The sequence below is a fragment of the Hyperolius riggenbachi genome, chromosome 1 (assembly GCF_040937935.1).
Source record: "Hyperolius riggenbachi isolate aHypRig1 chromosome 1, aHypRig1.pri, whole genome shotgun sequence".
NCBI lineage: Eukaryota > Metazoa > Chordata > Amphibia > Anura > Hyperoliidae > Hyperolius > Hyperolius riggenbachi.
Genome location: NC_090646.1, coordinates 475,246,285 through 475,318,373, shown reverse-complemented (window position 1 = coordinate 475,318,373; position 72,089 = coordinate 475,246,285). Strand labels below are relative to the sequence as shown.

Genomic DNA, 72,089 nt, shown 5'->3' with positions numbered 1-72,089 from the left:
GCTTTATTCAAACAACAATACCAAAATCCAGAGCTTTGCCACCTCAGCCTCATCAATCCTTAAGTCCAGAAAACACACCCTAAAAGGGTGGGCACATTCTTAAAGGCTCAACGCATTTCAGTTTCTCTCTACTGTTTGCTTTTTTCTAGTACTACCTCTTCATCCTCTTCTTCTGAACTGCCCCCTTTCTACCCACCCCACACACACACACCAAAAGTTATTTTACTGTGATTATTTGCATATGGTTGCAAAAATACCAAAATGCCACTAATCTCTAGGGTACTGGGTAGATTTTACATTTATAAGATGCTAATGCTCACTCTCTTTTTCTCTCTTGCTCTACCCAAAACTGCTTCCACTTTTGTAAGCAACATTGCTGTATGAGTTATGTGTATGGTGTAAACGGAGCATACTGCATTTTTTCTCTGATTTGTACTTATACACTATTTGTTTTCCTGTGTTTGGTCATAATACACCTGCATGCCTTATCATATTTTTTATTGGGGGCTACTCTTAGTTATGCATATACACATAATCATGCATATTTGGTAATGGAATAAATATGTATTTTAATCATCTTTAGTGTTGTATAATAAATGATGGTGACACTCACCACAGACCAAATGACACCAAAATAAATTGAGAGCTTACTGCATGTGCACATCCACTGTTGTCACTACTGACTGGCAGCTAGAGCCACCTCTTCATCTCTGTGCTATTCCAGTCTGTCTGCAGCACTCATAGGATGTGCAGAAGCCCCAACTATCATTATAAAGATACTCAGTTCAGTCATGGTTCAATTCAGATTTCCTGGAATCTTCTTCTCTACTCTTCCTGGAATCTTCTTCTCTACTCTTCCTGGAATCTTCTTCTCTACTCTTCACCCCTCCCCATTACCACGATATCAATGGGAGGGGTGGAGAACAGAGCTAAGCTAAAGACTCAAGAAGAATGACAATAGTGCTCAGGGAACTGGTAACTATGATACAGCAGCTCCACCGTCACTCTGCATGGGGAGAAGATGATCCACCAACCTGAGCTGTCCTGCCACCCAAGGTATGGGCCTTCCTGGCCTTTGCTGAAATCTGGCCTGGATGTAACACATCCCTTCAGATGCATACTGGGGTCTCTACATGATGTTTGGCTGCATTGTAATAACTCACATGTCCCAGTGTGCTTCTCTCTCCATGCTCCATGCTTCAGCCTCGCTTCTTGCCTCTACTCCATGTGGTGCATGGTATGTGAAAATACCTTGCGCCGGGTCATCAGAAGAGGCAGGCAGCAGTGATGAAGATGGAGCATGGATGGAGCAGTGCGCAGGGATAGCTGAGTAATTACAATGCAGCCACACATTGTGCATGGGACCTGGGGGCATGATGCAGTTGGGGAAGGAGACCATATGGGGGGGGGGGGGGGGTTCGCCCGCACTGAGGGGCCTCAGCAGTGGTCATTGGCTCTAGGACAATTGCCCCCTTTGCCTTAATGGCAGTGCTGGCCCTGCTCGAAGGCCACCTCTTCTCCTAAGCTAGGATTCAGAGAAGACTTGAATAGACTGTCCTGGTCATATCTGTTTAAGGTAATGTAAAGATTCGGTTTCTTGGGGTCCTTTCTTACTTCAGATAGGTGTAATCTCCTGGCAGGCATTAAACTCCCCTTGCTTTATTTGGCATAATTAATCCACTGGCATGCAAGACAGGTGACCCTTGTTCCCCTGTATTTTGCTTTAGGTATAGAACTGCTTTATCTAATAGGAACTCAGCTGACATCTCATGAGTAAGTGTAGGCAGGAGGGATTATAATTTATCCCTCTTCACCAATGATGGGTTCTTGACTTAGTCCTAACCTCATTTGACCCTGCCCAACCTTTTTAAGCTGATAGATGACTATGAATTTATCTCAGAGTTCAAGATTAACCCACATACGACAGAAGCTCATCCCTATCATTTACTCCAGAGGCTTTCCAGGCCTTACACCATAGTTTCCGCTTTAAATGGAAGACTGGTTGCATCAGATACCTGGCATATCTTATAATAAACTGTGTGACCTAAATTTTGTACATCTGTTCCACCAGCTCTGTAAAGATCGGGATAGATGGAACCATTACCAAACTTCCTGGATAGGATGGATCTATTTGTTGAAAATGAATGTCCTTCCCAGGTTTCTTTAGTACTGTAAAACTCTGCCAGTTACTATACAAAGCTCTATTTTGTATACATTCCAGAAATATGTACTTCACTTAATTTGGACTATGTGTAAGCCTAGCATTGTATGCCAAGTTATGGAGTCTGATAGGAATAAAGGGGGTGTCTTGGTGCCTCAGTCCAGAAATTATTGTTTTCCAGCACGCCTGAGACAGCATTCTGAGTTGCTCCCTCTCCTAGTCTAAGTGGCCTGAGACTGAAGTGGCCTCTATTTACCCATATTACATAGGCTCACTCCATGGTCTCTAGGTTAATCATTCGACACTGGTGCATATTCACTTACACTCTTTAAAATTAGCATGGAATCTATTGCATAGGCCTAGGCTTCAGCATAAACTATTCCAGCCTGGTTCACACCTAATAAAACTTTGGCAGAATCCAGAGCTTTGTCAGAACTCATTCACTAAATATGTTGGAAACTCACCTTTTATGGGCCTTGTGTTCATTAAAGACTTATACACCTCACCCCTGACCACCTCCTCTCATTTACTCATCTCCAAACTAAACATTCAGGCCCATATACAATTTACTTTTTCTCTCAAGATTTCTCCTAGGAGACCATTTTTAATATTGCATTTAAGAAAACTTTTCAGTATGTTGCTATTGAAAAGGTAACAAAAAGTAGTGGAAAAATCTACTATCAAACTATTTTGAGTATTCTTGCTTGCTGGTGATTTAAAATGCATTTCATTTACAAGTTGTGAAATTATCAGTTAGGAGAAAACTCAGGTTAAAAAGAGAATTGCATATGGGCCCTGTCTCTTCTCCTAAAATGTTTTAAGTATCTGCAGATAAAATCTTTTATTTTGGGGTTCTGGGTATTAATCACCACTCCCCCCTCCCCCCACAGAGTTTGAATTATCCTCCCTGAATAGAGAGAGGACACCAGGTTTTATTTCCAGACCGTATTACCGCCTTGTCATTCCCTTACCTGAGGAGCGTGTTAAACACAGGTATATGGGGTTCTGGGAAACAAGATTAGCGTGCACATGGGGAGGGGAGGGTATTTGGTTGAATGCACGCAAGACATTCCTGTGTACTACAACAAAAGAAAGTCTCAATAAAATTCTGTTCCAATTGTATAAAACTCAAGATAGACTCAATAATATGTATCAGGGAACTTCAGCTCAATGCTGAAGGAACTGTGGCCATAAGAGTACTATAGACCATATCTTCTGGATGCACTGTGGCCCAGGCTTTCTGGGACAAAGCATATATATTTGGACCCATGGGTTTAGCCTTCAGGGAAACCATAGCTTCAACCATAGCTTCACAGTCTGGACTATGAAATATTTAACCTTCTTTATTTGTGAGCAGTAGAGGCATCTCTGCTTGGAGGGAAGGAAAGGGAGGGAGGTGATAAGCTACGCAGTTGCAGTCATTGGTTTTATTATCAACCGTTTTTTTTTCTTTTCTTTTTCCTGTTTAAAGGAATACTTAAGGCAAAAAAAAAAATGACATTTACTCACCTGGGGCATCCCTCAGCCCCCCGAAGCTGGATGGTGCCCTCGCAGCCCCGCTCCGATCGTCCTGTCCCCGCCGGCAGCTACTTCCGGTTCGGCTACAGCCACCGACAGGCTGGGAACGCGGCTGTTTTTCCGCGTTCCCAGCCGCTGCTATCACCCTCTATGCTGCTATAGCGTATATATATCCCTCAGCCCCCCGAAGCTGGATGGTGCCCTCGCAGCCCCGCTCCGATCGTCCTGTCCCCGCCGGCGGCTACTTCCGGTTCGGCGACAGCCGCCGACAGGCTGGGAACGCGGCTGTTTTTCCGCGTTCCCAGCCGCTGCTATCACCCTCTATGCTGCTATAGCGTATTTATATACGCTATAGCAGCATAGAGGGTGATAGCAGCGGCTGGGAATGCGGAAAAACAGCCGCGTTCCCAGCCTGTCGGCGGCTGTCGCCGAACCGGAAGTAGCCGCCGGCGGGGACAGGACGATCGGAGCGGGGCTGCGAGGGCACCATCCAGCTTCGGGGGGCTGAGGGATATATATACGCTATAGCAGCATAGAGGGTGATAGCAGCGGCTGGGAACGCGGAAAAACAGCCGCGTTCCCAGCCTGTCGGCGGCTGTCGCCGAACCGGAAGTAGCCGCCAGCGGGGACAGGATGATCGGAGCGGGGCTGCGAGGGCACCATCCAGCTTCGGGGGGCTGAGGGATGCCCCAGGTGAGTAAATGTCATTTTTTTTTTGCCTTAAAGGGAAGGTCCAAGCAAAAAAAAAAAATGAGATTCACTTACCTGGGGCTTCTACCAGCCCCATGCAGCCATCCTGTGCCCTCGTAGTCACTCACTGCTGCTCCAGTCCCCCGCTGGCAGCTTTCTGACCTCGGAGGTCAGGGCCAAATTGCGTACATTTTTACACATTCCCGCTAGTGCAGGAACATTAACACATACATTTTTACGCGTTAGTGGTGAAACGCGTAAATTTTTGTTCCTGCACTAGCTGGAATGCGTAAAAAATGTATGCAATGTGGCCCTGACCTCCGAGGTCAGAAAGCTGCCAGCGGGGAACTGGAGCAGCAGTGAGTGACTACGAGGGCACAGGATGGCTACATGGGGCTGGTAAAAGCCCCAGGTAAGTGAATCTCATTTTTTTTTTTGCTTGAACCTTCCCTTTAAGTATTCCTTTAAGGCAACTTATTTTGCAATGTGATGAGTCAAGTAAATGGGTAATGTGTGCTAACTTTTGATGACCAGGATACCTATTTGGTTTAGCCACTTACCCATACTTACTGTTTTTTCTTGATTGGATCAATTGATGGCCATTGAATATTTATTTATATAGTTACATAGTTTCATAGTTACTCATTTTTGTGATTAGCGTGACTAAAATTGGAGTTTCCCATCCCTAATATGATTTGAAATGTTTTTACATGTTTTTAGCTATTTTAATTCAATATATCCATTAATAAACATACATTCATTATAATAGATTTGAGAATATTTCTTTGTTGCTAATTAATTAATAGGGGTGTATTAGGGTCGCCTTTTTTTTTCTCTTTTTTGTTTAACCTTTATTGCTTCACCCTACCCCCGATTAATTTTTCCATTTTATATTAATCATCATATATGCCCATTATGCATCCCAGTGTAGCCAATGTTCTACTGTTCACTTGTGTCCACCTCCAACTTAGGTCTCCATCTCCTGGTTTGTTACTAAGGGGCTTAGGACATTACAGGATGGCACAACAAATTTTACTATGAGCGAAGCATATTTCTGCTTCATGCATTTACAAATCCATACACATGTGAACACAGAAACATTAATATTTGGTACTCTAGTGTTCCCAAGAATAGATCAATATAAATGACATTTTACATGTTCTTTTCTTAAAAATAAATAAATGCATACAAATATTATTGATATTATTATTACATAATTTTGGGTAAAATATGAAATTCAGACTCATTCCTAACAGGCATCAATGAGAGGCTAATAATTTCGAGTTCATGCAAATTTAAAACTGGTTTTATGCAAATGTATGCAGCTTGGAATTGGAAATGCAGTAGTTGTTGTGATTGAATCTTTCCTTTAAAATCTGCATACATTTGCAACAAACTAGCATAAAAATGGCATTAACTTGAAATTATTAATTAGAGACAATAAAGAATGTGAAATTATTAGCATTTATCTACATTTGTATTATTGTTTTTAGAATTTATATAGCGCCAACATCTTCCACAGGGGAACCCAATTAACGTATGTTTTCGGAATGTGGGGATAAACAAGAGAGCCTGGAGGAAACCCTACAGACATGGGGAGAACATACAAACTCTGTGCAGACAGTGCCCTGGCTGAGATTCAGGGACCCAGCCCTGCAAGGCGAGATCCCTAGCTATGTTTACATACAGTGGCTGCAAAAATATTTGGCCCCCTTGAAATTTTCCGCATTTTGTCACACTACTGCCACAAACATGAATCAATTTTATTGGAATTCCACATGAAAGACCAATACAAAGTGGTGTACACGTGAGAAGTGGAACGAAAATCATACATCTTTCCAAACATTTTTTACAAATAAATAACTGCAAAGTGGGGTGTGCGTAATTATTCAGCCCCCTGAGTCAATATTTTGTAGAACCACTTTTTGTTGCAATTACAGCTGCCAGTCTTTTAGGGTATGTCTCCACCAGCTTTGCACATCTAGAGACTGAAATCCTTGCCCATTCTTCTTTGCAAAACAGATGGACAGCGTTTGTGAACAGTAGTTTTCAGATCTTGCCACAGATTCTCGATTTAGATCTGGACTTTGACTGGCCCATTCTAACACATGGATATGTTTTGTTATAAACCATTCCATTGTTGCCCTTGCTTTATGTTTAGGGTCGTTGTCCTGCTGGAAGGTGAACCTCTGCCCCAGTCTCAAGTCTTTTGCAGACTCCAAGAGGTTTTCTACCAAGATTGCCCTGCATTTGGCTCCATCCATCTTCCCATCAAGAGAAGCACCCCCAGAGCATGATGCTGCCACTACCATATTTGACAGTGGGGATGGTGTGTTCAGAGTGATGTGCAGTGTTAGTTTTCCACCACACATAGTGTTTTGCATTTTGGCCAAAAAGTTCCATTTTGGTCTCATCTGACCAGAGCACCTTCTTCCACATGTTTACTGTGCCCCCCACATGGCTTGTGGCAAACTGCAAACGGGACTTCTTATGCTTTTCTGTTAACAATGGCTTTCTTCTTGCCTCTCTTCCATAAAGGCCAACTTTGTGCAGTGCACAACTAATAGTTGTCCTATGGACAGATTCCCCCACCTGAGCTGTAGATCTCTGCAGCTCATCCAGAGTCACCATGGGCCTCTTGACTGCATTTATGATCAGCACTCTCCTTGTTCGGCCTGTAAGTTTCGGTGGATGGCTTTGTCTTGGTAGGTTTACAGTTGTGCCATACTCCTTCCATTTCTGAATGATCAATTGAACAGTGCTCCGTGGGATGTTCAAGGCTTTGGAAATCTTTTTGTAGCCTAAGCCTGCTTTAAATTTCCCAATAACTTTATCCCTGACCTGTCTGGTGTGTTCTTTTGACTTCATGGGGTTGTTGCTCCCAATATTCTCTTAGACAACCTCTGAGGCCGTCACAGAGCAGCTGTATTTGTACTGACAATAGATTACACACAGGTGCACTCTATTTAGTCATTAGCACTCATTAGGCAATGTCTATGGGCAACTGACTGCACTCAGACCAAAGGGGGCTGAATAATTATGCACACCCCACTTTGCAGTTATTTATTTGTAAAAAATGTTTGGACTCATGTATGATTTTCGTTCCACTTCTCACATGTAAACCACATTGTATTGGTCTTTCATGTGGAATTCCAATAAAATTGATTCATGTTTGTGGCAGTAATATGACAAAATGTGGAAAACTTCAAGGGGGCCGAATACTTTTTCAAGCCACTGTATATAGCAAAATCATCAGCCTATTTTCCCATAATTTTATGCATCAATTTGTGTTATTTCATCTTTTTGTGCCAATTAACTTGTTTTTGTAAAAAAAATCGTAGTGTCTGTTTTACTTCTTTGTTTCTGAGACAGTAGATAAATGGATTTAGAAGAGGAGTCAGAATTGAGTAAAACACAGAGATCAACTTATCCTCTTCAAAGGCATTACTCTCTCTTGGCCTAACGTACATAAATATTACAGATCCAAAGTATATTATAACCACGGTAAGATGGGAGCCACAAGTAGAAAATACTTTCTGACGTCCAGATGTGGATGTAATTTTGAAAATAGCAAATATAATATTGATGTAGGATACAAGAGTAAACACTAGGCAGCCAAAAATAATGACCCACATCAAGCTGAAAAAATGAGATTTGAGTAAAGATGTATCAGAGCATGAAAGCTTTAGTAATGGAGACACATCACAGAAATAATGGTTTATTATGTTTGGTCCACAGAAAGACAAATTTACCAAATAAAACATTGGCAGTAAGGAGCCAAGGAAGATACCCAACCAACAGCCACATGTTAAGCTCCAGCATTTCTTTGAGGTCATTATGTTATTGTACCGCAAGGGATTACATATAGCTAAATAACGATCATATGCCATGATGGCCAAGAGGAAGTTCTCTATTCCACCAAGCAAAAAGAAAAAATAACACTGCGTAAAGCAAGAAGCAATGGCTATTCTGTTTTTCCTGGTTAGAAAACCTGAAAGCAACTTGGGAATAGTAACAGTCACATAGCAAACTTGCATAAATGCAAAATTACTGAGAAAAAAGTACATAGGACGATGAAGATGACTATAAGCTTGAACCACAGTAATGATCACTATGTTCCCTGTTACTATTAATACATAGACAGTAAAGAAAATAAAAAATAGGAAACTGCGAAAGTTGTAACTGGATGGAAATCCCACAAGTATAAATTCTGTCACAGCACTTTCATTCCAGAGGTTAGACTTTTGCATTTTCTATTAAGGGAGTCCTGATAAAAATAAAAATTATAATCATATTACAGTGCACTTGATTTAATTAGTACAATCACGTGGATGTGATAGTCAGGTTACGATAGTTGCTACAGCAGCAAGGATGTGATTATCATGTCCGTGCACTCAGCTGTGTGCTACACGTGATTGCACATGCACACATGCATGTTCCCAAAGGACTGTTAATCATGAAGGATTGGTGTAAGGGAAAATGCATCCCCTGATCCTATCCATGCCTGTTTAGTAAGAACATTTCTACAGGTATTAAGAGCGATCATTCTCAGAAAATGCATACAGGAAGTGCATGACTTCATGTAACTATCGTACATGCACATGTGATCCCCTACTGCAGAAGTGATTCGCTCTAAAGGGATTATGTGATCCCTTGACCCCTGTGGTTGCAGTGATAGGCCCAAGGGATCATGTGATCCCTTGACCAATCGGTGTTCAATGATCACTGTTACAATATTGATTAAAAATTAGTAAATAAGTATTAACCATTTTAGCCGAATGGACGTGACTGTCATGTCCAGTCGGCTGATGCTCGGCTGCTGCGCACTCCCACTCACGATCGAGTGCACATGCCCGTGCCGCCCTCGTTAGCCCAGAGATCAATGAATGGTAACGAAGTTCCTATTCGTTGATCTACATCCCTGGCAGAAAGACCGACGGCTTCTTATCAGAAGCCACAGTCTTTCTGAGAAAAAAAAAAGTTTCCTGTCCTCCCTATACTTCCTGGAAGCGAGAGTGTTCACTTCCAGGACAAAAAAAAAATTACTGTGGCCATCTTGTGGCCAAATAGTAAAACTACATCCACATACAATTTTATTATTAAATAAACACATATTATTATATTTAAAATTAACTGTTTACTTCCACACCAAAAATTACCCAAATAAAATGTTTAATGGAAAAAGGAAGGAAAAAAAATACAATTAAAAAAACAAAAAAACCTTTTTTGATATGCATGTGAACTAACATTTTTTTTTTAAATATAAGCTTGTAAATAGTGATGAATAGTGAAAAAATGCACATTTATTTCCAAATAAAATATTGGCGCCATACGTTGTGATAGGGACATAATTTAAATGGTGTAATAACTGGGACAAATGGGCAAATAAAATACATAGGTATTAATTATGGTAGCATGTATTATTTAAATCTATAATGGCTGAAAACTGAGAAATAATGAATTTTTCCATTTTTTTGCCATAGGTGCCCATGTAAAGTGCTACTAATATCAGCTGTAAAAGTAAATTTGGATGCCAAAGTTGTCTGTTAAAATAGATGGCAATGGGATTGCCCACTATAGAAACTGCAGCTATAAATGTAACTGCTATAAATATAAAAAAGTGGGTTCAATGGCACCAGCTATTTTTAGCAGCAGTTACTATAGTGGGTAGTCTCCATTATCTTAGTGGGTGACACTGGTGCCCAAATTTACTGTTACAGCTGCTATTAGCAACGTTTTACATGGGCGCCTATGGCATTGCCCATTAGTGTTGGGTATAGATTGGGGATGATAAGTGCTGGGAGTCTGTGTGGGGTGGCTAGGGTTAGGATTAAATAAGGGAGAGTTAGTGTTAGGCATATATAGGGTGTATCTATAATAGCACCAGGAGGAAAATGTATGCAAAATTACAGCATTAGGCACAAAATAACAGCAACAGAATATTGCCAGTTTTACCAATATTCTATTAACTACAATAGTAGAATTTCAGTAATTTAACTGATATTCTACCATCACCCACTGTGCCCTAACTGTCACCTGAACCTAGATATGACTAACCAGAACCACCCCACAACTACTCATAACCCTAACCACCCACCACATACTCCTAAGACTAATCAGCCCCTATCTGAATGAACTGCAAAAAAAGCCTTAGGCACCTTTTAAGAATAATGGATTGTTGTGCATCCAATTTATTATCTAAGGGCATATATGTGACCTCATTTTAATAATAATTAGTTTTAGAATACATTTGTATGTGTCATATAGCTTGGACCCCTGTCACATAAAAAATAGGTAGGGACAAACTCTACCCATCATTAAAAAAAATGTAATTTTAAAAACTGAGAATGTTTCAGTAAAACTGCATGAGTTGGTAGCTTATAAAACACCCACTTTTTAACTTGATTTGTGTTATAAAGGATTTTAGAGTAACACACAAGGTATTTCAACAAACTGTAATCAGAAAGGTTAAATATCAATTATTATAATATAATATAAATATATTATAATATATAGGTCAGAATGAAGTTAATAACATTTTCAGCATATTTTCCTTTTATGTCCTTGGCCACTGGGATCGCCCCTTCCCTTGTGATCAGGGACAAAAATGAAGGTTAAATGGGAAAGAACCATAAATTCTGACCTGAGTTTATAGATAACCAATCATTAAAAGAAAACAATCAGTACATAGAAACATGAGGTGATTACTTAAAGAACAAATTAAGGAATACAACAATAAACTAAAGTTAAGTTCAGTATAGAAATGTGCTGATTTAGTGCCTATCCCACACCATTAATTATATGAACATATATAAGCTGGAGGCTAGATGTAATAGAACCCGGAAAAGCCGCCGCGTGTACTGACAGCAAGGCGGCTGATTCCGCGTCCAGTGCGGCAGTTTGCACGCAGCAGCGTGCGTCTGGTGTGGCTGGGTCTGTTAGTTCACACGTGTGCGCACTGAGAGGCAGAACCTTTATGACAACCAAGGAGGGATCAGTTGACCAGGTTGGTCAGCTGACCTCAGAGCAAGTGACTATTGGTTGATCATTGATGGGTGGCGCCGGAGAGCGCCGCTCTATATATAGTTACTGCTGGTCAGTCTCAGGTTGTCTGCCGTTGTGAACACTTACGTGAAAGCACTCAGACCTTAGTCAGATCCTACAGTGTGTTAGAACCAGGAGGACCTGGGAATTCACACTGAGCCAGATTACTTCTGTGTATCATTGTGTTATACTTCAGACTAGTTCCAGGGTGTAGAGACCATGGACCTCACACCCAAGATTAGGGACTCTGTGTTATCATTGTGTTATACTTCAGACTAGTTCCAGGGTGTTGAGACCACGGACCTCACACCCAAGATTAGGGACTCTGTATTATCTTTGTGTTATACTCCAGACTAGTTCCAGGGTGTCGAGACCACGGACCTCACACCCAAGACTAGGGATACTGTGTTCCATCATATTATACTCCAGACTAGTTCCAGGATGTTGAGACCACGGACCTCACACCCAAGACTAGGCATTGTTTTGATATCTGTTATGACCTATTGCATTTCTGACTATCCCTCTGCTTTCTGATTCGGTACCTACGCATATCTGATTATCTGTTGCCAACCCTGCCTGCCTTTGGATACCGAATCAGCCTTCTGTCTCTGTACCTTGTCTGTCCGTGTGTTGCCGACCCGGCTTGCCCGACCTTAAGAGCTATCTCTCTCCATTAGAGATAGTTTCCAGACCTGCTAGTGACATCCACCTTTCAGGTGTCACTTACTCACAGGTCCTTCCTACTTTCAGCCTGGGGCTCCACCTCTTTGGAGGTCTCAGGCTGCTGGTAGGTTTTTGCACTTCCCAGAGGGCGGTATCACCCATACTGCCAAAGACCACCTGCTCCTCGGGTGGTCCAACTCAAAGTCACTACTGTTGCACCAAACACTCACACTATATAGGTGTCCAGAGGTTAGTTATACTTGGATTATCGGTGATTCTGCAGATCATCAATAATCGGGTATATATCTGTATTCTTGGTGATACTGCAGATCACCAATAATCAGATTCTCTCTGTGTGCTGACACCGATCGTTACACTAGATCAATTTTTTACCGGCCACTCTCCTAACCAATCACTGTCACTTTTTTGTTTCTTGTTTTGGTTGTTGTTTTCTTTTTTTTTTAGACAGATTATAATAGAAGAAACCTCCACTTCTATTTTCATCAGGGTTTATCTTTAGATCAAGGAGTTAGGAGGTTTCTCTAGATAAAAGTTGTGCTGAAGTAGGTCTTTTTTTTTTTTTTAAACTTTAAATTTTTAATAAAAGTTTTCAACATTACAGAAAATATAGCGTTTAATATATGCATTTGTAGTACTGTGGTGCTTTACATACACAAATATGATAACAGATATGATATCAGAAGTGCTTATGCGTATATGATCAGATCATATACAGGACGCTGAATGAAAAGAAATAAAATAAAATAAGTGCAAAAATTAAGCTATAAAAGCTAAGACCTATGTGTCACCTCCTTCCATGTTTCAGGTTCTTAAGGAGGATGACCTAGAAAGATAAAGAGTAGACAAACCATGTCTTTATATGCTGAACATCCTATAGGGTTTAAGATATTAGTTGGGTAAGTATATATACCGACTTTAGCTCAAATTTGGTAGCGTCAATGGTGTAGAAGAGTATTTGTAAGACACAAAAGGCCTGGTACTATGTCTCTATTTGGGGGAGAGAGAAGGAAAGGGTAATCCTGCGTAGTGCAGTATGGGCTGATTGTGAAGTAGGTCTTGCTCATGAAAAGAAGAAATATTATGTGATTTCCAGAAAACATTCACTTTTGAATAGCCCTCGTTGTTAGCTTTCTATCATCATGAAATGTGTGGTCTTTTTCTAATACCCTGGTTTTTCTGGGGTTATGCAGACATATAATGGAACTGAAAAGGCTCAGATACACTATAAGGGCTTTGAGCACTTTTTTGAGCACTTTTTGAGCACATCAGCACTTTTTAAAAACGCTCACATTGACTTACATTAAAATCACAGTAAAATTGCAGTAAAATCGCACTATTTTAACACGATTTTACCTTGATTTTAATGTAAGTCAATGGGAGCATTTTTTAAAAAGCCCTCAGAAAGCTCTGATGGCCAAAACGCACTTAGAAAAGTGCTAATGTGTGTCTGAGCCATAACAGTTAGTGGAAGAAACAAATGACCTGCAAAAAAGCCATAAGTTGAAAACAATCCACGGGCTGAAGTGGTTAATGTGCCCAGGCTGTTATATTTCCAATGGTCTGATAATGAAGGATAAAAAAAAACACTTTATTGCGGTAGAAAACAAGATTGTTCAAATAGCTATTGTTGCATTGTTGTACAGCTTGTGTGCATATGATTGTTGTCAAAAATAGTGTAGCTAAAATTACTAGTGAACTCTTAGGCAGTGGTGGGCTGCAATTTCGCATATGTGCAATTTCACAATGAAATTCGAGATTACGCATCATAATTGTAATGCAAAATTTCTGAGAAAATTTTAATTAATTTGAATGTAATAGTAGTATTTCAAAATTTCGCGAAATTTTTTGCGTATTTTTAATGAAATTTTGCACAATTTTGTGACGACTTTAGAGGTTAATAGCAAAGCCCTCATACATTGCTATTGCTACCAAAACTACTACATACGTTAAGCAGAATAGTGGGTATAAGTCACAAAAAGAATTTTTCAAAAAAACCGAGCGCAAAAGTCCGCGAATGGCACTTCACGTGCTAACTGTTTAGCACACCCGTGCTAAACAGTTAGCACGGCTTTGTGAATCAAGCCCCTTGTAGTTTTTGAGAAACTCGATTTTAAAAATGCAAACAAAAATAGTTTTTACACTATCATTTTTCTAAGTTTAAAAACCATTTTTTACTTGCATATTTAAAATCGATCATCACTGCTCTTAGGCTACCTGCAATAGAAACCTAACTTGTAGAATATAATCCTACTTGCAACAGAAACCTAAACATCCTGTGATCTTAAGGTTGGAACAGCACCTCCCTTCCTCAGACAGGAAGCTGGCCTCACAACTGACATAGGTTAGACATTACATATTGAAAATACTTTCAAACATTTCATGAAAAGGCAAAACATAGGAAACCAAATCCCAATAATTTATACCAAATGGTACTTAATATTTATGGGGAAAAAATATAACATACATTGTTTTCAACATCAAGTAAATAGATTTCAGATAAAAGCTGACCTAGGTTTTATAGTCTATGTAAACAGCTATTCCTTTGATGTTAGAGCCCCAAGGACATATGTGTGAAATACAAATTAAAAAATAATGCCAAGAGATATTGCAATTTAGATATAAAAATAACACACGCTTTTGATCACTACAATTATAAAAAGAATATAGTTTTAAAGGTAGGGGAAACTGAAAAGAATGATCCAATTCACTGCACCACCTGTTATATACTTATAAAAAAGTGTATTCAATACTCAATTATGATAAAACCGTTTAAAAACCTGAATAATAGACCTGCACAATTGGCAATGTATGACGAAAATATATATCATAGATCATTTCCATGGTTCAATGACAATAACTTCCATGTAGAACCCAGGGTCCGAAAACAATTATAGTAACATTATAAAGTGCATTCAAAGTGACGTTGACCACAATACACAAAAAAAAAGTACCAGTGCAAAAATACAAAAACGTGTAAGGCATCTATGTAGTATAAACTGGTAATATATTAAAGAAATAACAAATCTAAAGTGTGTCAGCAATGGAGCAGCATACAAAGTACTGGATGAGGTGCAAATGGAGTACATAAATAGTGAATACTACACCGGGTATTAGTATCTTGAAAGTCTTAAAGAGGAGCTGTCAGCCATACTATCTCAGAAAAAAACTCTCACATATACAGTGGCTTGCAAAAGTATTCGGCCCCCTTGAAGTTTACCACATTTTGTCACACTACTGCCACAAACATGAATAAATTTTTTGGGGAATTCCACGTGAAAGACCAATACAAAGTGGTGTACACATGAGAAGTGGAACAAAAATCATACATGATTCCAAACATTTTTTACAAATCAATAACTGCAAAGTGGGGTGTGCGTAATTATTCAGCCCCCTGAGTCAATACTTTTTAAAACCACCTTTTGCTGCAATTACAGCTGCCAGTCTTTTAGGGTATGTCTCTACCAGCTTTGCACATCTAGAGACTGAAATCCTTGCCTATTCTTCTTTGCAAAACAGCTCCAGCTAAGTCAGATTAGATGAACAGCGTTTGTGAGCAGCAGTTTTCAGATCTTGCCACAGATTCTCGATTGGATTTAGATCTGGACTTTGACCGGGCCATTCTATCACATAGATTTGTTTTGTTTTAAACCATTTCATTGTTACCCTGGCTTTATGTTTAGGGTCGTTGTCCTGCTGGATGGTGAACCTCCGCCCCAGTTTCAAGTCTTTTGCAGACTCCAAGAGGTTTTCTTCCAAGATTGCCCTGTATTTGGCTCCATCCATCTTTCCATCAACTCTGACCAGCTTCCCTGTCCCTGCTGAAGAGAAGCACCCCCCGAGCATGATACTGCCACCACCATATTTGACGGTGGGGATGGTGTGTTCTGAGTGATGTGCAGTGTTAATTTTCCGCCACACATAGAGTTTTGCATTTTGGCCAAAAAGTTCCATTTTGGTCTCATCTGACCAGAGTGCCTTCTTCCACATGTTTGCTGTGCCCCCACATGGTTTGTGACAAACTGCAAACTGGACTTTTTATGCTTTTCTGTTAACAATGGCTTTCTTCTTGCCACTCTTCCATAAAGGCCAATTTTGTGCAGTGCACGACTAATAGTTGTCCTATGGACAGATTCCCCCACCTGAGCTGTAGATCTCTGCAGCTTGTCCAGAGTCACCATGGGCCTCTTGATTGCATTTCTGATCAGTGCTCTCCTTGTTCGGCCTGTGAGTTTAGGTGGATGGCCTTGTCTTGGTAGGTTTACTGTTGTGCCATACTCCTTCCATTTCTGAATAATTGCTTGAACAGTGCTCCGTGGGATGTTCAAGACTTTGGAAATCTTTTTGTAGCCTAAGCCTGCTTTAAATTTCTCAATAACTTTATCCCCGACCTGTCTGCTGTGTTCTTCGGACTTCATGGTGTTGTTGCTCCCAGTTTTCTCTTAAACAACCTCTGAGGCCGTCACAGAGCAGCTGTATTTGTACTGACATTAGATTACACACAGGTGTACTCTATTTAGTCATTAGCACTAATCAGGCAATGTCTATGGGCAACTGACTGCACTCAGACCAAAGGGGGCTGAATAATTATACACACCTCGCTTTGCAGTTATTGATTTGTAAAAAAAAATGTTTGGAAACATGTATGATTTTCATTCCATTTCTCACGTGTACACCACTTTGTATTGGTCTTTCATGTGGAATTCCAATAAAATTGATTCATGTTTGTGGCAGTAATGTGACAAAATGTGGAAAACTTCAAGGGGGCCGAATACGTTTGCAAGCCACTGTATGAGTAGATAAATATTTGCTCTATTTACATAACATATGTATTTCACTGTCCATGTTTTGATTGCAGTGATGTTTCTATAGTGAAAAAAGAGAAAATCCTTCTTTGGATTCTCCATTTTAACTGTGTCTATCTTGAAGCCAATCCTGATGTACTTTCCTCCCTTACTCTCCTCTGCGATTGTGTATGTTTTGCCCACCCTTCTCCCAGTCTTCAGGCACTCCTTCCCAGCTAATGCAATAGAAAGTGCATCGTCTTCACATGAATATTGGCCAATCAGAGAGGAGCAGAGGTGTGGGAGGGGAAAACAGGAGGGAAAGAGGCTTCAGCCAATCAGGATGCATTAGTTAGGTCAGAGGGGAAAGTAAAGAAGCAAAAAAAGACAACCCAGCATACCCTGCAACTTCCTTTGTGCAGCAGATGTACCAAATAAGAGCCAGGGAAACTGATTAATGTTGCTTTATGATAAGAAAAGTAAGAGAGATTTTTAACTTTTGCATTGTCTGGTTACAGTGACGTAGCAATAGGGGGTGCAGAGGTAGCAACTGCATTGGGGCCCTTGGGCTAGAGGGGCCCCGTGAGGCCTACCCTCAACCACAGTATTAGCTCTTTATTGGTCATGTGCTGGTAATAATCACTTCTATAGATGCTTTGAATAGTAGCAGTGGCGGCGGCAGGGGGGGGGTAATTGTCCAAGCACCCCCAAAGCACCCCCTGGCGGGAACTGACTTCAGGCGTCTAAGAGATGCCGAGTCAGTTCACAGCGGCAGCCTGAAGCAGCAGAGCAGGGCTACGGTAAGATGGCCGCCCGAAGCCCTGCTCTGCAGACTTGGAGTCTGCAGTGCAGGGCTTCGGGCGGCCATTTTCCCGTAGCCCTGCTCGCCGGGTAGGCTGCAGGCAGGAAGTCACGTGAAGGAAGAGGATCGTGGGAGTTGCACGCCACAAGGAGGTTGGAACAGGAGGTCTTCTGACTAGGTGAGTAAATGGGTTTTTCTTTTTTTTTTTCAGGTGGTGCTGCTGATTGTGGTCAGAACTGCTGAGCATTGTGCATATTGTGGTCAGATCTGCTGAGGATTGTGCATATTGGGGTCAGAACTGCTGAGCATTGTGCATATTGGGGTCAGAACTGCTGAGCATTGTGCATATTGGGGTCAGAACTGCTGAGCATTGTGCATATTGGGGTCAGATCTGCTGAGCATTGTGCATATTGGGGTCAGAACTGCTGAGCATTGTGCATATTGGGGTCAGAACTGCTGAGCATTAGTGGTGCTCAGCAGAGCTCGAATATTCGAGTAGCTCGAATATTCGAGCTCTTTTCCAGCTATTCGAGCTCGGTATTCGAGCTCCGAATAGCTGTAGCTATTCGAATGGGCTATTCGAGTACACTCGAATAGCCCATTCACTATTCGAGCTATTCGAGCAAACGGCGCTATTCGAGCTCGGTGCCGAGCTCGAATAGCGTCATAGTCCAGATTGATGTCCTTAGAGCCAATCAGAGGGCTCCCAGGCCCTCTGACGGCAGCCAATCACAGAGGGGGACCCTGGCCAGCCCCTACCCTATAAATAGCGGCCACCATGTTCCGTTTCTCCGTGCTTGCCTGAGACTTGTACAGAGAGAGAGTTGCTCCTTTGTGCTTTGGCTTAGCAAGAGCTCTATTGTGGTCATTTACCTAGCGTTTTTGCTCACATACACCTCCTATACACACCTATATTGTTGTTAGTTAGTTAGACATTGTATTTTAGTTAGTAGCTTTTGTGTTACATAGAGACAGGCCAGCTGCTGCAGGCTTACAGCTTTAGGCCTCAGGGCCTTGCCTGTGTGGGCAGCTGTCCTCCTGTCCTCTGTTTATTTCTCTCTATTCTATACCAGTATTTCTGCTGTCCTTTACTACTGATTGTATTAGTATTGTAGTTATATACTGTAACTGTACTAGGACACTCACTGTCACTGTTCATAGGCTACTAGCTGCTCCTGCGTGTGTGCACTCACTTTCTGTGTACACACTACACACACTCTATTTCCTTCTGATAACTGATTGATTATTGTAATTGATTATTGTAATTAGTTAGTTGTACTTACTGTTACTACTTACTGTACTAGGAGTCTAGGACACTCAGTCACTGTTCATAGGCTACTAGCTCCTGCGTGTGTGCACTCACTGTCTGTGTACACACTACACACACTCTATTTCCTTCTGATAACTGATTGATTATTGTAATTAGTTAGTTGTTTGTACTTACTGTTACTACTTACTCTTACTGTACTAGGAGTCTAGGACACTCAGTCACTGTTCATAGGCTACTAGCTCCTGCGTGTGTGCACTCACTGTCTGTGTACACACTACACACACTCTATTTCCTTGTAATTAGTTAGTTGTACTTACTGTTACTACTTACTCTTACTGTACTAGGAGTCTAGGACACTCAGTCACTGTTCATAGGCTACTAGCTCCTGCGTGTGTGCACTCACTTTCTGTGTACACACTACACACACTCTATTTCCTTCTGATAACTGATTGATTATTGTAATTGATTATTGTAATTAGTTAGTTGTACTTACTGTTACTACTTACTGTACTAGGAGTCTAGGACACTCAGTCACTGTTCATAGGCTACTAGCTCCTGCGTGTGTGCACTCACTGTCTGTGTACACACTACACACACTCTATTTCCTTCTGATAACTGATTGCTTATTGTAATTAGTTAGTTGTACTTACTGTTACTACTTACTCTTACTGTACTAGGAGTCTAGGACACTCAGTCACTGTTCATAGGCTACTAGCTCCTGCGTGTGTGCACTCACTGTCTGTGTACACACACTACACACACTCTATTTCCTTCTGATAACTGATTCATTATTGTAATTAGTTAGTTGTACTTACTGACTGTTACTACTTACTTACTGTACTAGGGACACTCACTCAGTCACTGTTCATAGGCTAGCTCCTGCGCGTGTTTGCGCGTGCGTGCACTCACTGTCTGTAGTGTACACACACTAAATTTACTTGTGATTACTACTGATTATTGTAACTGCTAGTTGTACTTCCTGACTGTTACTACTTACTTACTGTACTAGGGACACTCACTCAGTCACCTCACCCACCAACCCACTCCATTAAAGTACCCCACTTTTCACCCGCCCTTTTAAAAAACTTTTGTCTATACGCTCAAAACATCGAAGATGTCTGGAAGTGGCAGCCAGCGCGGTTTGGGCAAGGGGAAGGGCAGCAAGGGAATCAGGAGGAGAGGGAGCAGCATTGTGGCAGGCCGCGGCCGCGCCACCATGCACAGTTCCGCAGCAGCAGCAGCAGCGTCAGTGGCTAACATTCCTCCCATAGCCACTGGCCGTGGACGCCTTGGGCGCCGCCCAGCAGGAGCATCTGCAACTCACGCTGCAGAGACACAGCAGCAGCAGCGTGTAGCACCTGCTCCGATTTTCCTCCAGCCGGGTCGGAAACGTCCCATTGAGGAAAAGCATGCAGACACTGTGGTGCAACTCATGACGGAGGATGAGCAGCCCGCCATCAGCTCTGCATCCGAGGCCTCCACCCTCACCACCACCACCACCACCACCCCTGTTCGCAGCAGCCGCCCAGCAGGGTCTGGGGAGGAGGCCAGTTCACCGTCACAAGTTGGCGACCTGTCACTCAGCAGTATTTTTACCCCAGGCACCATCAGGGTATTGTCTGCTGTTGTTGGCGATCTTGAGGAGGAGATGCTGATGGGCACTTTGGGGGATGAGGGATTGGACAGCAAGACTGTGGCGACAGTCAAGCAGCCCATCCATGCATCAGGAGAGGAGTTTGGGGGGTCCTCATCCCAGCAGGACATGTTTCAGGAGGGGGAGGATGTTGATGACCCGGTGACAGACAGAGACTGGGTGCCACCACCTCCAGGGGATGTCGTCCTCAGCAGCTCTGAGGAGGAGGAGGAGGATGCTCTTGTGGGCCTTGCAAGGAGGCGCATCATTGCAAGCATTGGCAGCAGCAGTAGGCAGGTCCCACAGCCTGCTGGTGTCTCAGGCTCAGCAGCAGCAGCAGCAGCATCTGCCAGTACCACCACCAGCCGCACCCAAGCCCCCCAAGCCCCACCCCCAACCACCACAGGGAGACAGGCAGCAGTGCTTCCATGCCGTAGGGGGATGTTTCTGTCACCAATCTGGCGCTTTTTCACCATGCCCACAGTGTACAGCAAGTACGCCACTTGCAACCACTGTCAGCGGAAGTTGAGCAGAGGTGCAGACCCCTTAAAGTTCTGCACCAGCTCGCTCATCAACCACCTTGCTGCGAAACATTTCCACCAGCATCAGGAGTTCCAGAGGCTGAAGGCATCTGGTGCTGGCAGTGGCACCACACCCATCACTGCACAGCCTTCATTAGCAGCAGCAACAGCAGCCATCCGCCCTCCTGCTCCTCCAGCAGCACCAGCAGGAGTGCGGAAACGCACTGCTCCTCCCCCCTCTGCAACTCCTGCCGCCGACACTGAGGCCTGTTCTGGCAGCCAGTCCTCAGTGGCCTCCTCCGCTGTGTCTGCTGATTCCCGTGCCAGCAAAAGGCCACGCCAGAGCCTTTTGAGCGAGTCCTTCCAGGGGGTGGTTAGGGCTCTGCCTCCCAGCAGCCGCACGCTGAACGGCTTGCTGGCACGGGCCATGTGCTCCCAACTCCTGCCGTACACGCTCGTGCAGGAGGGGAGCGACATTCGTGCGCTGCTTGCTTGCGCAGCCCCAGACTGGCAGCTCCCCAGCAGACACTTTTTCTCCCGCAAGGCCATTCCTGCACTGCACCGCTTTGTGATGGCCAATGTGGAGCGAGGGCTGGAGCACGCGGTTGGTGAAAGGGTCCACGTCACCATGGACTCCTGGAGCAGCCGCTTCGGGACAGGCCGCTACCTGTCCTTCACTGTCCACTGGGTCAGCTTGGTGGAAGGGGGTGAGGATGGGAGAGCAGCAGCGGGCACAGCAGCAGCAGCAACACAGTGGGTGGTGCCACCCCGCAGGGTCAGGGGAACTGCAGCAGGTTCCTCCGATCCTCTGCCATCCTCCGGCACACCTGGCCAAACCCCCCGCCTCAGCAGCAGCGTGAAGGCCCGCCACTGCCAAGCGCTGCTGCACTTGGTCAGCCTTGGGAAGACCAAGCTGACGGCAACCCATGTGTTGGCCAAACTCCAGGAGCAGGAGAGTATTTGGCTGACCCCCAGAGGCCTCAGAGTCGGAGAGGTGGTGGCCGACAATGGGGCCAATCTGGTTGCCGCAATAGACAGGGGAAACCTGACCCACATCCCCTGTCTTGCCCACGTGCTGAACCTGGTAGTGCAGAAGTTCTTGCGCACCTACCAGGGGATGGGCGAACTGCTGGAAACGGCAAGGAACGTTGTGCGTCACTTCCGGCGCTCGGCTGCAGCCTGTGCGAGCCTGGAAGACGTGCAAAAGGAGCTGGATCTGCCACGCCATCGGCTGATCCTTGACGTTCCGACTCGCTGGAACTCCACCCTGGCGATGTTGGAGCGTCTGGTTGAACAGAAGCACGCTGTCAACCAGTACCTTGCCCTGGCCACTGTTTCCGCCACTCAGAGAAGGGACAAGACCAGCAACATCCCGTCCATCGTCCCCGATGATGACTGGAGGCACATGCAGCAGGTGTGCTTAGTGCTGGCTCCCTTTCTGCAGGCCACTAACATGGTGAGCAGGGACCATGCTATGGTCTGCGAGTGGGTGCCCCTGGTTTGTCTGCTGAACAGGGCCCTCGATGCTTTGCTGGAACAGGGAGCGGCAGCCTTGGACCAGCAGGAGCGGCAAGCAGCTGCACAGTCCACCTCTGAGGGGGAGGAGGAGGAGGACTTGGTGGAGGTCTCTGACCTTGCTGCTGATGAGGGGGATCAGCACAGTGCAGCTGAGTTGGTGCGGGGGTGGAGAGAGGATGAGGCTGACGAGGCAGAGGAGGAGGATGAGGACAGCAGCACTACCGTCGATGTGCCAGCAGACGTGGCCCGCCTCTTCCCAATGGCAGCGCACATGCTGACGTGCCTGCGCAGAGACCCCAGGGTGATCCAGATGAAGCAGAGGGAGGACATCTGGATCAGCATGATGTTGGACCCACGCCTCAAGGGGAAGTTGAGCCAGTTCCTGCCGCCTGCAGGAGGAGACCCAGCGCAACAAATAAGGAGCTTGCAGCAGGCCCTTGTTGAGCGCTTGGAGGAAGCCTTCCCCCAGCCTTCCACCCCCACTGTCCAGCAGCCAGCACAGAGGCAGCAGCAGGTGCCTGCATCCAGCAGCAAGCGCCCCACAGACCTGCTGTCTCTCAGCCACGAGCTCTACAGGACTGTAGAGGCTCCGGCAGCAGTGACTAGAGAGGAGGTGCATGCAGCAGCATCCTCCACCGGTCACAGCCAGCGCCTGACCCGCATGGTGGCTGACTACATGGGGTCCTACAGCGGGCTTGACAGCGATGCCCCTGTTGATCCCATGGAGTATTGGGTCAAGCGCCTGGAGATCTGGAGCGAGCTGGCGCAGTACGCCCTGGAAGTGCTGTCCTGCCCCCCTTCCAGCGTGCTGTCCGAGCGCTGCTTCAGTGCAGCTGGTGGTGTGGTCACCGAGAAACGCTCACGTCTATCTCACAAGTCTGTGGACAGACTGACGTTTCTCAAGATGAACCAGGCGTGGGTGGAAGGCGAGTTCCTGGCCCCTGTTGTCGGCGAGAGGGGGACATGAACTGGCTAAGAACCATCGTTAATGTGCCTTACCACCCTTTACCACCTCCTGGCTCCTGCTCACTAAGCCAGCCTGGTTCACTTTGACTATTACGTCGCCTGCAGCCACACATTTTACACCTACAGTGGGCTGCTGTGTACTGCCCTTCTGCTGTCTGTCTGTGTTTCCCACTGCCAGGGTACACAGATTTACCTTCTGCTGCCACTCTGCCACCAGCTATTACGTCAAAAAATAGCTATATCTGTGTAATTGGTTGTAAAAACAAAAAAAAAAAAACCAAAAAAAAAAAAAAAAGGTTTAATTTTTCTGAGGTGCCCGGGTTGAAAACTGTGTTGTCCCAGTTGTGTATTGGACACGATGTGGGCTGCACGACCGCTGTCTGGGACCTCCTGTTGTGTTCATTTACGGCCTGGTATCACCGCTAGGTACCAGGGCTATTATGTCACGCTGCCTGCCTGCTGCCACACTCACACTACTCCTCCATTCCTCCTGCTGCTGCTGTCTGTCTGTGTTTCCCACTGCCAGGGTACACAGAATTACCTTCTGCTGCCAGTCTGCCACCAGCTATTACGTCAAACAATAGCTGCACACATAATGACTCCTCCATTCCTCCTGCTGCTGCTGCTGTCTGTCTGCCTGTGTTTCCCACTGCCAGGGTACACAGATTTACCTTCTGCTGCCACTCTGCCACCAGCTATTACGTCAAACAATAGCTATATATCTGTGTAATTTGTTTTACAAACAAAACCAAAAAACCATTAAAAAAAAAAAAAGGTTTAATTTTTCTGAGGTGCCCGGGTTGAAAACTGTGTTGTCCCAGTTGTGTATTGGACACGATGTGGGCTGCACGACCGCTGTCTGGGACCTCCTGTTGTGTTCATTTACGGCCTGGTATCACCGCTAGGTACCAGGGCTATTATGTCACGCTGCCTGCCTGCTGCCACACTCACACTACTCCTCCATTCCTCCTGCTGCTGCTGTCTGTCTGTGTTTCCCACTGCCAGGGTACACAGATTTACCTTCTGCTGCCACTCTGCCACCAGCTATTACGTCAAACAATAGCTATATATCTGTGTAATTTGTTTTACAAACAAAACCAAAAAACCATTAAAAAAAAAAAAAAGGTTTAATTTTTCTGAGGTGCCCGGGTTGAAAACTGTGTTGTCCCAGTTGTGTATTGGACACGATGTGGGCTGCACGACCGCTGTCTGGGACCTCCTGTTGTGTTCATTTACGGCCTGGTATCACCGCTAGGTACCAGGGCTATTATGTCACGCTGCCTACCTGCTGCCACACTCACACTACTCCTCCATTCCTCCTGCTGATGCTGCTGTCTGTCTGTGTTTCCCACTGCCAGGGTACACAGAATTAGCTTCTGCTGCCACTCTGCCACCAGCTATTACGTCAAACAATAGCTGCTCACATTACTCCTCCATTCCTCCTGCTGCTGCTGCTGTCTGTCTGTGTTTCCCACTGCCAGGGTACACAGATTTACCTTCTGCTGCCACTCTGCCACCAGCTATTACGTCAAACAATAGCTGCACACATAATTACTCCTCCATTCCTCCTGCTGCTGCTGCTGTCTGTCTGTCTGTGTTTCCCACTGCCAGGGTACACAGATTTACCTTCTGCTGCCACTCTGCCACCAGCTATTACGTCAAAAAATAGCTATATCTGTGTAATTTGTTGTAAAAACAAAACAAAAAAAACCAAAAAAAAAAAAGGTTTAATTTTTCTGAGGTGCCCGGGTTGAAAACTGTGTTGTCCCAGTTGTGTATTGGACACAATGTGGGCTGCACGACCGCTGTCTGGGACCTCCTGCCTGCTGTGTTTATTTACAGCCCTGGTATCACCGCTAGGTACCAGGGCTATTATGTCACGCTGCCTGCCTCATTGACTGCCTGCTGCCACACACTCATCCTCCTCCTCCTGCTGCTGAATTTACCTCCTGCTGTCTGTGTGTTTCCACTGCCAGGGAGCACATGCAATGGCGCTTCCAACATGCGTGCGCCACCAGCTATTTGTTACGCTCAAAAATAGCTGCATTTCTTTAAAAAAAAAATTTGAAAAGAGAAATAAGTGAAGAAGAAGACGATATTGAAGAAGATGAAGAAGAAGAAGAAGAAGAAGAAGAAGAAGAAGAAGAAGAAGAAGAAGAAGAAGAAGAAGAAGGAGAAGAAGAAGATGAAGAAGAAGAAGATGAAGAAGATGAAGAAGATGAAGAAGATGAAGAAGAAGAAGATGAAGAAGAAGAAGATGAAGATGATGAAGAAGAAGAAGATGAAGAAGATGAAGAAGAAGATGAAGAAGATGAAGAAGAAGAAGATGATGAAGAAGAAGAAGAAGATGAAGAAGAAGAAGAAGAAGATGAAGATGAAGAAGAAGATGAAGAAGATGAAGAAGATGAAGAAGAAGATGAAGAAGATGAAGAAGATGAAGAAGAAGATGAAGAAGATGAAGAAGAAGAAGATGAAGAAGAAGAAGAAGATGAAGAAGATGAAGAAGATGAAGATGAAGAAGATGAAGAAGATGAAGAAGAAGAAGATGAAGAAGATGAAGAAGATGAAGAAGAAGATGAAGAAGATGAAGAAGAAGATGAAGAAGATGAAGAAGATGAAGAAAAAGAAGATGAAGAAGAAGAAGATGATGATGAAGAAGATGAAGAAGAAGAAGAAGACAATATAAAAGAAGAAGAAGATATAGAAGAAGATATAGAAGAAGAAGATATAGAAGAAGAAGATATAGAAGAAGAAGAAGAAGAAGATATAGAAGATAAAGAAGAAGAAGAAGAAGTATATACAGTACTGAACAAATTTCTGGACACAACTTCTCTTTTCAACTTTTTTTTTTAAAGGAACATCCCCACATAATCACTTGCTGTTGTTACTTGGAAAAAAAGAGGTTTCTTGCATCATTCACCCTCAAAACAAGTGTTGGAAGCTATTGAAGGCCATTTCGAATAGTCAGCTCGAATAATGAGCTCGAATACCGACTCGAATAGTGAGCTCAAATTCCGAGGTCGAATCGAATAGTAAAAATTATTCGACTCGAATATTCGACTGACCTCGAATAATTTACTATTCGAATTCGACCTAACTCGAATTTTGAAAAGGGGTATTTGAGCACCACTGCTGAGCATTGTGCATATTGGGGTCAGAACTGCTTAGCATTGTGCATATTGGGGTCAGAACTGCTGAGCATTGTGCATATTGGGGTCAGAACTGCTGAGCATTGTGCATATTGGGGTCAGAACTGCTGAGCATTGTGCATATTGGGGTCAGAACTGCTGAGCATTGTGCATATTGGGGTCAGAACTGCTGAGCATTGTGCATATTGGGGTCAGAACTGCTGAGCATTGTGCATATTGGGGTAATATCTGATAAGGATTGTGCATATTGGGGTCATATCTGATAATGATTGTGCATATTGGAGTCATATCTGATAATGATTGTGCAGCTTGTTGCTGAAGCCTTTTGTGTGCAGTCTCCATTTTTGAAGTTTGTATCACGGTTTAGCAGGAGTGGTGTACCTGCAGGAGATCTGCACCGGCACGAAGGTCTATGCTAGGCCTAGAAGGTGGGTGACGTGTGAATCTTTGAAGCTTAATTATGAGGCTGTATTAAGATGGATGAGATGCTATAGCCTGTGTAGTTTACACTAGTATTCATGCACTCCTTTTGCACCTTATGCAGTACTTTGTATGCTGTTCCATTAATGATACACTTTAGGTTGGTTATTCCTTCCCTATATTACTAGTTTATATTCTATAGATGTGTTACACATTTTTGTATTTATGAATTGGCACTTTTTTGTATATTGTGGAGAACGAAGGGGCAGAGGTTGCAACCACAACAGGGCCCTTGGGCCAGATGGGCCCCGGGGAGCCCTCCATCAACTACAGTATTAGCTTTGTATTGGTCTGGTTGTGCTGGTAATAATCACTTACATAAATGCTTTGAATACACTGTGGTTGTCCTTGGCAGGTTTCGGTGCTCCGTATGTATCACCTGTTAAGTATATTGTGCGGAGGCGGGAGTGGAAAACTTGCACTGCACTGGGCCCAGAGCTCCTTGGCTGAGCCAGTGGAGTAGGTTTCATTTAGTGTTATCACTCTCACACTCTCTCATACTGGTCACTGGTTCAACATGGCACCTCAGGACAGAGAACTCTCCGATGAGATAGAACAATAAAAAAGATTACCTCCTTCATAAAGTTGCAAACATTTTTTTTTAATGGGGGGGGGGGACTGTAAAAAACCAGCACCAGGTGTCAGATACCCCGGTGCTACTGGTGGTCAGGGACGTTTTCCATTCATATTAAACTCCCATTCCTCTACATACATTTTCAATTTGAGATCAGCTTCCTACAGTTTTCCATGCTTTTACTTGTTTTGGGAGGTTTGACCAGGAAATTTCCAACAGGGTACTGTAGAAGAGTGAAACACCTTTTGTGTGCATTGACAAGTTTTGTAGTAAGTTACAGATTTCCTGATCTATTATCGTGAGATCTTTTTAACTTTTAGACATTAAACACATATTTTATAGGGCTCCCATATTTGGCCGTTAATATTATGAAGAGTATATGCCTATTTCCTTCATAGATCACCTACACATTTGTGATCTCTGCTTCTATCCATTTACGTATACATGTGAGGATAAAAAGGAAAACAGAATAGGATGCCTGCTGTATGACCTGCTGTATGCCGAAATCTGTCCGTTTACCATATCAAAGAGCAGAGGATAAAAGGATATGTTGGTGGATCCTAAGTAGAGATGTCGCGAACGGTTCGCCTGCGAACGGTTCCAGGCGAACTTTGGGGGTTTGCGTTCGCCTGCATCAGGCGAACTTTTGCGGAAGTTCGATTCGCCCCATAATGCTCTATTGAGTAAAACTTTGACCCTCCATATCACTGTCAGCAGACACATTATTGCCAAACACACTGCTCAAGGCCCGCTCACCCTCCCTCCCTCCCTCCTCCAAGCAAGGTCCTTATACCATTTGACTCAGTTGTCTGCCTACACTAATTAGTTATGGGACAGTTGCTACACACTCTGCTAGGGAGATTTTAATTAGCCTCTTGTGGGTGCCCTCCTCCCACCCTTCTACCTCCTACCGGAGGGAGGAGGGTCTCATCTGCCAGGAAATTATACTATTTCAAAAACCAGTTTACATCATACCATGGCTGGGAACCGAACCCAGATCTCACTGTGTGGTGGGCATGTCACCCTAACCACTGTACCACTACAGTAGTAACTGAAGCTGGCCTAAAATTTACCATTTATGCTCAATGCAATAGAAACATTAGGTTGCTTAAAGGGAACCTTAACTGAGAGTGATATGGATGTTTCCTGTAAACAATACCAGTTGCCTGGCAGTCCAGCTGATCTTTGTGACTGCAATAGTGGCTGAATCACACCCTGAAACAAGCATGCAGCTAATCCAGTCTGACTTCAGTCAGAGCACCTGATCTGCATCCTTGTTCAGGGGCTGTGGCTAAAAGTATTAGAGACACAGGATCAGCAGGCGATTCAGGCAACTGGTATTATTTTAAAAGGAAAAATCCATATCCTTCTCCGTTTAGGTTCCCTTTAAGGATTTGTAGCATAAATGCCAACTCACATTGGCTGGGATTTGAACCCGGGCCTCACTGTGTGGTGGACAAGCACCCTAACCACTGTACCACAACAGTACTAACTGAAGCTGGCCTAGCATTTACCATTTATGCTCAATACAAGAGAAAAAGTAGACAAGACAAATAATATTTATATCACACTTTTCTCCTGGCGGACTCAAAGCACCAGAGCTGCAGCCACTAGGGCATGCTCTAGAGGCAGTAGCAGTGTTAGGAAGACTTGCCTAAGGTCTCCTACTGAATAGGTGCTGGCTTACTGAACAGACAGAGCTGAGATTTGAACTCTGGTCTCCTGTGTCAGAAGCAGAGCCCTTAACCATTACACCATGCATCCACTGCTTACGGATATGTCTTTTTTGTTCAACGGTTGTCCAAAGAGAACCCCAGATAGCCAGGTAGATTCATCTCTCTCTCTCTCACCAACACTACATGCTGAAGCCAGCCTAGCATGTACCATTTATGCTCAATCTATTTATGCTCAAAAATACAATTCCGTGGAAATCAATGACCATCCCTACTAGAGAGAGAGAGAGAGAGAAAGACAGAGAGAGAGAGAGAGAGAGAGAGAGAGAGATGAATCTACCTGGCTATCTGGGTTTCTCTTTGGACAACTGTTGAACACAAAAGACAAGGCCATGTCTGGCTACATATCCCTAAGCAGTGGCTGCATGGTGTAATGGTTAAGGGCCCTGCTTCTGACACAGGAGACCAGAGTTCAAATCTCAGCTCTGTCTGTTCAGTAAGCCAGCACCTATTCAGTAGGAGACCTTAGGCAAGTCTTCCTAACACTGCTATCTTGTCTAATGTTTCTCTTGACAACTGTTGAACACAAAAGACAAGCCCATGTCTGGCTACATATCTGTAAGCAGTGGCTGCATGGTGTAATGGTTAAGGGCTCTGCCTCTGACACAGGGGACCAGAGTTCAAATCTCAGCTCTGTCTGTTCAGTAAGCTAGCACCTTTTCAGTAGGAGACCTTAGGCAAGTCTTCCTAACACTGCTACTGCCTATAGAGCATGCCCTAGTGGCTGCAGCTCTGGTGCTTTGAGTCCGCCAGGAGAAAAGTGTGATATAAATGTTATTTGTCCTGTCTACTATTTTTCTTGTATTGAGCATAAATGGGAAATGCTAGGCCAGCTTCAGTTAGTACTGTTGTGGTAAAGTGGTTAGGGTGCTTGCCCACCACACAGTGAGGCCCGGGTTCAAATCCTAGCCAATGTGAGTTGGCTTTTATGCTACAAATCCTTAAAGGGAACCTAAACAGAGAAGGATATGGATTTTTCCTTTTAAAATAATACCAGTTGTCTAAAACACCTGCTGATCCTGTGTCTCTAATACTTTTAGCCACAGCCCCTGAACAAGCATGCAGATCAGGTGCTCTGACTGAAGTCAGACTGGATTAGCTGCATGCTTGTTTCAGGGTGTGATTCAGCCACTATTGCAGTCACAAAGATCAGCTGGACTGCCAGGCAACTGGTATTGTTTACAGGAAACATCCATATCACTCTCAGTTAAGGTTCCCTTTAAGCAACCTAATGTTTCTATTGCATTGAGCATAAATGGTAAATTTTTGGCCAGCTTCAGTTACTATTGTTGTGGTACAGGGGTTAGGGCGCTTGCCCACCACACAGTAAGACCCAGGTTCAAATCCCAGCCAATGTGAGTTGGCATTTATGCTACAAATCCTTAAAGGGAACCTAAATGGAGAAGGATATGGATTTTTCCTTTTAAAATAATACCAGTTGCCTGAATCGCCTGCTGATCCTGTGTCTCTAATACTTTTAGCCACAGCCCCTGAACAAGCATGCAGATCAGGTGCTCTGACTGAAGTCAGACTGGATTAGCTGCATGCTTGTTTCAGGGTGTGATTCAGCCACTAGTGCAGTCACAAAGATCAGCTGGACTGCCAGGCAACTAGTATTGTTTACAGGAAACATCCATATCACGCTCAGTTAAGGTTCCCTTTAACCTCCCTGCCGTTATAAAAAATTGCTGCGCACGGCAGGGAGGGTGTTTTTTGGCTTTTTTTTTTGTAGCATGTAGCTAGCCTAGCGCTAGCTACATGCTTCCCCCCTCCCTGCGGCGTCCCCCCGAATGCGCCGATCGCCGCCGGCACATTTACCCATCCGGAAAATCCGTTCTGAATGGGATTTCCAGGAGGGCTTCCCCCGTCGCCATGGCGATGGGCGCGATGACGTCACCAACGTCATCGACGTCATGATGTCAGAGGGAGTCCCGAACCACCCCTCGACGCTGCCTGGCACTGATTGGCCAGGCAGCGCATGGGTCTCGGGGGGGGGGGCACCCTCTGATGCGGCGGGTTGCGGCGAATGGTACGGAGCGGCGGCGATCGTAAGTTACACGCAGCTAGCAAAGTGCTAGCTGCGTGTAACAAAAAAAAAATTATGCAAATCGGCCCAGCAGGGCCTGAGGAATCCTCTGCGGCAGGTTACCCCGAGCTGAGCTCGAGATAACCGGCAGGGAGGTTAAGCAACCTAATGTTTCTATTGCATTGAGCATAAATGGTAAATTTTAGGCCAGCTTCAGTTACTACTGTTGTGGTACAGGGGTTAAGGTGCTTGCCCACCACACAGTAAGACCCAGGTTCAAATCCCAGCCAATGTGAGTTGGCTTTTATGCTACAAATCCTTAAAGGGAACCTAAACGGAGAAGGATATGGATTTTTCCTTTTAAAATAATACCAGTTGCCTGAATCGCCTGCTGATCCTGTGTCTCTAATACTTTTAGCCACAGCCCCTGAACAAGCATGCAGATCAGGTGCTCTGACTGATGTCAGACTGGATTAGCTGCATGCTTGTTTCAGGGTGTGATTCAGCCACTAGTGCAGTCACAAAGATCAGCTGGACTGCCAGGCAACTAGTATTGTTTACAGGAAACATCCATATCACGCTCAGTTAAGGTTCCCTTTAACCTCCCTGCCGTTATAAAAAATTGCTGCGCACGGCAGGGAGGGTGTTTTTTGGCTTTTTTTTTTGTAGCATGTAGCTAGCCTAGCGCTAGCTACATGCTTCCCCCCTCCCTGCGGCGTCCCCCCGAATGCGCCGATCGCCGCCGGCACATTTACCCATCCGGAAAATCCGTTCTGAATGGGATTTCCAGGAGGGCTTCCCCCGTCGCCATGGCGATGGGCGCGATGACGTCACCAACGTCATCGACGTCATGATGTCAGAGGGAGTCCCGAACCACCCCTCGACGCTGCCTGGCACTGATTGGCCAGGCAGCGCACGGGTCTCGGGGGGGGGGGGGCACCCTCTGATGCGGCGGGTTGCGGCGAACGGTACGGAGCGGCGGCGATCGTAAGTTACACGCAGCTAGCAAAGTGCTAGCTGCGTGTAACAAAAAAAAAATTATGCAAATCGGCCCAGCAGGGCCTGAGGAATCCTCTGCGGCAGGTTACCCCGAGCTGAGCTCGGGATAACCGGCAGGGAGGTTAAGCAACCTAATGTTTCTATTGCATTGAGCATAAATGGTAAATTTTAGGCCAGCTTCAGTTACTACTGTTGTGGTACAGGGGTTAAGGTGCTTGCCCACCACACAGTGAGACCCAGGTTCAAATCCCAGCCAATGTGAGTTGGCTTTTATGCTACAAATCCTTAAAGGGAACCTAAACGGAGAAGGATATGGATTTTTCCTTTTAAAATAATACCAGTTGCCTGAATCGCCTGCTGATCCTGTGTCTCTAATACTTTTAGCCACAGCCCCTGAACAAGCATGCAGATCAGGTGCTCTGACTGAAGTCAGACTGGATTAGCTGCATGCTTGTTTCAGGGTGTGATTCAGCCACTATTGCAGTCACAAAGATCAGCTGGACTGCCAGGCAACTGGTATTGTTTACAGGAAACATCCATATCACTCTCAGTTAAGGTTCCCTTTAAGCAACCTAATGTTTCTATTGCATTGAGAATAAATGGTAAATTTTAGGCCAGCTTCAGTTACTATTATTGTGGTACAGGGGTTAGGGCGCTTGCCCACCACACAGTGAGACCCAGGTTCAAATCCCAGCCAATGTGAGTTGGCATTTATGCTACAAATCCTTAAAGGGAACCTAAACGGAGAAGGATATGGATTTTTCCTTTTAAAATAATACCAGTTGCCTGAATCGCCTGCTGATCCTGTGTCTCTAATACTTTTAGCCACAGCCCCTGAACAAGCATGCAGATCAGGTGCTCTGACTGAAGTCAGACTGGATTAGCTGCATGCTTGTTTCAGGGTGTGATTCAGCCACTATTGCAGTCACAAAGATCAGCTGGACTGCCAGACAACTGGTATTGTTTACAGGAAACATCCATATCACTCTCAGTTAATGTTCCCTTTAAGCAACCTAATGTTTCTATTGCATTGAGCATAAATGGTAAGTTTTAGGCCAGCTTCAGTTACTACTGTAGTGGTACAGTGGTTAGGGTGACTTGCCCACCACACAGTGAGATCTGGGTTCGATTCCCAGCCATGGTATGATGTAAACTGGTTTTTGAAATAGTATAATTCCCTGGCAGATGAGACCCTCCTCCCTCTGGTAGGAGGTAGAAGGGTGGGAGGAGGGGACCCACAAGAGGCTAATTAAAATCTCCCTAGCAGAGTGTGTAGCAGCTGTCCCATAACTAATTAGTGTAGGCAGACAACTGAGTCAAATTGTATAAGGACCTTGCTTGGAGGATGGAGGGAGGGCGGGTCCTCCAGCAGTGAGGTGTATTTCACTCAATCAGGTGTGCCTCCAGGTATTAGAGCTCTTGAAACATGTTTTCTATCATTTTTCCAGCTGGTAGAATTTTTTTAAATTTTCAAAGTTCGCCTCCCCATTGAAGTCTATTGCGGTTCGCAAACTTTTTCGTGAACTGAACCTTTCGCGGAGGTTCGCGAACAGGGTTCGTAAACCTAAAGTCGGAGGTTTGCGACATCTCTAATCCTAAGTTAGCTATGGGCTTTGTTCATCCATTCATACCTGTAAATGGACTAAATTCTGCAGGAAGATGCAGTGTAGTTAGTTTAGGCCCTGCATATTCTAGTACTGTAGATGCAATCTGCACATGATGTGGCTTTAAATTTGCTGAGAGGTAGAGATGGCCCGAACCTCCGATTTTAGGTTTGCGAACTGGGTTCGCAAACCTACAGCGAAAGTTCGGTTCGTACACACTTTCACGAACCGCAATAGACTTCAATGGGGAGACAAACTTTGAAAACTAGAAAAATTTATGCTGGCCACAAAAAAAGATGGAAAAGATGTTTCAAGGGGTCTAACACCTGGAGGGGGGGGCATGGCGGAGTGGGATACACGCCAAAAGTCCCGGGGAAAATTCTGGATTGGACGCAAAGCAGCGTTTTAAGGGCAGAAATCACATTGGGCTTGATTCACAAAGTGGTGCTAACTGTTAGCACGCCTGTGAAAACCCCCTTAGCACGTCTAAACAAGCTTTTCGCGCATATAAAACTTTACGCGCGCAAAACTTTATGCGCGTAAAACTTTACGTGCGTACTGCACAGAGCGCTGGGCGCACCGCGCGAAGTGCCCACTAAAGCCTATGGGGCTTAGCGCGCGTAAAACTTTGCGCGCGTAAAACTTTACGCGCGCAAAGTTAGCGCGCGATCTGATTGAGAAATCCGGTGCTAACCTACTTAGCACCCTGGTTAGCGCGTCTAAAGACTTTAGACGTGCTAAGTAGGTTAGCACCGCTTTGTGAATCAAGCCCATTGAATGCTAAATTGCAGGAATTGCAGGCCTAAAGTGCTTTAAAACATCTTGCGTGTGTATACATGGATCAGGGAGTGTAATTAGAGTACTGCTTCACACTGACACACCAAACTCACTGTGTAATGCACCGCAAACAGCTGTTTGCGTAGTGATGGCCGTGCTGGACTGGTGCGCACCATGGCGAGATTGCTCTTCCTCACTCAGTGATGTCAGGTAATGTCTGACTGCCTTATCAACTTTCGATGGTTCTTTCTCTACCATTGTTAAAGCTTACATCTATTTTTTTAAATACTTGTTCTGCTTGCTGTTCAGTACCTGCATCAAGAATACTTTATGGAGGGCAAGTCTGCCATTACGAGTGACCACGGGTAATGGCCGGGGAATCCTGGTTCAATTCCGGTCCGGAGTGGTAGCCTAAGAAATGGCTACCACCACCATGCATCCAAGGAAGGCAGCAGGCATGCTGTGGGCAAAGGAGCAGGAACCGCTACCACCACACATCCAAGGAAGGCAGCAGGCAAGGCATGCACGTCCCGAGGTAGTGACAAAAAATAACAATACAGGAGGACTTTCGAGGGCTTGCTGTATTTGAAATGAATCACCTTTAAATCCTTTAACGAGAATCTGTTATGGAGGGCAAGTCTGCCATTGCGAGTGACCACGGGTAATGGCCGGGGAATCCTGGTTCGATTCCGGTCCGGAGTGGGAGCCTAAGAAACGACTACCACCACCACACATCCAAGGAAGGCAGCAGGCACACTGTGGGCAAAGGAGCAGGAACAGCTACCACACACATCCAAGGAAGGCAGCAGGCATGGCATGCACGTCCCGAGGTAGTGACCAAAAATAACAGTACAGGAGGACTTTCGAGGCCCTGCTGTATATGTGAGATGAATCAACTTTAAATCCTTTAACGAAAATCTGTTATGGAGGGCAAGTCTGCCATCCATTCAAGTGAAAGGTATGCACTTACTGCCAGATATAATACAATGTGCAGTCAAAGATGCAGTGAAAGGTATGCAGCGAGTGCAAACAGCTGTTTGTGTAGTGACGGCCGTGCTGGACTGGTGTGCACCATGATGAGAGTGCAGGTGATGGCGGCTTTCCAGCCCATATGGTCGTCAGGCTGAGGTAGCTGAATGACAGAACAGTGACTGTCCAGCTGATCAAATTTGGTGTGTCCACAGTGAAGCAACGACCTTATTATTTTGGTGTGCCACCCCCGAGACACTCATATAGCCGGCAGTCATTGTGATACGCAAGCCCCTTCACTGCGGCAAGGTAATGATCATGAAGGGGAATGGGCACATGTACATGCCTTTTGTTTTGTTGTTGCAGCCGCAGTGCAGCCAGAAAAATTAGGCAGGTATGTACACACCCCAGAAAAATTATTATAGCGGCTGCTGCTAGCAGAGGCCTAAAAAATTCAGGAATCCGTCTGGAGTCCTGGACCCTGTTGGTGGTGGCGGAGAAGGCAGTCAAGCAGCCTGTGGGCAGAGGTGCTGTGTGGGGACTGACTTAGTCTTGGGTCGGGCAGTAGCCTTCCGGGATCCATGCCTCATTCATTTTGATAAAGGTGAGGTACTGAACACTTTTGTGACTTAGGCGACTTCTCTTCTCAGTGACCATGCCTCCAGCTGTGCTGAAGGTCCTTTATGACAGGACATTTGAGGCAGGGCAAGACAGAAGTTGGATGGCAAATTGGGACAGCTCTGGCCACAGGTCAAGCCTGCGCACCCAGAAGTCCAAGGGTTCATTGCTGCTCACAGTGTCTACAATGGCACACATTGCATTCCTAAATTTGAGACAAAGCTTTGGCCTCAATTCACGGAGCATTATCAAACGTTTATCAAACACTTTATCAAACGTTTAGTTAGATTTTACCCATGAGGTAAATGATCAAACGTTTGATAAAGTGTTTGATAAACGTTTGATAATGCTCCGTGAATTGAGGCCATAAAGTGCTTGAAAACATCTTGCGTGTGTATACATGGATCAGGTAGTGTAAGTAGTGTACTGCTTCACACGGACAGACCAAACTCACTGTGTAATGCACCACAAACAGCTGTTTGTGTAGTGATGGCCATGCTGGTGCACACGATGGCAAGAGTGCAGGCGATGGTGGTTTTCCAGCCCATATGGTCAGGCTGAGGTAGCTCAGTGAAAGAACAACAGTGACTGTCCAGCTGGTCGAATTTGGTCTGTCCACAATGAAGCAACGACTTTATTATCTTGGGTGTGCCCCCCAACACACTCATATAGGTCATTGCTTCATTGTGATACATAAGTCCCTTCCCCGCGGCAAGGTAACAATCACAAAGGGGAATTGATACATGTACATGCCTTTTGTTTTGTTGTGGCAGTCACAGCGCAACCAGAAAAATAGGCATGTACACGCACCAGAAAAATTATTATTCTTTTTTGTAGCAAAATTCAGGAATCCACCTGGAGTCCTGGACCCCGTTGGTGGTGGCAGAGAAGGCAGTCAAGCGGGTATAATAGAGTGTGCTGCCAGTGGTGGGACTAAAAAAAAAGCTTTTTGTGGGGTGCGTTCAGCAACAACATTGAGCGAGGAGCAAGCTAACAACAGCCTAACTAATGCCTTCCCTATCTCAGAATGTCTCTCCCATCCTCTCACTATAGCAAGATCAGCAGAGTAAGAACACGGCCGACGCGGCAGCATTTTTATGGGGGGGGGGTGTCTGTGGGTGAGTGCAGCCTAATTGGCTGCCATGTGTCTGCTTACTGTGATATAGAGGGTTAAAGTTTAGCCCAATGACGAGGTATAGGAGGTGGGTCGAATGCGCTACAGTGGGTTGCGAAAGTATTCGACCCCCTTGAAGTTTTCCACATTTTGGCACATTACTGTCACAAACATGCATCAAATTTATTGGAATACCACGTGAAAGACCAATACAAAGTGGTGTACATGTGAGAAGTGGATCGAAAATCATACATCATTCCAAACATTTTTTACAAATAAATAACTGCAAAGTGGGGTGTGCGTAATTATTCGGCCCCCTGAGTCAACACTTTGTAGAACCACCTTTTGCTGCAATTACAGCTGCCAGTCTTTTAGGGTATGTCTCTACCAGCTTTGCACATCTAGAGACTGAACTCCTTGCCCATTCTTCTTGCAAAACAGCTCCAGCTCAGTCAGATTAGATGGACAGTGTTTGTGAACAGCAGTTTTCAGATCTTGCCACAGATTCTCGATTGGATTTAGATCTGGACTTTGACTGGGCCATTCTAACACATAGATATGTTTTGTTTTAAACCATTCCATTGTTGCCCTGGCTTTATGTTTAGGGTCATTGTCCTGCTGGAAGGTGAACCTCCGCCCCAGTTTCAAGTCTTTTGCAGTCTCCAAGAGGTTTTCTTCCAAGTTTGCCCTGTATTTGGCTCCATCCATCTTCCCATCAATTCTATGATGCTTGGTTGCTGCACCCACTTGTGTTTTAGCCATGCATAATCTTTCACTTGGTGATGCCTGGGCCATCTATCTCTTAATGGGTACAGTATGAAAAACCAACAGAAGCAGTTTTATAACAATATCACTGAGGCGCTACACCTGCTACTGCTGGAATTCTGTTTTGTCCCCACTTTATTGCCTGATGAAGCGGGCTCGGCCTGCGAAATGCGTTGCATTTTTGGGGTACCATATAATAAATGTGATTGCTACTTTTCAGACAGTCTTTCGTGTCTGCTTTATGGAGGTAAGTCCACCACTTCCTCCAAGCAAATTTTAAAGCTTTTATCCACTTTTATTCTGCTGGCGCCTCTGTTCTCCTACTGCAAAATCGTGTCCACCCCTGGTGGAGGGGTGATCTACCCCTTTTTCTCATCTACAGAGAGCGACTTCTTAATCCTGAGTAAGGACAGGTCTAATCTCCTCACCTGCTTATACAGTGGTTGCCTGTGTGGTAACCCACGTTTGTGAGTATATTCTTCTCACTGATTTGCCTTACTTCTTTTATGTTTTAACATACTACACTATATTGGGCTCTCGGTTTCTCTAAATTTTATAACAATAGGCTGTTTAACTGGTTCTGGACATTGATAGTTAGAATCTATGCTGTGTCTGTGGCTCTCTAACTCTAATGTGGCATAGATTCTACTTTGTCGCTTTCCAGGGTCCCGAGCCGATTCCCTGCTTGTTGGTGCCGCAGACTCGGCTGTCATGTGATAGACAAGCTTCCTCCTATGGGTAAGGAGCTTGTTTAATTGGCTACTTACCATTACCAGGTGATCACTGTGAGCTAATCACAATGATCATAGACAGCATAGTGAAAAAAAAGGCTTTGGTCCCTAACCACTTAAGCCCTCGGTCGGTTTCACTTTATGCATCCGAGCAATGTTCACCTCCCATTCATTAGCCTATAACTTTATCACTACTTATCACAATGAACTGATCTATATCTTGTTTTTTTCCGCCACCAATTAGGCTTTCTTTGGGTGGTACAGAGCTACCTTACTGTAAATGCATTTTAACAGTAAGAATAAGAAAAAAAACTGAAAAAAAACATTATTTCTCAGTAGGGATGCTCGGAATTGCAATTTTTCCTTTCCGCGGTAATTCCGCATACCGCCGATCCCAAATTCCGCTGCCATCCGCTGCCATTTCATTCCGGCGGTATTCTGGACCAGTTCTGCGGAATTCCGCGATATACGGAATTCCGTCGGAAATATTTTTCTCTCTCTCTCTCTCTGCATAAAGCATACTATCATTATGATCAATTCGATAGTAAAAGTAGCATGATTAAGGATTTGTACTTTTTGAAAAGCATGCTTATATACCATAGCTGGGATTTGAACCCAGGACTCAGTGTGTAGTAGGTATCTGTCTTACCCTCTAGACCATGAACCACACTACATGCTAAAGCTGGCCTAGCATAAAGCAGACTACCATTATGATCAATTCGATAGTAAAAGTAGCATGATTAAGGATTTGTACTTTTTGAAAAGCATGCTTATATACCATAGCTGGGATTTGAACCCAGGACTCAGTGTGTAGTAGGTATCTGTCTTACCCTCTAGACCATGAACCACACTACATGGAAAAGCTGTCCTAGCATAAAGCATACTACCATTATGATCAATTCGATAGTAAAAGTAGCATGATTAAGGATTTGTACTTTTTGAAAAGCATGCTTATATACCATAGCTGGGATTTGAACCCAGGACTCAGTGTGTAGTAGGTATCTATCTTACCCTCTAGACCATGATCCACACTACATGCAAAAGCTGGCCTAGCATAAAGCATACTATCATTATGATCAATTCGATAGTAAAAGTAGCATGATTAAGGATTTGTACTTTTTGAAAAGCATGCTTATATACCATAGCTGGGATTTGAACCCAGGACTCAGTGTGTAGTAGGTATCTGTCTTACCCTCTAGACCACGAACCACACTACCTACTAAAGCTGGCCTAGCATAAAGCAGACTACCATTATGATCAATTCGATAGTAAAAGTAGCATGATTAAGGATTTGTACTTTTTGAAAAGCATGCTTATATACCATAGCTGGGATTTGAACCCAGGACTCAGTGTGTAGTAGGTATCTGTCTTACCCTCTAGACCATGAACCACACTACATGCTAAAGCTGGCCTAGCATAAAGCATACTACCATTATGATCAATTCGATAGTAAAAGTAGCATGATTAAGGATTTGTACTTTTTGAAAAGCATGCTTATATACCATAGCTGGGATTTGAACCCAGGACTCAGTGTGTAGTAGGTATCTATCTTACCCTCTAGACCATGAACCACACTACATTCTAAAGCTGGCCTAGCATAAAGCATACTACCATTATGATCAATTCGATAGTAAAAGTAGCATGATTAAGGATTTGTACTTTTTGAAAAGCATGCTTATATACCATAGCTGGGATTTGAACCCAGGACTCAGTGTGTAGTAGGTATCTATCTTACCCTCTAGACCAGGGTCGGCAACCCATGGCTCCAGAGCCGCATGCGGCTCTTTTTCACCTTTGCCGTGGCTCCGTTAGTGTGTGTCAGTGGCTGCGGCGCGCGTGTGACGTGTGCTGCCGCTGACCGGCAGCCTATCAGAGAGGCCGCCGGACCGGTGCAGTGCAGGGCTTCGGGCGGCCATTTTCCCGTAGCCCTGCAGTGTAATGCAGACAGGACGTGACGTCGGGAAGGAAGAGGATCGTGGGAGTTGTGCGCCACAAGGAGGTCGGGACCGGAGGTTGGGACAGGGGGAGATCGTGACAGGAGGTCTTCTGACTAGGTGAGTAAATGGGTTTTTCTTTTCATATCTGCTGAAGGATTGTGCATATTGGGGTCAGATCTGCTGAAGGATTGTGCATATTGGGGTCAGATCTGCTGAAGGATTGTGCATATTGGGGTCATATCTGCTAACGATTTGTGCATATTGGGGTCATATCTGCTAACAATTGGTGCATATTGGGGTCATATCTGCTAACAATTTGTGCATATTGGGGTCATATCTGCTAACGATTTGTGCATATTGGGGTCATATCTGCTAACAATTTGTGCATATTGGGGTCATATCTGCTAACAATTTGTGCATATTGGGGTCATATCTCCTAACAATTTGTGCATATTGGGGTCATATCTGCTAACAATTTGTGCATATTGGGGTCATATCTGATCCTGTATATAGCATTAAGGTAAGAAACAATATATGCAGTGTTAGGTTTGTTTTATAATGGTTTTGCGGCTCCCAGTTTTTTTCTCTTTTCGGAAATAGGTCCAAGTGGCTCTTTATGTCTTAAAAGTTGCAGACCCCTGCTCTAGACCATGAACCACACTACATGCTAAAGCTGGCCTAGCATAAAGCATACTACCATTATGATCAATTCGATAGTAAAAGTAGCATGATTAAGGATTTGTACTTTTTGAAAAGCATGCTTATATACCATAGGTGGGATTTGAACCCAGGACGCAGTGTGTAGTAGGTATCTGTCTTACCCTCTAGACCATGAACCACACTACATGCTAAAGCTGGCCTAGCATAAAGCATACTACCATTATGATCAATTCAATAGTAAAAGTAGCATGATTAAGGATTTGTACTTTTTGAAAAGCATGCTTACATACCATAGCTGGGATTTGAACCCAGGACTCAGTGTGTAGTAGGTATCTGTCTTACCCTCTAGACCATGAACCACACTACATGGTAGTAGGTAGCTGTCTTACCCACTAGACCATCAACCACACTCAGGGCCAGCTGAGGCCGAGGCTGGAGAGGCTCCAGCCTCAGGGCACAGTGTAGGAGGGGGTGCACAATTCATTCAGCTGTCATTCCCAATTGTGTTTGAAGCAGAAAGAAATAAGAAAAGGTGATACATGGCAGCGACTGCAAGCCAGATAAGTAGAGATTAAGGTGTTGGGGGCCCTGGGGCACCTCTTAGTGTAATAGCAATCAGTGTGTGACGGCTGGGGTGGGAGGGATGAGGGGGCACACTTTGCTGTCTCAGCCTTGGGTGCTGAAGGACCTTGTCCCACCTCTGACCACACTACATGCTAAAGCTGGCTTAGCATGTACCATACTACCATTATGATCAATTCAATAGAAACTTTTTCTATTGAATTGATGCTACTGTGTAGCATGTAGTGTGGTTGATGGTCTAGGGGTTAAGACAGATACCTACTACCATGTAGTGTGGTTGATGGTCTAGGGCAGGGGTCTGCAACCTTTAAGACATAAAGAGCCACTTGGACCCGTTTCCGAAAAGAGAAAAAAACTGGGAGCCGCAAAACCATTATAAAACAAATCTAACACTGCATATATTGTTTCTTACCTTAATGCTATATACAGGATCAGATATGACCCCAATATGCACAAATTGTTAGCAGATATGACCCCAATATGCCCAATCCTTCAGCAGATCTGACCCCAATATGCACAATCCTTCAGCAGATTTGACCCCAATATGCACAATCCTTCAGCAGATATGAAAAGAAAAACCCATTTACTCACCTAGTCAGAAGACCTCCTGTCACAATCTCCTCCTGTCCCGACCTCCTTGTGGCGCGCAACTCCCACAATCCTCTTCCTTCCCGACGTCACGTCCTGCCTGCATTACACTGCAGGGCTACGGGAAAATGGCCGCCCTAAGCCCCGCACTGCACCGGTCCGGCGGCCTCTCTGATAGGCTGCCGGCCAGCGGCAGCACACGTCACATGCGCGCCACAGCCACTGACACACACTACCTGAGCCTAGGAGCCGCGGCAAAGGTGAAAAAGAGCCACATGCGGCTCTGGAGCCACGGGTTGCCTACCCTTGGCCTAGGGGGTAAGACAGATACCTACTACACACTGAGTCCTGGGTTCAAAGAGAGAGAGAGAGAGAGAGAGTTGTTGTTATTGTGGAAAATTCCGCCGGAATTATAAAATTTCCGCGACATTCCGTTTGAGAGGTATAGGAATTCCGTTTTGACTACCGGAATCGGAATTAATCCAATTCCGGCCGGAATCACGGAATTAATAATTCCGCGGAATTTTCCGAGCACCCCTATTTCTCAGTTTTCGGACATTATAGTTTTAAAATAATACATGCCTCCATAATTAAAACACACGTATTGTATTTGCCCATTTCTTCCGGTTATTTCACCATTTAAATTATGTTCCTATCACAATGTATGGCGACAATATTTTATTTGGAAATAAAAGAGCATTTTTTTCGTTTTGCATCTATCACTATTTATAAGCTTATAAAAAAAATAGAAATATTTCATCTTTACATAGATATTTAAACAGTTTAGACCCTTAGGTAAATATTTAAGTGTTTTTTTTTTTATTGTAATGTTTTTTTCGAGAGAAGCTGTCGCTTTTTCTGCGGGGGAGACGAATCAGTGATCGGGCACCATGGCCTGACTCATTGATTCCTGGGCTAACGATCCGCGGCCGGGAGCGCACGTGCATGCGTGTGATTGGCCGTGGGAACACACGAGAGTGCACATGTACCCCTTGACGTAGAACTACGTCAAGGAGGACAAAGTGGTTAAAAAGGCCAGAGCCTGCTGTCCCTAATTATTTAATTTAAGCATGCTTGCAAAATTTAAGTTAATGAAATTGCACTATGTTTTTGAACATGTTATACATCTTGTTGTGCTTATTTTTTTAATATGTGTACACACATATGCAGAGCCTGTAGGCAAGTAGTGCTTAAAATTGTAGCACTTCTTGAAAAGGCTTTGATAAACTGTGTGGTATTCCTCATGAAAAAATGATTGATCACATGACTGCTTGTAAGTAGCAACCAGGTGTATTGAAAGACATGCTGTCTAACACAGAGGCGTTTGGCTTGGACCCAGACTTGTACTGGTTTTTACTCTTTTGATTGCCTGATGAAGCAGGATAGAACCTGTGAGATGCGTTGCATTGTGGACTGGAGTACTTAAATAAACTGTATCTTTGTTGAATTTTGATCAACATAGTCTGTGTTTTTCTTGTTGGGGAGGTAATCCCACCACTGCCAACCTTTTTAAATGGTTTTTAAACATTTTTATTCTATTCTGGTGCCTCTGTTCAAGCTTCTCTTCATCATGCTGTCCAACACAACTCTTCTGCAAGTTCTTACATAGTTACATAGTTATTTTGGTTGAAAAAAGACATATGTCCATCGAGTTCAACCAGTACAAAGTACAACTCCAGCCTGCTCCATCACATATCCCTGTTGATCCAGAGGAAGGCGAAAAAACCCTTACAAGGCATGGTTCAATTAGCCCCTTCTTCTATACTTCCACACTACAAGCACTGTATATCATTTGCGATTTTACTTTGTATATACCATAGTGGCCATAAGAGATGGGGCTGTGGAATGGTGGGGAATAGGGTCTCTATATTAAAATGTGACATTTGTATGGGGCCTCATCATTCTACACCTTTATCCAAATTTCCTAAGTAAGAGCATTCGTATTGGCAGCCATTTTTTGCCCCAATGTTTTGCAAGCAATGAAGAAGGATTGACAGCAAGGTTAGAACTATAGTACCAGTCACTGATACAAGTAGTCTTTAGCTCTGAAGGTTAAAATGGGTACATCTCCATTGTAATTGACTAAATAATAAGGACCCAGCAGTTAATAACAATAGTGAATTTTAACAAATTAACTTTTTGCAAATTAGTGAATATTAGCAGTATCACATAGAGATGGACTTGTTGGTGAAAAATAATATGCCCAGCCAAAGTAAACGTTGGCTAAATTGATGTATAAATCTTTCAGACAGTTCATGCAGTTTATCTAATTTGTATGTAGTTGACGTCTACAAAATACTTTTGTTATCGATCCATGAACGTCTTTGTTTCTAAAGCTATATATCATTGGATTTAGCATGGGAGTAATAATCCCATATAGAACAGGAACAACTCTGTCATGGTTAAGAGAATAAGTTGATGCAGGACGTATATAGGTAAAGACAATTGTTCCAAAGTAAAGGATGACAACTGCTAGATGGGAAGCACAAGTTGAAAAGGCTTTAAGTCTTCCTGAGGCTGTCCGAATTTTTAAAATTGCTTTGACAATAAAAACATATGATGTGATAGTTAACAAAAAAGACCCCATGATTACGGATCCTCCAGCAGTGTACACCACAATTTCATTGATGAAGGTATCATCACAGGATAGAGCTAGAAGTGGTGGGATGTCACAGAAGAAGTGGTTTATAGCTCTAGATTTGCAGAAAGGTAAACGGAACGTGAAAATGGTGTGAGCAAGAGAATTTATTAAACCAATTGTCCAACATGCGGTGGCCATAATCATACACACCCTCCAGCTCATTACTTTTCTGTAGTGTAGCGGCATGCAGACAGCCACATAACGGTCACCAGCCATAGCAGCAAGTAGAACACATTCAACTCCCCCCAAGGATATAAATGAGTAAAGTTGAGCAACACAGCCAAAAAAAGAGATCTGTTTCACATCTGACAAAAAGTCCACCAGTAGTTTTGGAACCGTGGATGTGGTATAGAACATATCTACAACTGAGAGATTCCGCAGGAAGAAATACATTGGGGAATGAAGAGTAGTAGATAATGTGATTGTTATAACCATAAGAGAATTTCCTAGAATAGTAATAATATAAACTAGCAAGAAGAACATAAACAGGATCAGCTGAATCTTAATATTATCAGTCAGCCCTAGCAAAGTGAATTTAGTAAGCCATGTGGTCTTGTTTTCCATGAGTCTGATTATAGTTTCTGTAAGGCAAGAAAAAAAAAACCTTGATGGAGAGTAAACTGGATGGATGTTAGTTCTTTTGATTTGTACAACATCAGTAATATAGTTAAGATCAAATTTTAATAGCCATGTAAAAAGAAAAGGCAGCAAATAATTATTACAATGGAGACCTGCTATCTAGATTAGTAAAGGTGTTACAGTAATATTAGTCAAGAACAGTATACTTCACATGCCACAAATAGACTGATTTGGTTGCTCATTTTGTATGATTGTACTATTACATTTTGCATTTAAAATTATTTTATTTAAGCAAATCCATGTTAAATTTTAGCACAGTCAAATATATCATAATAATCTGTGCCCCAGGTTATCATACCTACTAACGGTGTGTTTGTGAGATGTTCATGAGATAGCAGAAGCACCACATTGCACCTCAGAGCTTTAAAAGCCAGTCTGCATGCCACAGGTGAATTGATGGCCTCTAGTGACTAGGAAAGGGATGGAAAGAATTGCTGCGGGGATTAGTATAATTATTGTAATTATAAAAAGTAAAACTAAAGGCAAAAATGATTTACTTTAACCAAATGTATTTCTGAATAAAGAATAAAGCACAAGCCCAAAACTATTTGCTTTAATAAAATATATTTTTATCCAACAAATTACATTAAATGGGTTAGACACTAAAAAAAAAGAAGAACAAAAATAACTTTGGGGTGCTGATCAACTCTGCATGTGATATTTATCAATAGTGTATATACTGTATGTATATAGCGATTTTTTGATATTTATTTATTTTATTTATTCATTTATAAAGGAATACTATCGATTCACATATTTTTTTCAATTGACACAGGAATTGTTTGGGAAGTGCTGCTAAGTACTGGTGTATACATTTTAGTAGCAACTTCTTTGTTTACTGTTAGCAAAATACATTCAAAATTTAACAGTAAGAGTAGGCGCTGGGAGGACTTATATCTATTGAGCTGCACGTTTCCAAAAAAAGGGTGATCCCTGAACCCTCAGAGAATTAGAAATAATTATAATCAAATGGACATGCGCTGTCTATAAAGAAATGATTTAATCATTGATTTTCTTCACATTTACATAAAAAACTTCATAAAAATTCTGTGCTAAAAGTGATTACTCTACACGCAGCAAGAAACTTCACAATCAATCGCTCAGAACACCATGCATACATTTAAAATAACGCATACTTATGTAAACACAGGAACTGCACGCTACAGATTAGTATTCCCCTCTACCCATAATAGGCAAGGCAAAGATTATGAATATTGATTCCAGCAACCCCCTCAAAAAATAGATCGTTATGTAGGATCCTACTTCAAGAAAAAATGCTGGCCAGCCTCTTAATACAAGGAATACTTCCACTTCCTGAAAGTAGATGCGTCCGTTGTTAATGGTTTTATCCAATACAATGCACGCTGACAGTCACATTAATATGCACCTCTTTGTAGCTTGGTTTCAGAGCAGGCTATATCTACTATGGATACCTCTGAATCTTAGGGGCTCCTCTCACGAACTTCCAAGATGTGGAGTTGTGTACTCAGCCCGATACTGCAGGGCCTCTTTCTCCAGTCAGCTCACGGCGTTGCTCGGCGGCCTGCGTCACTTCCTGCTGGCAAGTCCAGTGTGACGCTCGCTCGCTTACCCTGCAAGCCCGGAGCAGTCTCTATGGGTGACGTCACCTTAAAGCAATAGGACCTTAATTCCAGGGATGGTCGTTTCAGCGCTACTGCGGCCAACCGGGTTCCTATACTTCAGAAACAACTTATCTTCAGGAGAACCTCTACGCGTTTCAGCTAAAAAACGTTAGCCTTCATCAGGAGGCCTCCTGATGAAGGCTAACGTTTTTTAGCTGAAACGCGTAGAGGTTCTCCTGAAGATAAGTTGTTTCTGAAGTATAGGAACCCGGTTGGCCGCAGTAGCGCTGAAACGACCATCCCTGGAATTAAGGTCCTATTGCTTTAAGGTGACGTCACCCATAGAGACTGCTCCGGGCTTGCAGGGTAAGCGAGCGAGCGTCACACTGGACTTGCCAGCAGGAAGTGACGCAGGCCGCCGAGCAACGCCGTGAGCTGACTGGAGAAAGAGGCCCTGCAGTATCGGGCTGAGTACACAACTCCACATCTTGGAAGTTCGTGAGAGGAGCCCCTAAGATTCAGAGGTATCCATAGTAGATATAGCCTGCTCTGAAACCAAGCTACAAAGAGGTGCATATTAATGTGACTGTCAGCGTGCATTGTATTGGATAAAACCATTAACAACGGACGCATCTACTTTCAGGAAGTGGAAGTATTCCTTGTATTAAGAGGCTGGCCAGCATTTTTTCTTGAAGTAGGATCCTACATAACGATCTATTTTTTGAGGGGGTTGCTGGAATCAATATTCATAATCTTTGCCTTGCCTATTATGGGTAGAGGGGAATACTAATCTGTAGCGTGCAGTTCCTGTGTTTACATAAGTATGCGTTATTTTAAATGTATGCATGGTGTTCTGAGCGATTGATTGTGAAGTTTCTTGCTGCGTGTAGAGTAATCACTTTTAGCACAGAATTTTTATGAAGTTTTTTATGTAAATGTGAAGAAAATCAATGATTAATACATTCAAAATTTACTGACGCCAAAACTGACGGCTGACTGAGCCATGAGGAGAGGGGAAATTCCCCTCACACTGATCAGTTAACTCTATGTGTAACTCTGTGTGTGACAGAGAGAGACAGGACACAGGAGCTGCAGCTGTTGGGAGCTCTGTTTCTGACTGAAGTGTCTGAAGAGAGCAGAGGAAATGTAACTGTTTTTGCTTTCAGAGTTTGATGTTTGATATTTGCTTTCTGTTGTCTGATATGTAACTTTGGCTGTGAATTGAAGCAGACACGCCTTCTGCAATTGATTTGTCCCAATATAGCTAAATCCTACCCTCAATAAATTACAGTTTTTGCCACTGATATTTACCATGAAAAGTAGGAAAATGTTTACACAGCTACTTAGACATTATTTGCACACTGTCATTTTAGAGCACTTGGGTATCGATAGTATTCCTTTAAGTATTTATATAGCACCAACATATTACAAAGCGCTGTTGTGATGATTTGCTCAGCTGCCTGTGCAGGCAGGCAGCCTTTTGACCATTGTGTAGGTTTGCATGCTGCAGGACTCTGGTAAGAAGAGCTTCTGTCAGTTTTGCAGCTTGTGCTTGCAGAGGAATTTGCATACGTTGTCATGCAAATTGCCTGGCCACATTCATTGGAGGCGTGTACTATAAGTACTATGTCTTTCCCACAATGCTTCGCTGGTCATAAGGATTTCGTCCTATGTAACACTCCTGGTGGGGTGTCAGCCTTACTCTCTGTTTGAAGATCAGCTTAGAGTAATTCCTGGAAACTGTGCTAGGCAGATTTCCCTAGTGCAGTTCGGATTGTTTATCTGTTTTGTTTGTCTGTTGCGATTGTCCTGTCCCAGCGGTGGTCGATAGGAAGTCATTCTGATCTCTGTTCTTGGAGCATAGCTGGTGCAGCGGTTGCTACCAGCTATCTCTTCTGTTCTGCCTCTCTGGATCGCGCTAGCCACTTTTCGCCAGCGCTATGGATCCTTCTGTTCTGTCTCCTGGGATCGCGCTAGCCACTTTTCGCTAGCGCTGTGGATCCTTCTGTTCTGTCTCCTGGGATCGCGCTGGCCACTTTTCGCTGGTGCTGTGGATCCTTCTGTTCTGCTACTCTGTACCTGGATCGCGCTAGCCACTTTTCGCTAGTGCTGTGGATCCTATCTCTCGCTTGTCCCTGTTTTCGTGTGTCTGTCTTGTCTGCTACGACCGCTTGCTGGAGGCTCGGTGAGGTAACCGTTAAGCAAGCGTTCGCGTCCTCTGTTTCATGTTTGTCTGTCGATGGTTAGTTAGGCGTGCTTGTCTCTATTGTGCTTATCACGTGGAGACTGCGCATAACCGCGTGCACTGTTGCGAATGAGTGCGGTGTTCGCGGTTAGCTAGCGTTTGTTATTTTCTGCATCTTCTCATTGTATTATTTGCTGTGCCTTTGCTACCCTCGTATTCTATTCTGATCTGCCTTGTGTCACGTCTGGTGATCGCACCTCTCGCGATCGCGTTCCTATTTCATATCTGCTGTTGTGTGTGCGCGGTCGCGGGGTGGCGACTGGATTGGCGCACACACATACAACCTGTCCCTTTACTCGTTCTCATTCGCAATCGCCTCTCTTGCGATTGCGTTCTGCGCTTCGTACAATTCCTGTCTGGCATTTGTGGAGGTACAGAGGATTGGTTCCTCTGCACTCCCCAGCGCCATCTGCCGACAGGAATTTCCCTCTACAGGTGCGTAGCACCTTTTGCTGGGTGCCTGCAATTACACGCTTGTGGAGGATTTCCGCCGTGTCAGCTGATCACGGAGAAAGTTCCACAATTGTTACAGTATGACCAGCCCAACCCAAGACCCCAGTGTAGACGGAATTTCCGATTTGTACGATTTTGTCGAATATGGCTCTTGTACCTTTAAGAGATTTAAAAAACTTGAACCTGAATCAGCAGACGAATTTTTGTCTGAGTGTACGAAACTGTTAGCGAACCCTGAATTCCAATGCACTTCAGTGTCTACCTGGGCCCCCCAAATAGTCTACATTCTGTTGGGGGGCGAAATGTCAATGTGGGCTTATGATGTGTTAGATCATACCACCCTGAGTCAAAGACCCCTGGAATTCTTGGCCTTTTTAATTCACAATTGGCTGAGATTACCTCAATTACCATAACCCCTTAATGAGTTGTTGTCAGCAGCTCAATCTGCTGTTCCATCTACTCTTTCATCCATAAAGCAGCCATCCAAAGCCTCTAAGTCTAAACGTAAAAGATCTAGGAAGGCTTCCCAGCGGAAAGATCCGTTGCCCATAGCAACCACATATAAAGAGGTTATTTCTGTCAAGTCTGAAATGGGCAAAACCATGCAGTATGATAATGATGTTTATAATGCATCTGCTGATCAGTTTCCAGGTTTTTTGCCCCAATCCAAAGCTTATGTGGATCCTGCTATAGGTAGGATCGCACACTACATTAAAGCAGTTAAAAAAATCTGTTCTTGTTCCTGAACTCCACCCATATGGAGATTATCTGGATACTGGCCTGTTTGAACCCCCATTTGCTTCCTGGGATGTTGGGGCCTTGCTGGAGGAATTCGATTTTGATTGGAAAGCCTTTTGCGATTTTTACATCGCAAAAAGCGAAGATGTCTTGAATGCTTGTCTCGATTCTATGTACCTTCTGATTGATTCCGATGAATGTGACAAGGATGATGTGGATCTGGTGATCTATGTATGGCAAACGATTTTGGATGAGTTGCACACACACCAGCCAATTAATTCCAATAAAGAGACATTGTTGTCGGATGATTGTTCCTGTCTTTCTGGGGTAAAGCATGAGAGTCTTGACTTTGTGCAACCTGAAATGAATGAGTATGCCGCTGTGGTTGATTCCTGTGCAAATCCTGAAAGATTCTCTCCTGACAGTGTGCAGTTTGAATCTGTGCGATCTGATGCCTGTTTCTCGGATGTTCCTGCAGATTGTGATCGGCATGAGTCTGCCGGTTTCCTCAAGGATGTGTGGGATCCTTTGTCATTTAGAAACAGATCTTTGAGATCTTCCATCTGTGACCCTGCTATGGGGAAAGTTTCTCGACTGTGCAGCGTCAAAAGTAAAATTAATATGCCTAATAAAGTTTATCCTGTTGATGTCGCTATTTCTTCTGCAAATGATTCCCTGTCTCACCCTGTTCTCACCTGTAAGGGCCCGTTGCCTGGAGACAGTTGCTCCAGTGTTTCGGTCCTAGATGCCTTGCAGTCTGCTCAGCAGATCGCGGAGGTTTGCGCTATGGAAGCGTCAGTTTCACAACCTAAAGTGAATTTTGATTCGCAGGTTTTGCGTTCTGATTCCTCGGATTCGACATTGTTAGCCGAATCTAAGAGTGAGACAGCGCTTCGGTTTTGCGAATCTGATGCTGAACCTTCTTTGCCTTATTCAGAGACGCTTTCTCTGAGCCTGCCCTGTACCATGAATAACAAAATGATGTCCAATCACACTGACATTTGGGAGTCCCTTTCTTGCTTTGAAGAAAGTTCTGACTCTCCACCCTGTACTCTGGATGAGTCAATATTGCCTTGTACAATATCTCCTGCCCTGCCCCTAGAGGCTCGTCTTGGTATTGCTGCTATTTTTACCTGTCTTTCTGCAGTTTTAGAGTTGCAAGCGAGTTTGACTGCTACGCAGAATTCTGGGTGCAGCGAGATTAAAGTTAGGGAGTCAGTGTGTGGTCCAGTGAATATTCCTGTACGTTCCACTCATGATGATGGAATTCAGTCTCAGTTTATGGTGGAACCTTCCCTGGGACATCTACCCTGTTCTCAAAATAAAGTTCCAGTTTTGCCCTGTAACATGGATAGTATAGAATCCCTCTTAGAAAACTTGAAAAATGATGTTCCTGAGGTCTTGTTTGATGCTCTGGAGGTCTCCGAGTTCCTCTCATAGGGTGCAGAACTTGTAGGAGATGTCTCCTGCCCCCCAAGTCCTTCTGAGGTGTTACCCTCTTCCGTAGGCATTGCTGCCTTGCTGGCTACCTTTTCAGCTCTGATGGAGCTTCACTCATATGTAGTCAATGATGATATTATTGTCACAGAAATTTCTGAATTTGTATCCGAGTCTTCTTTTGAAAGTCCAGTGCCTGTGACCTCCACTCATGATGATTCTCTGTCCGGTACTGGTTTTGGTCTTGTCGTGCCGGACTCTGAGGTTGGCAGTTCCCCGACATGTCCTGAGGTTTCTCCTGTGCTGGTGTACCCCAGTGTGCTCTGTGACCTAGCAATCCCAAGTGTGCCTCGGTTACCAGCGTACTCAGATGCTTCCTCGGTGGAGACATGCTCTGATATGGCCTGCCTGCTTGCATGCCCAGAAGTGGTCCCTGAAAGTCTTGATCTTGATGGGTGTCCTCGTAATTCTGAATCCGGAATTGTCATTGGTTCCATGGGGGTTCTTGGTAATTCTCCATGTGAGCCTGGTGATTGTTCTGCCCTCTTGGGATCTCTGTGGAGCTTCAAAAGGCTCTGGGAGATTCCGGGAGAAATTTTGCTTGGTACCCTGGATAAGATCAACGGTGGCTTTTGTGTTGTAAGGGACACTTCGAACAGGTATTGTGGCAGGTTTGGTATTTTCGGACGCTCCTTGGAAGGTGGTGGGTATTGTCTGGAGGGTGTCGATGGCTTCTTCTCTGGCGTTCACAGTCCTGATGGGTGTTATACTGAGACTGGTAGTACTGATGGGCATGTTTCGGTGGCTTCTGTTTCCGATGAGGTCGGTTTTGGGTGGACTGATTCTGGAATTGGACCTTGTTGGGCTGCCCCGACCTTCATGAGTCTTCAGTTTGAGTCTGTTGCTAATAGCAGTTTTGAGGGTCGTCTGGAATTCGACCCTGGAGGGGGGGGGGTACTGTGATGATTTGCTCAGCTGCCTGTGCAGGCAGGCAGCCTTTTGACCATTGTGTAGGTTTGCATGCTGCAGGACTCTGGAAAGAAGAGCTTCTGTCAGTTTTGCAGCTTGTGCTTGCAGAGGAATTTGCATACGTTGTCATGCAAATTGCCTGGCCACATTCATTGGAGGGTGTGTACAATAAGTACTATGTCTTTCCCACAATGCTTCGCTGGTCATAAGGATTTCGTCCTATGTAACACTCCTGGTGGGGTGTCAGCCTTACTCTCTGTTTGAAGAAGCTTAGAGTAATTCCTGGAAACTGTGCTAGGCAGATTTCCCTAGTGCAGTTCGGATTGTTTATCTGTTTTGTTTGTCTGTTGCGATTGTCCTGTCCCAGCGGTGGTCAATAGGAAGTCGTTCTGATCTCTGTTCTTGGAGCATAGCTGGTGCAGCGGTTGCTACCAGCTATCTCTTCTGTTCTGCCTCTCTGGATCGCGCTAGCCACTTTTCGCTAGCGCTGTGGATCCTTCTGTTCTGTCTCCTGGGATCGCGCTAGCCACTTTTCACTAGCGCTGTGGATCCTTCTGTTCTGTCTCCTGGGATCGCGCTGGCCACTTTTCGCTGGTGCTGTGGATCCTTCTGTTCTGCTACTCTGTACCTGGATCGCGCTAGCCACTTTTCGCTAGTGCTGTGGATCCTATCTCTCGCTTGTCCCTGTTTTCGTGTGTCTGTCTTGTCTGCTATGACCGCTTGCTGGAGGCTCGGTGAGGTAACCGTTAAGCAAGCGTTCGCGTCCTCTGTTTCATGTTTGTCTGTCGATGGTTAGTTAGGCGTGCTTGTCTCTATTGTGCTTATCACGTGGAGACCGCGCATAACCGCGTGCACTGTTGCGAATGAGTGCGGTGTTCGCGGTTAGCTAGCGTTTGTTATTTTCCGCGTCTTCTCATTGTATTATTTGCTGTGCCTTTGCTACCCTCGTATTCTATTCTGATCTGCCTTGTGTCACGTCTGGCGATAGCACCTCTCGCGATCGCGTTCCTATTTCATATCTGCTGTTGTGTGTGCGCGGTCGCGGGGTGGCGACTGGATTGGCGCACACACATACAACCTGTCCCTTTACTCGTTCTCATTCGCAATCGCCTCTCTTGCGATTGCGTTCTGCGCTTCGTACAATTCCTGTCTGGCATTTGTGGAGGTACAGAGGATTGGTTCCTCTGCACTCCCCAGCGCCATCTGCCGACAGGAATTTCCCTCTACAGGTGCGTAGCACCTTTTGCTGGGTGCCTGCAATTACACGCTTGTGGAGGATTTCCGCCGTGTCAGCTGATCACGGAGAAAGTTCCACAATTGTTACAGTATGACCAGCCCAACCCAAGACCCCAGTGTAGACGGAATTTCCGATTTGTACGATTTTGTCGAATATGGCTCTTGTACCTTTAAGAGATTTAAAAAACTTGAACCTGAATCAGCAGACGAATTTTTGTCTGAGTGTACGAAACTGTTAGCGAACCCTGAATTCCAATGCACTTCAGTGTCTACCTGGGCCCCCCAAATAGTCTACATTCTGTTGGGGGGCGAAATGTCAATGTGGGCTTATGATGTGTTAGATCATACCACCCTGAGTCAAAGACCCCTGGAATTCTTGGCCTTTTTAATTCACAATTGGCTGAGATTACCTCAATTACCATAACCCCTTAATGAGTTGTTGTCAGCAGCTCAATCTGCTGTTCCATCTACTCTTTCATCCATAAAGCAGCCATCCAAAGCCTCTAAGTCTAAACGTAAAAGATCTAGGAAGGCTTCCCAGCGGAAAGATCCGTTGCCCATAGCAACCACATATAAAGAGGTTATTTCTGTCAAGTCTGAAATGGGCAAAACCATGCAGTATGATAATGATGTTTATAATGCATCTGCTGATCAGTTTCCAGGTTTTTTGCCCCAATCCAAAGCTTATGTGGATCCTGCTATAGGTAGGATCGCACACTACATTAAAGCAGTTAAAAAAATCTGTTCTTGTTCCTGAACTCCACCCATATGGAGATTATCTGGATACTGGCCTGTTTGAACCCCCATTTGCTTCCTGGGATGTTGGGGCCTTGCTGGAGGAATTCGATTTTGATTGGAAAGCCTTTTGCGATTTTTACATCGCAAAAAGCGAAGATGTCTTGAATGCTTGTCTCGATTCTATGTACCTTCTGATTGATTCCGATGAATGTGACAAGGATGATGTGGATCTGGTGATCTATGTATGGCAAACGATTTTGGATGAGTTGCACACACACCAACCAATTAATTCCAATAAAGAGACATCGTTGTCGGATGATTGTTCCTGTCTTTCTGGGGTAAAGCATGAGAGTCTTGACTTTGTGCAACCTGAAATGAATGAGTATGCCGCTGTGGTTGATTCCTGTGCGATTCCTGAAAGATTCTCTCCTGACAGTGTGCAGTTTGAATCTGTGCGATCTGATGCCTGTTTCTCGGATGTTCCTGCAGATTGTGATCGGCATGAGTCTGCCGGTTTCCTCAAGGATGTGTGGGATCCTTTGTCATTTAGAAACAGATCTTTGAGATCTTCCATCTGTGACCCTGCTATGGGGAAAGTTTCTCGACTGTGCAGCGTCAAAAGTAAAATTAATATGCCTAATAAAGTTTATCCTGTTGATGTCGCTATTTCTTCTGCAAATGATTCCCTGTCTCACCCTGTTCTCACCTGTAAGGGCCCGTTGCCTGGAGACAGTTGCTCCAGTGTTTCGGTCCTAGATGCCTTGCAGTCTGCTCAGCAGATCGCGGAGGTTTGCGCTATGGAAGCGTCAGTTTCACAACCTAAAGTGAATTTTGATTCGCAGGTTTTGCGTTCTGATTCCTCGGATTCGACATTGTTAGCCGAATCTAAAAGTGAGACAGCGCTTCGGTTTTGCGAATCTGATGCTGAACCTTCTTTGCCTTATTCAGAGACGCTTTCTCTGAGCCTGCCCTGTACCATGAATAACAAAATGATGTCCAATCACACTGACATTTGGGAGTCCCTTTCTTGCTTTGAAGAAAGTTCTGACTCTCCACCCTGTACTCTGGATGAGTCAATATTGCCTTGTACAATATCTCCTGCCCTGCCCCTAGAGGCTCGTCTTGGTATTGCTGCTATTTTTACCTGTCTTTCTGCAGTTTTGGAGTTGCAAGCTAGTTTGACTGCTACGCAGAATTCTGGGTGCAGCGAGATTAAAGTTAGGGAGTCAGTGTGTGGTCCAGTGAATATTCCTGTACGTTCCACTCATGATGATGGAATTCAGTCTCAGTTTATGGTGGAACCTTCCCTGGGACATCTACCCTGTTCTCAAAATAAAGTTCCAGTTTTGCCCTGTAACATGGATAGTATAGAATCCCTCTTAGAAAACTTGAAAAATGATGTTCCTGAGGTCTTGTTTGATGCTCTGGAGGTCTCCGAGTTCCTCTCATAGGGTGCAGAACTTGTAGGAGATGTCTCCTGCCCCCCAAGTCCTTCTGAGGTGTTACCCTCTTCCGTAGGCATTGCTGCCTTGCTGGCTACCTTTTTAGCTCTGATGGAGCTTCACTCATATGTAGTCAATGATGATATTATTGTCACAGAAATTTCTGAATTTGTATCCGAGTCTTCTTTTGAAAGTCCAGTGCCTGTGACCTCCACTCATGATGATTCTCTGTCCGGTACTGGTTTTGGTCTTGTCGTGCCGGACTCTGAGGTTGGCAGTTCCCCGACATGTCCTGAGGTTTCTCCTGTGCTGGTGTACCCCAGTGTGCTCTGTGACCCAGCAATCCCAAGTGTGCCTCGGTTACCAGCGTACTCAGATGCTTCCTCGGTGGAGACATGCTCTGATATGGCCTGCCTGCTTGCATGCCCAGAAGTGGTCCCTGAAAGTCTTGATCTTGATGGGTGTCCTCGTAATTCTGAATCCGGAATTGTCATTGGTTCCATGGGGGTTCTTGGTAATTCTCCATGTGAGCCTGGTGATTGTTCTGCCCTCTTGGGATCTCTGTGGAGCTTCAAAAGGCTCTGGGAGATTCCGGGAGAAATTTTGCTTGGTACCCTGGATAAGATCAACGGTGGCTTTTGTGTTGTAAGGGACACTTCGAACAGGTATTGTGGCAGGTTTGGTATTTTCGGACGCTCCTTGGAAGGTGGTGGGTATTGTCTGGAGGGTGTCGATGGCTTCTTCTCTGGCGTTCACAGTCCTGATGGGTGTTATACTGAGACTGGTAGTACTGATGGGCATGTTTCGGTGGCTTCTGTTTCCGATGAGGTCGGTTTTGGGTGGACTGATTCTGGAATTGGACCTTGTTGGGCTGCCCCGACCTTCATGAGTCTTCAGTTTGAGTCTGTTGCTAATAGCAGTTTTGAGGGTCGTCTGGAATTCGACCCTGGAGGGGGGGGGGGGCTACTGTGATGATTTGCTCAGCTGCCTGTGCAGGCAGGCAGCCTTTTGACCATTGTGTAGGTTTGCATGCTGCAGGACTCTGGAAAGAAGAGCTTCTGTCAGTTTTGCAGCTTGTGCTTGCAGAGGAATTTGCATACGTTGTCATGCAAATTGCCTGGCCATATTCATTGGAGGCGTGTACAATAAGTACTATGTCTTTCCCACAATGCTTCGCTGGTCATAAGGATTTCGTCCTATGTAACACTCCTGGTGGGGTGTCAGCCTTACTCTCTGTTTGAAGAAGCTTAGAGTAATTCCTGGAAACTGTGCTAGGCAGATTTCCCTAGTGCAGTTCCGGATTGTTTATCTGTTTTGTTTGTCTGTTGCGATTGTCCTGTCCCAGCGGTGGTCAATAGGAAGTCGTTCTGATCTCTGTTCTTGGAGCATAGCTGGTGCAGCGGTTGCTACCAGCTATCTCTTCTGTTCTGCCTCTCTGGATCGCGCTAGCCACTTTTCGCTAGCGCTGTGGATCCTTCTGTTCTGTCTCCTGGGATCGCGCTAGCCACTTTTCACTAGCGCTGTGGATCCTTCTGTTCTGTCTCCTGGGATCGCGCTGGCCACTTTTCGCTGGTGCTGTGGATCCTTCTGTTCTGCTACTCTGTACCTGGATCGCGCTAGCCACTTTTCGCTAGTGCTGTGGATCCTATCTCTCGCTTGTCCCTGTTTTCGTGTGTCTGTCTTGTCTGCTATGACCGCTTGCTGGAGGCTCGGTGAGGTAACCGTTAAGCAAGCGTTCGCGTCCTCTGTTTCATGTTTGTCTGTCGATGGTTAGTTAGGCGTGCTTGTCTCTATTGTGCTTATCACGTGGAGACCGCGCATAACCGCGTGCACAGTTGCGAATGAGTGCGGTGTTCGCGGTTAGCTAGCGTTTGTTATTTTCCACATCTTCTCATTGTATTATTTGCTGTGCCTTTGCTACCCTCGTATTCTATTCTGATCTGCCTTGTGTCACGTCTGGCGATCGCACCTCTCGCGATCGCGTTCCTATTTCATATCTGCAGTTGTGTGTGCGCGGTCGCGGGGTGGCGACTGGATTGGCGCACACACATACAACCTGTCCCTTTGCTCGTTCTCATTCGCAATCGCCTCTCTTGAGATTGCGTTCTGCGCTTCGTACAATTCCTGTCTGGCATTTGTGGAGGTACAGAGGATTGGTTCCTCTGCACTCCCTAGCGCCATCTGCCGACAGGAATTTCCCTCTACAGGTGCGTAGCACCTTTTGCTGGGTGCCTGCAATTACACGCTTGTGGAGGATTTACGCCGTGTCAGCGCACGCGTTGTGCGCTGATCACGGAGAAAGTTCCTTAATCGTTACAGCTGTACAGAGAATATTGTCTTGTCACTAACTGTGCCTCAGAGGGGCTCACAATCTAGTCCCTACCATAGTCATATGTCTATGTATCTATCCTGTAGTGCATGTATGATAGTCTATGGCCAATTTAGGGGGAAGCCAATTAACCACTTGAGGACCGCGGGCTTTACCCCCCTTAAGGATTAGACCCTTTTTTTCCATTCAGACCACTGCAGCTTTCACGGTTTATTGCTCGCTCATACAACCTACCACCTAAATGAATTTTGGCTCCTTTTCTTGTCAGTAATAAAGCTTTCTTTTGGTGCTGTTTTATTGCTACTGCGATTTTTACTTTTTATTATATTCATCAAAAAAGACATGAATTTTGTCAAAAAAATGATTTTTTTTAACTTTCTGTGCTGACATTTTTCAAATAAAGTAAAATTTCTGTATACGTGCAGCACGAAAAATGTGGACAAACATGTTTTTGATAAAAAAAACCCATTCAGCCTATATTTATTGGTTTGGGTAAAAGTTATAGCGTTTACAAACTATAGTGCAAAAAGTGAATTTTCCCATTTTGTAGCATCTATGACTTTTCTGACCACCTGTCATGTTTCATGAGGGGCTAGAATTCCAGGATAGTATAAATACCCCCCAAATGACCCCATTTTGGAAAGAAGACATCCCAAAGTATTCACTGAGAGGCATAGTGAGTTCATAGAAGATATTATTTTTTGTCACAAGTTAGCGAAAAATGACAGTTTGTGACAAGAAAAAAAAAAGTTTCTATTTCTTCTAACTTGTGACAAAAAAAAAAAATGAAATCTGCCACAGACTTACCATGCCCCTGTCTGAATACCTTGAAGTGTCTACTTTCCAAAATGGGGTCATTTGTGGGGTGTGTTTACTGTCCTGGCATTTTGGGGGTGCTAATTTGTAAGCACCCCTGTAAAGCCTAAAGGTGCTCATTGGACTTTGGGCCCCTTAGCGCAGTTAGGCTGCAAAAAAGTGCCACACATGTGGTATTGACGTACTCAGGAGAAGTAGTATAATGTGTTTTGGGGTGTATTTTTACACATACCCATGCTGGGTGAGAGAAATATCTCTGTAAATGACACTTGTTTGGTTTTTTTTTACACACAATTGTCCATTTACAGAGATATTTCTCCCACTCAGCATGGGTATGTGTAAAAATACACCCCAAAACACATTATACTACTTCTCCTGAGTAGTGTTGGGCGAACATCTAGATGTTCGGGTTCGGGCCGAACAGGCCGAACATGGCCGCGATGTTCGGGTGTTCGAGCCGAACTCCGAACATAATGGAAGTCAATGGGGACCCGAACTTTCGTGTTTTTTAAAGCCTCCTTACATGCTACATACCCCAAATTTACAGGGTATGTGCACCTTGAGAGTGGGTACAAGAGGAAAAAAATTTAGCAAAAAGAGCTTATAGTTTTTGAGAAAATCGATTTTAAAGTTTCAAAGGGAAAACTGTCTTTTAAATGCGGGAAATGTCTGTTTTCTTTGGACAGGTAACATGCTTTTTGTCGGCATGCAGTCATAAATGTAATACAGATGAGAGGTTCCAGGAAAAGGGACCGGTAACGCTAACCCAGCAGCAGCACACGTGATGGAACAGGAGGAGGGCGGCGCAGGAGGAGAAGGCCACGCTTTGAGACACAACAACCCAGGCCTTGCATGCGGACAAGAAGCGTGCGGATAGCAATTTGCTTTTTGTCGGCATGCAGTCATAAATGTAATACAGATGAGAGGTTCCAGGAAAAGGGACCGGTAACGCTAACCCAGCAGCTGCACATGTGATGGAACAGGAGGAGGGCGGCGCAGGAGGAGAGGGCCACGCTTTGAGACACAACAACCAATGCTATACAGTGGCGGGTGAGCGGTGTACTACTGTTCCCAGCAGAGACACAGAGTGGCAGTAAACACAATGCTATATAGTGTGGGGGAGCGGTGTACTACTGTTCCCAGCAGCGACACAGAGCACAATGCTATACAGTGGTGGGTGAGCGGTGTACTACTGTTCCCAGCAGCAACAGAGAGCACAATGCTATACAGTGGTGGGTGAGCGGTGTACTACTATTCCCAGCAGCGACACAGAGCGAAATGCTATACAGTGGTGGGTGAGCGGTGTACTACTGTTCCCAGCAGAGACACAGAGTGGCAGTAAACACAATGCTATGTAGTGTGGGTGAGCGGTGTACTACTGTTCCCAGCAGCGACACAGAGCACAATGCTATACAGTGGTGGGTGAGCGGTGTACTACTGTTCCCAGCAGCGACACAGAGCACAATGCTATACAGTGGTGGGTGAGCGGTGTACTACTATTCCCAGCAGCGACACAGAGCACAATGCTATATAGTGGTGGGTGAGCGGTGTACTACTGTTCCCAGCAGAGACACAGAGTGGCAGTAAACACAATGCTATATAGTGTGGGTGAGCGGTGTACTACTGTTCCCAGCAGCGACACAGAGCACAATGCTATACAGTGATGGGTGAGCGGTGTACTACTGTTCCCAGCAGCGACACAGAGCACAATGCTATACAGTGGTGGGTGAGCGGTGTACTACTGTTCCTAGCAGCGACACAGAGCACAATGCTATACAGTGGTGGGTGAGCGGTGTACTACTATTCCCAGCAGTGACACAGAGCACAATGCTACACAGTGGTGGGTGGGTGAGCGGTGTACTACTGTTCCCAGCAGCGACACAGAGCACAATGCTATACAGTGGTGGTTGAGCGGTGTACTACTGTTCCCAGCAGAGACACAGAGTGGCAGTAAACACAATGCTATACAGTGGTGGGTGAGCGGTGTACTACTATTCCCAGCAGCGACACAGAGCACAATGCTATACAGGGTGAGCGGTGTACTACTGTTCCCAGCAGAGACACAGAGTGGCAGTAAACACAATGCTATATAGTGTGGGTGAGCGGTGTACTACTGTTCCCAGCAGCGACACAATGACTGGGGGGACCCTGGCTAGCCTGGCTGGAGAGAGAACTACCCTGCCTGCCTACCCAAAGCTAAACCCACAGACAAATGGCGGACAAATGACGTGGATCGGGTATTTATTTACCCGAACCACGTGACCCGTTCGGCCAATCAGAGCGCGTTCGGGTCCGAACCACGTGACCCGTTCGGCCAATCACAGCGCTAGCCGAACGTTCGGGGGAACGTTCGACCATGCGCTCTTAGTTCGGCCATATGGCCGAACAGTTTGGCCGAACATCATCAGGTGTTCGGCCGAACTCGAACATCACCCGAACAGGGTGATGTTCTGCAGAACCCGAACAGTGGCGAACACTATTCGCCCAACACTACTCCTGAGTACAGCGATACCACATGTGTGGCACTTTTTTGCACCCTAACTGCGCTAAGGGGCCCAAAGTCCAATGAGTACCTTTAGGATTTCACAGGTCATTTTTGTTTCAAGACTACTCCTTACGGTTTAGGGCCCCTAAAATGCCAGGGCAGTATAGGAACCCAGCTAATGACCCAATTTTAGAAAGAAGACACCCCAAGGTATTCCGTTAGGAGTATGGCGAGTTCATAGAAGATTTTATTTTTTGTCGCAAGTTAGCGGAAATTGATTTTAATTGTTTTTCTTCACAAAGTGTCATTTTCCGCTAATTTGTGACAAAAAATAAAATCTTGTATGAACTCACCATACTCCTAATAGAATACCTTTGGGTGTCTTCTTTCTAGAATGGGGTCATTTGTGGGGTTCCTATACTGCCCTGGCATTTTAGGGGCCCTAAACCGTGAGGAGTAGTCTTGAAACCAAATGTCGCAAAATGACCTGTGAAATCCTAAAGGTACTCATTGGACTTTGGGCCCCTTAGCGCACTTAGGGTGTAAAAAAGTGCCACACATGTGGTACCACCGTACTCAGGAGAAGTATTATAATGTGTTTTGGGGTGTGTTTTTACACATACCCATGCTGGGTGGGAGAAATATCTCTGTAAATGACAATTGTTTGATTTTTTTTACACACAATTGTCCATTTACAGAGATATTTCTCCCACTCAGCATGGGTATGTGTAAAAATACACCCCAAAACACATTATACTACTTCTCCTGAGTACAGCGATACCACATGTGTGACACTTTTTTGCACCCTAACTGCGCTAAGGGGCCCAAAGTCCAATAAGTACCTTTAGGATTTCACAGGTCATTTTTGTTTCAAGACTACTCCTCACGGTTTAGGGCCCCTAAAATGCCAGGGCAGTATAGGAACCCCACTAATGACCCCATTTTAGAAAGAAGACACCCCAAGGTATTCCGATAGGAGTATGGTAAGTTCATAGAAGATTTTCTTTTTGTCACAAGTTAGCGGAAATTGATTTTAATTGTTTTTTTTTCACACATAAAATAAAATCTTCTATGAACTCACCATACTCCTAACGGAATACCTTGGGGTGTCTTCTTTCTAATATGGGGTCATTAGTGGGGTTCCTATACTGCCCTGGCATTTTAAGGGCCCTAAACCGTGAGGAGTAGTCTTGAAACAAAAATGACCTGTGAAATCCTAAAGGTACTCATTGGACTTTGGGCCCCTTAGCGCAGTTAGGGTGCAAAAAAGTGCACAATTGCGTGTAAAAAAAATCAAACAATTGTCATTTACAGAGATATTTCTCCCACCCACCATGGGTATGTGTAAAAATACACCCCAAAACACATTATACTACTTCTCCTGAGTACGGCGATACCACATGTGACACTTTTTTGCAGCCTAGGTGCGCTAAGGAGCCCAATGTCCTATTCACAGGTCATTTTGAGGCATTTGTTTTCTAGACTACTCCTCACGGTTTAGGGCCCCTAAAATGCCAGGGCAGTATAGGAACCCCACAAGTGACCCCATTTTAGAAAGAAGACACCCCAAGGTATTCCGTTAGGTGTATGGCGAGTTCATAGAAGATTTTATTTTTTGTCACAAGTTAGTGAAAAATGACACTTTGGGGGAAAAAAACAATAAAAATCAATTTCCGCTAAAAAATAAAATCTATGAACTCGTCATACACCTAACAGAATACCCTGGGGTGTCTTTTTTCTAAAATGGAGTCACTTGTGGGGTTCCTATATGGCCCTGGCATTTTACGGGCCCAAAACCGTGAGTAGTCTGGAAACCAAATGTCTCAAAATGACTGTTCAGGGGTATAAGCATCTGCAAATTTTGATGACAGGTGGTCTATGAGGGGGCGAATTTTGTGGAACCGGTCATAAGCAGGGTGGCCTTTTAGATGACAGGTTGTATTGGGCCTGATCTGATGGATAGGAGTGCTAGGGGGGTGACAGGAGGTGAGTGATGGGTGTCTCAGGGGGTGGTTAGAGGTGAAAATAGATGCAATCAATGCACTGGGGAGGTGATCGGAAGGGGGTCTGAGGGGGATCTGAGGGTTTGGCCGAGTGATCAGGAGCCCACACGGGGCAAATTAGGGCCTGATCTGATGGGTAGGTGTGCTAGGGGGTGACAGGAGGTGATTGATGGGTGTCTCAAGGTGTGATTAGAGGGGGGAATAGATGCAAGTAATGCACTGGCGAGGTGATCAGGGCTGGGGTCTGAGGGCGTTCTGAGGGTGTGGGCTGGTGATTGAGTGCCCTAGGGGCAGATAGGGGTCTAATCTGATGGGTAGCAGTGACAGGGGGTGATTGATGGGTAATTAGTGGGTGTTTAGGGTAGAGAACAGATGTAAACAATGCATTTGGGAGGTGATCTGACGTCGGATCTGCGGGCGATCTATTGGTGTGGGTGGGTGATCAGATTGCCCGCAAGGGGCAGGTTAGGGGCTGATTGATGGGTGGCAGTGACAGGGGGTGATTGATGGGTGATTGACAGGTGATTGACAGGTGATCAGTGGGTTATTACAATGAAGAACAGATGTAAATATTGCACTGGCGAATTGATAAGGGGGGGTATGAGAGCAATCTGAGCGTGTAGGCGGGTGATTGGGTGGGTGTTTAGGGTAGAGAACAGATGTAAACACTGCACTTGGGAGGTGATCTGACGTCAGATCTGCGGGCGATCTATTGGTGTGGGTGGGTAATCAGATTGCCCGCAAGGGGCAGGTTAGGGGCTGATTGATAGGTGGCAGTAACAGGGGGTAATTGATGGGTGGCAGTGACAGGGGGTGATTGACGGGTGATTGACAGGTGATTGACAGGTGATTGACAGGTGATCAGTGGGTTATTACAGGGAAGAACAGATGTAAATAATGCACTGGCGAATTGATAAGGGGGGGTCTGAGGGCAATCTGAGCATGTAGGCGGGTGATTGGGTGCCCGCAAGGGGCAGATTAGGGTCTGATCTGATGGGTAACAGTGACAGGTGGTGATAGGGGGTGATTGATAGGTGATTGATGGGTAATTAGTGGGTGTTTAGGGTAGAGAACAGATGTAAACACTGCACTTGGGAGGTGATCTGATGTCGGATCTGCGGGCGATATATTGGTGTGGGTGGGTGATCAGATTGCCCGCAAGGGGCAGGTTAGGGGCTGATTGATGGGTGGCAGTGACAGGGGGTGATTGATGGGTGATTGACAGGTGATTGACAGGTGATCAGTGGGTTATTACAAGGAAGAACAGATGTAAATATTGCACTGGCGAATTGATAAGGGGGGGTATGAGAGCAATCTGAGCGTGTAGGCGGGTGATTGGGTGCCCGCAAGGGGCAGATTAGGGTCTGATCTGATGGGTAACAGTGACAGGTGGTGACAGGGGGTGATTGATGGGTGATTGATGGGTAATTAGTGGGTGTTTAGGGTAGAGAACAGATTTAAACACTGCACTTGGGAGGTGATCTGATGTCGGATCTGCGGGCGATATATTGGTGTGGGTGGGTGATCAGATTGCCCGCAAGGGGCAGGTTAGGGGCTGATTGATGGGTGGCAGTGACAGGGGGTGATTGATGGGTGATTGACAGGTGATTGACAGGTGATCAGTGGGTTATTACAAGGAAGAACAAATGTAAATATTGCACTGGCGAATTGATAAGGGGGGGTATGAGAGCAATCTGAGCGTGTAGGCGGGTGATTGGGTGCCCGCAAGGGGCAGATTAGGGTCTGATCTGATGGGTAACAGTGACAGGTGGTGACAGGGGGTGATTGATGGGTGATTGATGGGTAATTAGTGGGTGTTTAGGGTAGAGAACAGATTTAAACACTGCACTTGGGAGGTGATCTGATGTCGGATCTGCGGGCGATCTATTGGTGTGGGTGGGTGATCAGATTGCTCGCAAGGGACAGGTTAAGGGCTGATTGATGGGTGGCAGTGACAGGGGGTGATTGATGGGTGATTGACAGGTGATTGACAGGTGATCAGGGGGATAGATGCATACAGTACACAGGGGGGGGGGGTCTGTGGAGAATCTGAGGGGTGGGGGTGATCAGGAGGGAGCAGGGGGCAGTTTAGGGCATAAAACATAGCATTTACAGATAGTGACAGGGAGTGATTGATGGGTGATTAGGGGGGTGATTGGGTGCAAACAGTTGTCTGGGGGGTGGGCAGGGGGGGGGGTCTGAGGGGTGCTGTGGGCAATCAGGGGGAAGGGGGGGAATCAGTGTGCTTGGGTGCAGACTAGGGTGGCTGCAGTCTGCCCTGGTGGTCCCTCGGACACTGGGACCACCAGGGCAGGAGGCAGCCTGTATAATACACTTTGTATACATTACAAAGTGTATTATACACTTTGTATGCGGCAATCCGGGTGCTAGTAACACGCCGGCGCTTCTGAACAGCAGGCGGGTTACAGCGCGAGGGGGCGGAGCCAGGCGCCGGTCGCTGATCGCATCACGAATGACGCGATCGCTCCGCCCATGCCCGTACAAGGACCGCCGCCTCTGTGCATGCGGCGGTCCTTGGGGGATCCACTTGCCGGCCGCCTCTGTGCAGTGGGCGGTCGGCAAGTGGTTAACTTATCTGTATGTTTTTTGGATGTGGGAGGAAACCGGAGTGCCCGGAGAAAACCCATGCAGACATGGAGAGAACATAAAAACTCCTTGCAGATGTTGACCTGGCTGACATTTGAACCAGGGACTATAACATCTGCAACTATGGCGGCTGCGGACATGCAGGGTATACCCGCAGTTGCCTTTGTTCCCTGTTCTTAGGCCTCATCCGTTCTGTCGGCGTCTAGCATGCCGAAAACAGTACTGTCTCGTGCTCATAGGGTCGCTGTATCGCGCGGGCGTGCACGGAGACAGGACCTTTATGCTGGAAGGAGGCGCGTCAGCTGACCTGCCGGTCGGCTGACTTCAGAGGTGACCAACGCCACTCGGATTGGCTGTTTGGTAAGGGGCGCGGCTGTGAGCTCTCCTCGGCTTCTTAAGCCTTCACTGGTCATTTGCAACTTGTCTGCTGTTGCGAATACACTCGTGTTAGCGCTCAGACCTTAGACTAGTATCCGGAACAAAATACATATATCCAGGCACATCGCATCTAGTTAGGACATTAAATAAGTTAAGGAAAGGGAGGTGCTGAAGGGGGTGTGGCTAGAAAACAGCAAAATTCTATTAACCCTTCGCACTCTCACATGCAAATCTTCAAACAAATGCATTCACAGATTCACTCATCCAGGCACAACTGTTATCCGTACAGCTAAGTTAAAAGCTGGGGTTTTAGTTCACAGAAGAATGCATTCTTATGCTTAGTCACCTATACTGCGCAGAAGTACCCAGGTAAACATAGGTGTCCAAACTCTGGCCCTGTAACATGCATAGTGCAGACATGCAAACACATTCATTGCATCAAACCTATCAATGGATTAGGAGCACACATCCTGACGTCCTCCTCTCCTGGGACAGATAGTGCATCTTACCAATCGCACAAGGGAGCTAACGTAATGTATCCATGTATCCATTGATAGGTTTGATCAGGGGTCTAGTCCTGGGAAAAGAAGTAAGTGGACTCACTTGGAGAACTCCTGCGCGGCGCGTAGCGTGCCAAAAATGGGTGTGGTCAAGCACACCGTGGGCGTGGTCATGGGTGGGGGCAAATATACATGACCTTAGCAGTGATGTAAAAGGTCTGCCAAGGAAGTTTGAGCTCTGCCATAGTGTATCCCCCAAAAATAGATGTAATCTGACAGCATTTTACCAAAAAGACACATAATCTGGTAGAAGTTCCTCCAAAATACAGATAATATGGAAGTGGTTCCCCCAAAATAGACAATGTGGCAGCAGCGGTTCCACCAACATACACATAATTTGGAAGCACTTCCCCAAAATACGCGAAACCTGGCAGCGGATCACCCAAAATACCGGTAACACCCAAAGGACATATAATCTGGCAGTAGTGGTCCCTCAAACATACACAATCTGGCAGCAGTTCCCCAAAATACACGTAATCTGGCAGCAGCCGTTCCCCTAACATACACATAATCTGGCAGCTGTTCCCCAAAATACATAACAGCGGTTCCACAAAAATGCAGATAATCTGACAGCAGTTCCCCCAAAATAGGTACCCCCAGGTAGCCAGGTCTATAGGTGTCCCCAGTATAAGTAGCCATGAGTATAGTAGTCCCCAGTATATGTAGCCAGAGGTATAGTTGCCTAGTATATGTAGCCAGGGGTATAGGTGCCCAGTATATGTAGCCAGGGGTATATGTGCCCTGTATATGTAGCCAGGGGTATATGTGCCCAGTATATGTAGCCAGGGGTATATGTACCCAGTATATGTAGGCATGGGGTATATGTGCCCAGTATATGTAGCCGGGGGTATATATGCCCTATATATGTAGCCAGGGGTATATGTGCCCAGTATATGTAGGCAGGGGTATATATGCCCAGTATATGTAGCCAGGGGTATATGTGCCCAGTATATGTAGCCAGGGGTATATGTGCCCAGTATATTTAGCCAGGGTTATATATGCCCAGTATATGTAGGCAGGGGGTATACGTGTGCCCAGTATATGTAGCCAGGGGTATATGTCCCCAGTATATATAGGCAGGGGGTATATGTGCCCAGTATATGTAGCTAGTGGTATATATGCCCAGTATATGTAGGCAGGGGTATATGTGCCCAGTATATGTAGCCAGGGGTATATGTGCCCAGTATATGTAGTAAGGGGGTATATGTGCCCAGTATATATAGGCAGGGGGTATATGTGCCCAGGTAGCCAGGGGTATATGTGCCCAGTATATGTAGCTAGGGGTATATATGCCCAGTATATGTAGGCAGGGGTATATGTGCCCAGTATATGTAGGCAGGGGGTATATGTGCCCAGTATATGTAGCTAGGGGTATATATGCCCAGTATATATAGGCAGGGGGTATATGTGCCCAGTATATGTAGCCAGGGGTATATGTGCCCAGTATATGTAGGCAGGGGGTATATGTGCCCAGTATATGTAGCTAGGGGTATATATGCCCAGTATATGTAGAGAAAGTTAAAGTTTCTCTTCTTCTTTTGATTACATATACAGTATATGTAGGCAGGGGTATATGTGTCCAGTATATGTAGCCAGGGGTATATGTGCCCAGTATATGTAGTCAGGGGGTATATGTGCCCAGTATATGTAGGCATGGGGACAGCGGGATGGGCGGACATCTTCCCCATCCCTCACCTTCGTGTTCCCCTTCCTGCCTCTCCCCTCCAGTGTTTTGAAGTGACGGGCACCGGCGGCGAAAGTGGACGGAGACTTACCGCGTTCTAGTCGCAAGGGACGCTCCGCTCTGTGTGTGGCTAGTCTGGTCTTCTAGTCACACACAGAGCGGAGCATCCCTTGCGGCCGGAAGAAGGCGGAAAGTCTCCGCCCACTTTCGCCGCCTGGCCAGACACTTCAAAACACTGGAGGGGAGAGGCAGGAAGGGGAGCACGAAGGTGAGGGATGGGGGGGGGGGAGATGTCCGCCCATCCCCACTGTCCCCATAGCTCTCCTTCTCTACTCTGCTCCCCTCCACACAAGCCAGGGTGAACGGCGTCCACGCTGAAGAAAAAGTGGGTGGACACCATTCACCCGCGTCCACGCAAGACTCGACCCCTGGATTTGATGCAATGAATGTGTTTGCATGTCTGCACTATGCATGTTACAGGGCCAGAGTTAGGACACCTATGTTTACCTGGGTACTTCTGCGCAGTATAGGTGACTAAGCATAAGAATGCATTCTTCTGTGAACTAAAACCCCGGCTTTTAACTTAGCTGTAGGGATAACAGTTGTGCCTGGATGAGTGAATCTGTGAATACATTTGTTTGAACATTTGCATGTGAGAGTGCGAAGGGTTAATAGATTTAGACTAGTATCCGGTGTGCTTTGATCTGGGAAGAAACCAGGGATTTCACACAAGACTAGGACTATTGTTATATTGTATTACTGATTACCTGTGTATGATTCTGGCTATACTCTGACCTTGCTATTGCTCATCGATTCTGTACTTCTGCCCATCTGACCTTAGTTGCTGAATCTCTGCCTGATAACTCACTATTCTTCTGCCTCACGTTTCTGTACTGTATTCGCCTCTCAGTTGCCAAACCTTGCCTGTCTGACCTCTCTACTCACCAGTGGGCCCTTGCCACTGGTGAGGTGCTCTTTTGATTTATACCCACCAGCTCCTTTGGTGAGGTTTAAGTTATACAGCTCCTGTGACTGATAGTACCTTACCAGCTCCTCTGGTAAGGTCTAGTTAAACTATTCACTACTATCGCTTGTGCTGATAGTAGCTTACCAGCTCCCCTGGTAAGGTTTAGCCAAACTTTGTTGTCACTCCTGTTGTTAGTACTTTACCAGCTCCTCTGGTGAGACCTATTATTTGTACTACTGTTGTTGCAGCCAGTACCCACCTGCTCCCCTGGTGAGGTCTAGCACTGTTGTTTCAGATAGTACTCACCAGCTTCTCTGGTGAGATCTATCCATTTAATCTACTGTTGCACCAAACACTTTACACCTCTGTTTCTCAGCCGTCTATACTTGCATTATTGGTGATCGTGCAGATCACCACATAATCGGGTATAGAGTCTGCATTATTGGTGATTCTGCAGATCACACAAGAATCAGATGTCTGTGTGCTACACTAATCATTACAGGAACCCAACGCTGCAAGACGAGAGCACTAACCACTAGCCACCGTGCTGCCCGTGATCCAGGTTCATATTCTTTGGATTCAATTATAGTGCATAACCCTATTTATTCAATTGTTAGCGAAGGAAAATTATCCGGCACTACATCACAGGCTCTTCTTCAATAAACTTTATTTTAGGTACTTTTCAAAACATTCAAGCATAAACTGCACTACTTCCATAAGTTGTTAAAAGACATGCCTTCGCTGTGGGGCAATGTGGGAGCAGTGGTCTACCTGACGACCATTTTGCTCTAAGCGAGCTTCTTCTGAGACTCCGTGCCATTCATTTGTATAACCCTATTTATCCCCAATGGTTCTTTGATTTTACAAGTGCTTAGCCCACGCATGTAGTGCTATGGGATTACCCAATATCCTCATGAGCTGCGCCATGCTGTTCTGACAGGCTGAGATTGGCAGACCTGCATGATTGCACGGCTTTGTATCTATTTTCTCATGTGTCCAACCCATGTATCTAATGTTTATTATGTGATTGTCACATAGTACACACAGGCTCGGACTGACCCACCGAAGTACCGAGGATTTGCTCGGTAGTCCCCGCCTCCACATCTCCAGTGGGCCCTGCCTCCAGCCTGGGGTGAAAAAATCACTGCCTGCAGCAGAAAGATTCTCCTCTCAGCATTTGGATCAGTCACGCTGAGAGGCTGCTGCAGGCTCCGGCTGGGCTGTGTGTGTGTGATGTAGCTCCAC

General features: G+C 45.1%; 2 protein-coding genes across 2 annotated transcripts; both read right to left on the bottom strand.

Moving 5' to 3' along the window:
- Nucleotides 1-7,659: 7,659 nt before the first annotated feature.
- Nucleotides 7,660-8,619, bottom strand: LOC137528238 (olfactory receptor 6B9-like). The gene has a single exon (XM_068249551.1). The coding sequence runs from the start codon at nt 8,617-8,619 to the stop codon at nt 7,660-7,662; it is 960 nt and encodes a 319-aa protein (XP_068105652.1).
- A 36,541-nt stretch (nt 8,620-45,160) lies between these two features.
- Nucleotides 45,161-46,099, bottom strand: LOC137528152 (olfactory receptor 5V1-like). The gene has a single exon (XM_068249446.1). It carries the CDS (start codon nt 46,097-46,099, stop codon nt 45,161-45,163), a length of 939 nt encoding a protein of 312 aa, XP_068105547.1.
- Between the last annotated feature and the right edge of the window lie 25,990 nt (nt 46,100-72,089).

Coding starts and splice junctions, on each gene's coding strand:
- LOC137528152 (XM_068249446.1), bottom strand. CDS start 46,099: ATGGAAAACAAGACCACATGGCTTACTAAATTCACTTTGCTAGGGCTG.
- LOC137528238 (XM_068249551.1), bottom strand. CDS start 8,619: ATGCAAAAGTCTAACCTCTGGAATGAAAGTGCTGTGACAGAATTTATA.